Source organism: Rissa tridactyla, chromosome 7 (assembly GCF_028500815.1).
Source record: "Rissa tridactyla isolate bRisTri1 chromosome 7, bRisTri1.patW.cur.20221130, whole genome shotgun sequence".
NCBI lineage: Eukaryota > Metazoa > Chordata > Aves > Charadriiformes > Laridae > Rissa > Rissa tridactyla.
This window is the reverse complement of record NC_071472.1, coordinates 26,984,519-27,053,050: the sequence shown is the minus strand read 5'-3', so window position 1 is coordinate 27,053,050 and position 68,532 is coordinate 26,984,519. Positions and strand designations below refer to the sequence as shown.

General features: G+C 51.1%; 6 protein-coding genes across 8 annotated transcripts; all 6 read right to left on the bottom strand.

Moving 5' to 3' along the window:
• Positions 1-7,569: 7,569 nt before the first annotated feature.
• On the bottom strand, positions 7,570-8,400 carry LOC128912378 (homeobox protein Hox-D1-like). The gene is made up of 2 exons (XM_054208152.1): positions 8,243-8,400; positions 7,570-7,864 (listed from the first exon to the last, which is right to left on the bottom strand). Exons 1-2 carry the CDS (start codon positions 8,398-8,400, stop codon positions 7,570-7,572), a joined length of 453 nt encoding a protein of 150 aa, XP_054064127.1.
• A 6,190-nt stretch (positions 8,401-14,590) lies between these two features.
• Positions 14,591-47,209, bottom strand: HOXD3 (homeobox D3). The gene is given in 5 exon segments (XM_054209805.1): positions 14,591-18,054; positions 18,571-18,799; positions 18,801-19,117; positions 22,667-22,741; positions 46,686-47,209. Coding segments are annotated over 3 exon segments (1,251 nt in total). The 5' UTR covers positions 19,068-19,117; positions 22,667-22,741; positions 46,686-47,209; the 3' UTR covers positions 14,591-17,299.
• Positions 29,564-34,528, bottom strand: HOXD4 (homeobox D4). The gene is made up of 2 exons (XM_054209806.1): positions 33,932-34,528; positions 29,564-33,531 (listed from the first exon to the last, which is right to left on the bottom strand). The coding sequence occupies exons 1-2, from the start codon at positions 34,398-34,400 to the stop codon at positions 33,227-33,229; spliced, it is 774 nt and encodes a 257-aa protein (XP_054065781.1). The 5' UTR covers positions 34,401-34,528; the 3' UTR covers positions 29,564-33,226.
• A 3,190-nt stretch (positions 47,210-50,399) lies between the features above and the next one.
• Positions 50,400-52,862, bottom strand: HOXD8 (homeobox D8). 2 transcript variants are annotated; one of them, XM_054209000.1, is made up of 3 exons: positions 52,245-52,862; positions 51,818-51,965; positions 50,400-51,235 (listed from the first exon to the last, which is right to left on the bottom strand). In XM_054209000.1, the coding sequence occupies exons 1-3, from the start codon at positions 52,374-52,376 to the stop codon at positions 50,940-50,942; spliced, it is 576 nt and encodes a 191-aa protein (XP_054064975.1). In that variant the 5' UTR covers positions 52,377-52,862; the 3' UTR covers positions 50,400-50,939. The 2 variants fall into 2 exon arrangements, with proteins under 2 accessions (XP_054064975.1, XP_054064974.1); XM_054208999.1 differs by having other exon boundaries at positions 51,818-52,862.
• Positions 52,863-56,710: 3,848 nt separating this feature from the next.
• Positions 56,711-59,169, bottom strand: HOXD9 (homeobox D9). Of its 2 annotated transcripts, XM_054209053.1 has the most exons (3): positions 58,304-59,169; positions 57,635-57,894; positions 56,711-57,072 (listed from the first exon to the last, which is right to left on the bottom strand). In XM_054209053.1, exons 1-2 carry the CDS (start codon positions 58,959-58,961, stop codon positions 57,653-57,655), a joined length of 900 nt encoding a protein of 299 aa, XP_054065028.1. In that variant the 5' UTR covers positions 58,962-59,169; the 3' UTR covers positions 56,711-57,072; positions 57,635-57,652. The 2 variants fall into 2 exon arrangements, with proteins under 2 accessions (XP_054065028.1, XP_054065027.1); XM_054209052.1 differs by having other exon boundaries at positions 56,711-57,894.
• A 3,504-nt stretch (positions 59,170-62,673) lies between these two features.
• Positions 62,674-65,427, bottom strand: HOXD10 (homeobox D10). The gene is made up of 2 exons (XM_054209203.1): positions 64,686-65,427; positions 62,674-63,250 (listed from the first exon to the last, which is right to left on the bottom strand). The coding sequence occupies exons 1-2, from the start codon at positions 65,425-65,427 to the stop codon at positions 62,973-62,975; spliced, it is 1,020 nt and encodes a 339-aa protein (XP_054065178.1). The 3' UTR covers positions 62,674-62,972.
• Positions 65,428-68,532: the final 3,105 nt, after the last annotated feature.

The window sequence follows — 68,532 nt, the reverse complement described above, 5'->3', positions numbered from 1 at the left end:
ATACTGACTTTGATTTTACAGCTAAATGCTGCAGAGCTGAATGACATTTTATAAACTTTTTTGCCTCCAGATGGGAAACCTTTTTTAAAAAGCTTACATGGAAGTGACTTTTTATTTTCTGAATTATTTCCCCCACATGTCTCATGAATAAGAAGCTTTTATCTAGTTTTTTTTTGTCAACACTTCCAGTTTAAACATGTAGCCTGACCATACAGGAGTGCCCTGCTATATTTTTAAGGGAGGATGGGTATTGATTCACTATATATGACATAGTAGAAACTTCAGAAGTTGAATCTACTCCATCTAAAATCATTGTCTTGTTCCATAAAAGGAAGAAGAAAAGCTTTGCCGTATCTTCATTACAGCTGTAGAAGTTCATACTTGACATAGTTTCTCCCCAGGGTACAACTGTGGTAAGTAAAAAAAATTATGCTGACTGAAATAACTTGAATGTATATAGATTAAAAACACATGGTCTTTTTAGTAGTGGGTATGAGTTGGTGAGGCTGGGTACCTCCTGAGATTTGTGAGGAGAGGTGGCAGATCCGATTGATCCTTTTTCTGGCACCAGTAGAAGGATGTGAGAACAGCACCAGGTGTCTCCTTTGGTCTTTTCTGAGACCAAGCAGCCAGAAATAAAAAGTAGTGCAGCAATTTCAGAACATTTTGCAAAGAATATGCGCTTTGAAGCTTTTTGAACACTGGGACATGGGAAAGGAATCCCCGATTGAGAAACATTTCAGGCCACATGAGCCAGATTCAGTTTCCACGAGTGCGCAGAGAGGCTAGCTGAATCCCAGCCCAGTCCAGCTAGCAGCCATGTGTAAGCGTGACATCCCCAATCCATTACTACCTCCTCTCAATTCCCTGAAGGCTGGCAAAAGTTACAAGAGTAATGTTGTTAGAATCTGAAGCCTTCTCAGTCAGATGTTCAGAATTAAACGTGTTTAGTAAAATGAGTGCCTGGGCTTGCCAATATATCTCAGCTCTGGGACAGAAGATTTACAGATGAATCAGATGGCCGAGTGAGCCTGAACTATCAGCACAGTTGAACGCAGACAGAACCAATGCAAAACCAGCCCCAAGACTGACAAACCCAGCAAATGTGAGCGATTTGTGGCACTGTTTGTATGTCGTGCGGCCACCAGTGAGGCTCAGGCTAGCCTGCAGCTGATGAAGGCTCTAGGAAACAAATTGCAGGCTGGCAGTGACCGCAGATCTGCGCATCCCTGTCTGAATGTGACCGCTGCCGACAACATCCAGATATGCCATCACCTTTTTTATTAAATACAATTGATTTTAAATTTAGGAAAAAATCTTCAGAAGAACAGGCCAGAGCCATGCTCTTCCAGTTCTTGAAAGCACGTCTGTCTGCCTCTGGGGGGGTGAGCTCTGTTGCAGGACTTAGATCACTGGTGACAGACACAACAGCATCATAGATGACACTGACAACATGCAGACAGGATGTAATGCCTTTTTTTTTTTTTTCCTTTTTCTTTCACATTTATTATCAGCCCCAGAATTGTGGTAGTTCTTTTGTCTGGTGGCTCTTGCTGTAACAATTCACACCTGTGAAGTCCCAAATCAGATTACCAAATCTATTTGATTTGGTACTACATTTGAAAAGCAACCAGAAACACCAGGTGGTCCATTTCTTGAGTGAGACGTGACATTAAGAGTGTTCAACTGTCCTGTCCCATTTTTTTAACTGTCTGCCTGGTCACATTAAAATGAGTGTCACAGTGCTGGCTACAATTACAAAATTTTACAAATCTTTTACAAATCTGTTATAAGACATCACCCTGTTGTGTGCAGTGTTTTGGGGTCTAGTCTCTCCAGCATGAAAAAACGTGTTTGATAAACCATTGGTGTCGCGTACCTGCCACACTTACTCAGATGAATTTCTAAAGGGAAAGATAGATGTTTTTTTATGGATAGGCTTTTAACACTGTTTGATAATTATCATTAGATTTGATACACTCAGATGTTGAAGAAAATATCACTCTACGTAAATGGTATAATTTATAAATCCATAAATGTGTGGGGTTTAAAAATAATTATTCCAATATCTATGCTTAACATATGGATCTGATACTAGAGATTGCCAGGATTGGAAACCGTTCCCATTATCTGAACAGTAACTGGGCAAAATCTGATCTGAGTAGTCATGAAAAAATCTAGTGAGTTTTTTATCTATTTTCAAATACCACTCTAAACTTTATTGTGTTTAATCTAGCTCACTTGTTAAAGGAACATAAAAAGGGGCATTAGGAATGTAGATTTAGTGTAGCACAACCATTAAGATGAAGAGTAATGGCTGGAAAGCCCTAGCTCTCAGGTTCTTCAGCTATACGAATGTCACCAAAATCATATTACTGGCACGCGGGTGTTTTTCATAGACGGTACGGGCAGAAGGAATGGTTCCTTTTACCCAGCAGAAGCAGCTCTCCTGATCCACTGAATTCACACATGGGTGTAATTTTATGCCCACCCACAGCAGCACAGGTCGATGCATTGTAAAGGTCTCAGTTCCCCGTGTAAGGGCAGAAGCACCCAGGTTACGTACGTCCCCCATGCTCCAAGGGGCCAGACTGCTTGGGTTAGACCCTTGGTTAAACATTTTCATAAGCCACAATATTCCATCCTAGTGAAAAATGCCTCGGTTTCCAGAAAAAAACAAAAAAAAGAAAAAAAAGAAATTTATTGTGGTTTATTATTTATAACACTCTGCTTTCTGATGAAGTGTAGTAAAAAGATTGTTTTCCAGGTGGTGGGAAGTCTGATAGGCGGGTAGAGAAGGAACTGGCTGTATTTGTTTGTGTATTTGTTTGTTTACTAAAACTGCTGGTTTTCAATCTGCTAATCACCAGGGACTGTTGCCTCTTGAAGAAACAAAAACACAAGGAAAATAAAATTGTTTATGAAAAGCTCTTTTGTGGGCCAGTGGTCTACATTCTTTCAGTATAAAGGAAGCCTTGTCCTGCTTACAAATAGTTCCCAGGACTGTATCTCCATCTGAGATTTTAGCACGTTACGCAGGTACAAGTTTAAGTCAGGGAAGATTCACATGTTGCACAGCTGAGGGTTACTTTGTTCGCTTGGCTGGTGCTCAAGAACAGCAAATTGTTTCTGGATAAAACTAAAACACAATAAGACACTAGGTCTGGGAAGTATCTTTTCCTATATCTTACCCAGAATTATTTGGAGAGGATTTTAGACATATGGTTGGGCTGGGGGGTGAATAACAGAAATTTTTACGGTAGGGAGCAGAATGATTTGTCATTTGGTTCACCTTTCTTTCTTTCGAGAGGGTGCCTTTCCCTGGCTAAAGACTCCTCTAGTTCACTGACATTAGGAAAATTCATAAAAAATGATGGTTTAGATTGAGTGAGACACATATACATATGTAGCCAATAGAAAAGAATGCATTTCCCCTAAACTTCGGTCACCTCTTCATGATAAGCTGGTAACAACCATGTCTTATTTGGGGTTTCGCTCCATACCTCTTTCTCCTTGGTCATCAGGGATTTGCAAGTGTTCTCGGGATTTCCTTGGAATTTAGGCTAACAGAGCAGGGCAGGACAAATCATAAGTATGATTTATTAGCTGTTAGAAACAAGTGCTTGGAACTACAAGGAGGTCTTTCCATTTTGTAATTTTGCCGGCAAAGATTTTTTCTTAAAAGAAGTAATAGTCTGTTCTCCTCTACTAATAACCTGTACCGTTTTATGTGTAAGCCACTGTTCCAGGTTTTACCAATAAATAGAGGAAATGGCACACTTTTAAAAGGAGATTAAAATGTGGTGATTGGGTTGCGTATTTTTGTTTTCTGGCTTACTGCTGTGCTCTTTCATGCTCAAAATAAACCTGTATATGCAGCTCATACCGTAAACCAGAGTCGTCGGTTTGAACCCTCGGCAAAGCGTTCCCTGTGCTGTATTTGCAAGCAATAACATACTCCTTCAGTTCTGCATGGGAAGCCAGACAAGCCTGGGTTCTTGCCGAAGCTTGGTTTTCAAAGAGGTGTGATTTTCTGTTATCACTTAACCTATCCGAAGGATATGAAATCTCTACACTCACATATACTGCTTAGGAACAGTCATTTTACAACCCTTTTTTCTCCTTGGAAGCCTTCCAAATCAATATTTTTCTTCTGTTTCAGGCAAAATGGGAACGCATAAAAAAAAAATTATTTCGTTCATATCCCTTTGTAGCCCGTGGCCCTTTGAGCAATAGTCAGTCGGCAAAAATTAATATATGAGTGAAGTAGAATGGTCTTTCTGTGGTTTCTAATGCTGTTTGAGGGAAAATAAGGCCAGGAAATAGTATTTTCATAATTTGTGATAAATTATATGGTGGTCGGTATCTACTGAGGCAAGTCTGGAATATTTCATTCCCATTGCGGTGAGAACTGCAGCTTGTGCTCTTACCTCTATCTGCCCAACCTAAAACCTGTTTGCAAGCGCCAGGCATCAGATTGAACATGTGTGAGACACAACTCTTGGGATTAATGTTAAATGAGTGAATCTTAGACCTTATCTATCATTTATTTGTCTCATGTGTGCACACATGTATATCACAGGCATTTTTATTTAATTATTCAGGAATTGGCACGTGGCTTGCATTAGCTCCTTCCTCTGGGTATCCTGCTGACAGACCAGTGCGAAGGAGCAATATCTAATCCTCATCCAGCTGAAACTGTCTGCGAAGAAGAAACATCCTATTAAACTGGCCCTGTCATGTGAGCAAAAATTACACTCAATACTAAGCACCGGTTCTTAGAACAGAATATAGTTGTGTTCATACCAGCAAATTGATTCAGACTGCCATAAAAGAGTGTAAGGTTTCATCTTAATTTGCAAGTAAATCTCTATATACTCAGGCTGTGTCATTTTGATGGATACAGAACTGTGCACTGCTACAAGGCTGGCACAAGTATTTATTTATTCAGGAAAATATACGGCATGAAAACATTCATTATAAAAGACTTAGTGTGCTCTAATGGCCTGATCCAACACCACTGAAATCAATGAGAATCTTTCTTCCCATGTTGGTGGCGCAGGGGCATGCCAGTGGTGTGGAAAGTGTTCCTCTGGCCTGAAGTGCCTAGCACAAATGTCAAAACCATTAGGAAACAAAAAGGCTGACAAACCAGCAACCCCATAGACATGTGACAAATTTGGAGACAACTGAAAACACAGCTGTTTTCTAAAGTTCGCATGTGAACCATATGCTCTTAGAAAGATGGGTTATTCTGGCTACATGTCTATACTTATTTGTTGTTTAAAAAAACAAGGAGTACTAGCCAGAGACTTGGTAAAAATGTACCTTAAAAGCAACTGAAAAAGCCTGTTTAGTACTTGACTTTCCTTTAATATTCAGCTTGCAAAAAAAAAAAAATCATTTACTTGAATTTTCATGAATCTTACCATGAATTTTGCTTTATTCTTCTTTAAATAGCATCCTCTCAAAAACAGGTAGCAGAATTATTATTTCCTATTTTGTAATGAATGATCAGCCTGCTTGTTTGGTGTCATTACTTTAATAAGGAACTGCAAACCACGGATTTTGGCTGCAACTAGTTTCACACGAGTACTTCTGTCCTGAGAATTTTTCAGTGGTAACCCATAAAGTGAAGCAGGCAGGGGGGTGTGAACCGTAACACCCGATACAGAGCAAAAACGTCCCCGTGTGCATGCACAACCACCAGCCTCTGGCTTTATTGTACTTTCCAGGTACAGCCGGGGTATGATGCGTAACCAAACCCTTCTGTCTCGGGAGGTCCCCTCCCTCAGATGCTCACTGCAGGGGGACCTGTCTCCCTGCTGAGGAGGCCTCCTGCACCCGCTCAGATGTGGGTCTGCTGCTGCAGCATCATCCCAACATGCCTGTCCGGCTTTTGGGACCATGCTGTTTCCCGGGGCTCCCACCAACCTCTGCTGAAGCTGCCATCGGTGGTGGCTTCCCAGTCCCTCGGCAGAAGAGACATCTTCAAAAGAAAGCCCGGTAAGCGGAGGGGCGCCTTGGGGAATGGAAGGTGGTACGGAGAATAAGTACGTCCTACATTGCAGACTTTCTGTCTTGAGACATTCATTTTCATCTCTCTGTGTTTCTTTTGCCCAGCAAGCATCCAAAAAGGACCAACAGCTTTTGGTGCCCGGGGCTGGCTTCCAGACGGTGACCAAATGCTTACTGCTCCCCTGAGATCCATCTCACCTGGTGCTGCAATTTGCTCTTCAACCCAAAGTCCAACACCCAGCAGAAATCCAGACCAATGAGGAAGTTGTCCAAAATCATTTTGTCCCACAAATAAATAAAGTCACTTTCCCATAAATCCAGATGTCGCTCCTCTCCACACTGCTGTTATGCTTTCCCAGTCACAGACAGGAAAAGAGTCTAAACTCGGGTCCTTTGTCCGCTTTGATACTGTTATTTTATCTCCAGGAAAGATGAAATCAAGAGAAGTGAGGATCACTGGTGAATTTTGCACTTGCATGGGGTAATCAGTCATTGTCACTCTTTTTGAACAAGTAGCCCCAGTAAAAGACCCAGGAATCCTCTTGGACTTTTGCTGGCAGAGGTCTGTGGTCAAACCCAAGCATCTTTCTGCACTTTAACAGCTCTTGAGGTTTTGCATGTGGTAAGATCTGTTGCAAACTGATTTAATGGGGTGTATTTCTTTAACCATAAGATACAATCAAGCCTGGATGACCCGAGAGTCTGACCCTAGATGCCGTAAGAGGCTATATAATGTCTTGTCTTTGCCCAAGCACATGCAAGAGATGCTAGAAGCCAGCCAGAGCAGCTGCTGGCCCGTGCTGGGCAGCCCAGAGCCTCTGCAAGGAAAATCCCAGCACCTCTGCAGTTTGAATGGGAAGAGGTGCTCCTCCTGAGACTTTATTTGTTTTAAAATCTTCTCTCACAGTTACTAAACAGATATTGGACTAAATCAGCCACATCAGGAAAAGGAATGGGAACAAATGAGGAAAAAATGCAAGCATAAATAGCCTTTTTTTTTTTTTGCAGCAATTTTGCGAAGGGAAGGGCAAAAGACAAGGGCACTTTTTTTCAAAAGGGGATCTTGGAATCATGCTGGCAGCGGTGACCATCCCTGCCCCTTTCCCGTGAGAGGAAGTTTTCCCTGCTCTGCCTTTTCGGGGTGTCTCCCCCTCTTCTGCATGAGCTCTGCCTGAGCTTGCGGATCTCTCTTTTTAAATGCAAAACGAAGAAGGGGTCGGGAGCTTGGCACCCACACGCACCAGCCCCGCGCATCCCGGGGAGCTGACGGAGCTGCTCTCTGCTCTCCCCGGGGGGAGCGGCAGTCCCCCGTTAGCTCGGGGCTGCGCCAGCCCGCTGACTCGGCCCGCCCCGAAACGGAGCAGCGCTTCGGGCTGGCACCTTTCCCTGAATCCTCACAAATAAATCTGTAAATAAGTTGCAATAGCAAAAACAGCGGGGCCGCATGTCCGCGGTCCCGAGCGAAAGGACACCTCGGGTGGCCCGCCGGCCGCAGCTTCCAGCCCGGCCCCGACGTCCCCGGCAGACCCCTCCGTGGGGGGCGGCGGGGCTTCACGGGGGGCCGCCCGGGGCACCCATGGGCGCGGCGGCGGGGGCGGCCAGCGCCTCCCGCTCCCGCTTCTTCTGCTTCATGCGGCGGTTCTGGAACCAGACCTTCACCTGGGCGTCGCGGAGGCGCAGCGAGCGGGCCACCTCCAGGCGGCGGGACCGCGACAGGTACCGGCTGAAGTGAAACTCCTTCTCCAGCTCCGTGAGCTGCCGGGTGCTGAAGCTGGTGCGTGCGGGGCAGGCGGGAGGTTCCCCCCCGCACGGCGCCGCGCCGCCTGCAACGCCGAAAAACACCGCGCTTCAGCGGGGAGAGGGGAAGGGAGCGGGGCGGGGGTGGGGGCAGGAGGGGGGGCAGAGAGGAGCCGGGATGGGAGCAGCCCCCGCCCGCGCCCCGCCGCCCCACTCACTTCTCCCGGGCGGGCTCCGCTTCGCTCGCATCCACTCGAAGGTGCGGGGGGCCGCCGCGGGGGCCGGGGAGCCGGGGGCGGCCCCGGGACAGGGCGAGAGGCGCCGGAACCCCCCGCTGCCCGCGCCGGGGCAGGGGCAGGGGGGACCGGGCTCCGGCGGCGGCGGGCGGCTGCTCCCGGGGAAGATGGACGTGGCGAAGCCCGGCGGCCCGGCTCCGCGGGTCGGCCGGTAGCCGGGGCCCGGCGCTGCCGGGGGTGCGGCCGCGTACCCCGCCGCCCCCGCGCAGGCAGGCAGCGGGGGGGCCGCGGCGCTGGACGCGATGCCCAGAGCCAAGAAGGCGCCGTCCCCACGCCGGGGGTAGGGGGTCTGCGGGGCCCCGCGGCACAGCCCGGGCGGGAAGGCGAGGGGAAAGTACCCCAGGTCCATGGCCCGCGGGGCAGCGCCGCTCCCCGCGCCCCGCCGGGGCAATAGTGCCCTAATATACGGCTGGGAGCGGGGCGGCACGTCCCGCCCCGCGGCCAATGGGAGCCCGGCGGGGGGAGCCCGCTCCGGGGGTCCCGGGAGCCGCCGGGTCCCCTGCCCACGCCCGGCTGCCCAGGGCCGGCGTGGGGCTGCGGGTGGGCAGCCTCCCCGAGCCCTGCCGGGACCCACCCCCCCGGGGACAGGGCCGCTCGCTCCGGGCTCGCCGGAGCCGCTTGCCGGGAGTTTGGAGGGTGGATGAGCCAGCGCTTTCCCGCTTCCCGAGCTCCCGTCTCTGGGCAGCTCTGCCCCCTCCCCTTGCCCCGCTGCCGGCCAGGCCCCCGGACGCTCCCACGGGAGCCCCCGCAGCCCGGGGGAGCAGCCGGGGGCGCGGCGGGCTGCGCAAGCACCCCCAGGCTGTCCGCACCCGGAGGGGGGGGTTGCTGCACCTCACAGCACTTAATGGTCTCGCTCCATCAGGTAAGTGCTCTGTAGCCTCTCAAAAGTGAATTCCCCGGCTCACCCCGTTAATGGGCTTTCATTTTTCCCTTGGCGATTCAGCATTGCTTTACTGAGCGCTTGCAGCTGGCAGAGAGCGCAGCGAGTTGCGCTGCCCAGCCAAACCCTACAGCTCTCTCTCTCTTGGTTTTCAACCCGCCGGAATGGCAGGCAACAGGAACAAGCGTGGAGGATGTGAAGCCCGGACTCCAAAAGTAATCACCTTTCCCTAAATGTCTCCAAGTGACGCTTGACCATCCAGTCAGAGCTACAGGTATGCTTGATATGAATAACGATGGATTTCATCCAACTTGTCAGCTGATAACTGTGTGTCAGTGCAGTTCAGAACAGCAAAAGGGTGCACTGGGCAGAGCATGCTTGGGCTTTGGTGACTTGGGACTGGACAGACAACACAAAGAAGGGCTACATCATGCTGCTACGAATTAGACATGTAACCTTCTAAGTCTTAGGAGGTGGATGTGGACTCAGCTGTGAAATGCAAGGATGGTACTTTATCAAAAAAATATTTTATTTCTAAATAAAAGCATAAAAAAGCCCTCATCCATCACTCATTGCCTTTCACTCAACAGCCCAAAGAGGTCTACAAGCTCTTGACCAAAGTGCCGCTCACTGTGGCCAGGAAGAGCCCACAAATTTTGCAAGGACCAGACATGGTGCAAACCACCCAAGGGCAACCAGGATCCCCAGAGAAGGAAAAAATCCACTGGCTCTTTTGTGGGTTTCAGAGTGCTGGGCTGGTGTCAGCGAAGGGACACTGTGGGGAGACACAATCAGAGCGTTTCACTGAGTCAGCCTCAACTCTTTCCCATGGAGACTTGTGCTGTGCAGCTCAGCCACAACTAACCCACAGTTACGCCCAGCTGATGGTTCAGAGAAGTCCTGGTTTTCTTTCCCGCAGAGGCCCTGAGAGGACACATCCCTGGGACAGGCAGGCACAAGCCCACAAGGACATGGGAGCTCTTCCCTGCATACGGGCTCTGACCAGCAACGTGGCCTTCTATCAGCCCCACTTTCTCCGCGGCTCATCCAGCCCTTCTGCTATTAAGCAGCTATTACAGAGCAAAAGCTGGCTGTACAGGTTACTGCTTTAATGTGCCTGGGACTCGGAGCCTACAGACGGAGCAGTCACTGTAAGCCCACAGAACTGAAGTTAGCTGTTTTCCAGACACAGATTTGTTCACTGTGTTTGTTCACAGGGCTGTGCTACCCTGCTGCACTAGTAATGGGGTATCACCTGCATTTCCATTGCCAGAGGATGCAGGTATAAATTAGAAGAACAGTTTAAACCAAATACACCTTGTCAGGAAACTTGCATTTTGAAGGAGAGGTTAAATTCTGGATGATACAAACTTGCTCAGCACACTCATGGCCATCAGAGCAGTTTGGAAAATGTCATCTTCTGACAAAACAGAAGCCTGGGAACACCAGGCTTTCTCTTTAGCAAAGAAAGGCTGTCCACGCAGGAAAGCATCTGTGCTCTTCAGTCTCCCCTGCTGTAAAAACTCCTGCCCGCAGCGAAGCAAACAGCACTGGCTCCAGAGGAGGGCGGCCACTTTACTTGAGTCTTCTGTTTGCAGAACGCAACTGGTTTAATTACACCTAAAGCTGTGTTTTAAACGCTGGAAGAGCTGTCCGTGTTCACACCAACATATGATCTTTCCATTCACTCAGCTGGATTCTGTTACCAAGTTTCTCATTCGTTATCTGTTTGTTTTTGCAGGACTGTTCAGGGATGAGGAAAGCAGAAATCAGTGGCTAAACACCAGCAAAGCCTCTCTTGTTGCTGCTCTGCCTTTTGAGGGGGGGATTAAATTTTCTATGCTCCTGAATTTCACAGTGTTCAGACTTAAACAGCTAAGTCCCAGTGATATGAAGTTGAGCGACTGCAGCTGTTTTTTTGCGAGAGGTCTGATGGGAAAGAGTCCCTGGAAGCCAAAAAAGGAATAGGAAAAGTGGGTTAAAAAGAAGAGGGAGGAACATGATGCTGTCAAAGACAATTTGAGAATGGCTGGGAGGTTTAGGGATGTCTCTGCAAGCAGTGCAGTGATGGCATGAGCCAGGGGAGCTGCTGGGGCAGAAACCTCTGTGAGAACAATGGACCAAGCCAACCCCTGTGCCACCACGCTTCTGGAAACATCTGGGCCACTGCACAAAGCCCAGAACAGACACTGTGAAATTAAGACATGATGTAGGAACAAACCCAGCCAAAAAGCCCTGAGCCCTGTTGGGTGCAGACACCAGTGGTGCCCTGGGGAGCCTGCTTGAGCAGCGCACGTGTTGAAGGCAGTGGCAGCCCTGAGCCACAGGGACTACTTTGAGGTTGGGGCACGTTGCCTTTCCTCTCTGGAGCAAGCCACCACCCTCTGTGCTTGTCACAATAACTAACGCACTGAAGATTCAACAGAGCCCCCACGAAAATGATGTGGAAGGTCTGGTCCAAGCATGACCTTGTCCTTGCTCCTCTGCTGCCACGACGCTGCTGGCTGGGGACAGCTGGTTCTCAGAGGTACGTGGGGATGTACGTCCACGGTGCGGAGACAGATGGGCTGTGAGTGGGCATCCCAAAGAGAAGTAAGCAATCACTGGGGTTTTAAGCAGTGGCCTTGTTAACACAGGCAAACTATCAAAAGCCCCTGGGAGGAAGGCTATTGGAGAAGAAGGAGGAGATGATCTGGGGCGTTTATTTTGTAAAGTACGAATAAAACCAGGGATGTACAGAGACCCCGGGGCAAAGAAGGGGAACCATCCTGCTGGTCTTAGGGAGCCAGACTCAGCTCCAGCACAAGCACAGCCCTTCCAGGCAGGAAGGGCACTTCGTGCTCTTCCTGAGGAAGGTGTGTTTCCCTCTGCCATCAATATTTCCCTGCCACAAGCTCCCCTTTCCTGGCTGACCCTGACCACCAGGCCTGGGAGAGGGACCTCTGCTCTCCTAGTACGTGGGATTAACTATGAAGATCCTCTGCATGAAGACAAAGAAGAGGAAACTCTCTCCCTCCTTCTGTAAGGATTCCCCAGAAGAGTGATTCCACGCTGGCCCCCGTGCCATGTAATGCTCTGTTTCCTGTCCCGTGGCTGTGAATTTGGTAGGAAGGAAAAATCACACAGAGGTATCAAGGTAAGCCATGCTGCTGTGTGCAAAACAGAGGTGTCAAAGGGTTTGCAGACAAGATTTCTGCCATGACTAGCCCTTCTTGCTCCCAAAGATCCTAAAAGGTGGCTCAGGTTCCTTGGAGGAAAGATGGACGCTACGCACCTCACTCAGCATGGGGTTGTCTACCCTCCCCCAAAACTTCTGCTGTTGCAAGAAAGACTGCACATCAGCAAATAAAGAAAAAATGAACCCAAGTGTTCAGACTATACATTCAGGAGTATTTTTACCCGAAAGACCTTGACCCTGCCTAGTACAGATCCCATGCTAATTTAGTTCAGCATTGTGCTTATGGTCGTTGCGGCTGAGCCTTTCTGGGGTTCATGTCAGAGTGGTTCAGGGACCTCTGGGACCCTGGGCTCTGAAGGTGGAGACAATGGAGGTAGAGACACCTTTGCTCCCAGTCAGCATCTGCAGACGCCTGGGGATGTGCAGGCACAAACACTTTACCGTGTCTCCTTTTGCGTCTCAGCTTTTGTGACTGAAGGGGCTTGGTCCTGTCCTGCTACGTTACTCTAGGGCACCGGGACTGGGCTCTGCCTCTGCTGGCTGGAGTTTCTGATCAAGTCCCAGCTGCTTCAGGCCTGGGCAGAAGTAGGAGGAACCGCTGTCGAGTGAAAAGTGCTCATCATGTGATTGATGACCTTTAATAGACCCAGCCCCCTCCCTCCCCTGCCAGCCCCACTCCCAGCGAGGACAACAGCATACCCATTGCTGCTGCTCATGTGGGAATGGAGAGCCGTTCACGGTTCAGGGATTAACCTGCTGGTCAGTCCCTGGAAAGTGGCTGCAGCCAACAGAGCTGTGGGCCAGCCCATCTCGCACCTTTTTAAAAGCAGAGGTAGACGGTTCATCAATACATATATAACATCACGTGGTGCCCAGCCAACCACCGCAGCCCTAATTGCCCCGGCAGCACCAGCCCCTTTGTGCTGCCTGTCTGGCTCCAGCTTTTGTTCCCAGGCAGGTCTGCGGCAGTGGTGCCAGACACCCGGGCCTCTCGGCCACACAGCGCACGGCGCCTTCGCCAGGCTGCCATTACGTGTGGCCGCTGGGCGCACACAGCAGGCTGGCACGTAGAAGGATGGCATCGTGACCTGGAGCTCCTTCCCTCCGTCCCCAGCCAACAGCTGTCAGTGAGGCACCCTCCCAGCAGCAGCCCAGCAGCCCCAGCCCCTTTACCCTCATTTTTTCCCTAGCGGAGTAGTCCCTTCTGTGCCTGGACCTCCCTGCAGGCTGTTTCCTAGGGCTTCCCATGGGGCTGGAGGGGTGCAGAGACCCCAGTGGTGGATCCTGCCTTCAGACTTCTTGCTGTGGAGCTCAAATGTCACAGCTGGTCCCTAAGAAAGTCAGGGGGCTTCTAGTTGGTGCTAGTGAGCTCCCTCTTTCTTAGCCAGCCTCCCCCCAGCCTGTCCTTGCCTCCTGGGTGTGCGGACAGCTGCCTCCTCTTCACCCGTGCCTGCAGCCCCAGGCAACCCAGGGGTGGTCCCATAGTGGCAGCCATGCAGGGTGCCCCAGGGGCCCTCCCCAGCCTGCTGAGGGACCAGGGCTGGGACCCTGCCGTGCTCTGCCCAGGGAGCACTTGCTAATGGAGTGGGAGGCATTTGGCTTTTTTTACCCAGCACCACAAAGTGGCACCCGCGAGACAGGGGCATCCTTGGGAGCCCCTGACTCTGCCTGCCCAGGTCCCCCCGCCGGGGTGCTGCTCACCAGGCCATAGACAGAGGGACATGGATGGGACCCCCCTCAAAAGAAACAGGGTCCAAAAGGGCAGCTCAGTCCTGTGCTGACTGCACAGAGATGACACAAAGCCTCTCCTCTTTGCAGCAGGGAAACTGCTGTGGCCCCATTAAATGGTGGGTTACTGTAAGGGCCAAATCAACAAGTGGAGACCCAAAACCCACTGATCCGAAGAGAAAAACCTGCACGGCCTTGCTGATGCTCGGTGCATCCCTGACGGCTCTCAAGCGGTGCTGTCGGCAGCTCCCCATCCCAAACGCTGCTGCAGCGCTGCCGGCATTTAGAGGCCCTGACTCAGTGACCCTGTTACGGGTCTGGAGCAGATGGAGGGAGCAGGGAAGGAGGGGAAGGGGTGCTATGTTCCTATTTGCAAAGAAAGGCAAAGCCAGGATCAGCCCCAGGCCTGGCTTTGGCTGACGAGTTGTGTTTTAAATGGGTGACCGGAGCTTAGCACATTAGAGGCTGTTGCAAAGGAGCTGAGTTCCTATTGAGTGTGAAAGGGGGTTGTTTATAATTTATGGGTTTTAAATGATGGGCCAAGAAAAAGTCTGGCTTGTGCCAAAGTGTCTCTCTCCTCTAGATTGCTGATGCTTGTACAAACATTGTAAAAATGCCAGCGATCTCGCTAAAGTAACATTACTTCTAATAATTAGGTTATCATCACGGGCTTCTATCGCGTTACAAACGAGACGCCGCTGCCAGAGTCACGGAGAAGAAACTGAATTTATTTACAAGAAGATTCCCCCTCACACATGCTCCTCCTCCTCCCCCACTGGAAACCAAGTCTGCAAACCCCATCTCTGCAATATGAAAATAATTCAGGACAGTGTGCCTCATAACAGCGTGTTTGTGGTCAGGGTTCCTCTGAAACTCCCTTCTTTCTCAGATCTGGGGAAGGGCTATCTATAAACGGCCTTTTCTTTCTTAACAGATTTAATGAAGGACTAATAGTGTAAGTCAGAGCAGACACTGTTTGAAGAACAGCCTACAGAGCATGAAGGTGGGAAACACTTGGGCAAAAGCACATCGGGTTACACCGAGGATGGCCCTGCAGAAATGGTGACGCCTTGCCGTGTTGCAGATGGGAGCGGGTGATGCAAAACACATTGTGTTTTCAAGAACACACAAAAAAACCTACATGGACAATTTCATCCGTGGGTACATTGATTACAGAAAGTTTTGGAGATACAAACATAGATAGATATATATTACTGGAATATTATAGAAGTATAATTCACGAGTGATGTTCAGCCTTATTTTTTTGCATTGTTTGTATGTTTTCTTTACTCCTGGATGGAGCTTCTAAGAAAAGATTTGCGTGAAAACTTCCGCAGAAAATTTTAAGGCTCAAATGGTTAAAATATGTCTCCGAACAAAGTAGTTTATTCTGTTCTGTTTGGTTTACAGATCTACAACACATATGTCCAAATTTGCTTGGGTAAAAGTGAAATTTAACAAAAGATACACTTCTCAACGTAGCACGACATTGTTAAAATTGCACAGAGGGCAAAATAAAACCCTAAGTAATATTTTGAATCGTTACTGTCCAGCCAAACACAAATACCAGAAGGCGAGGAAGAAAGCAGGGAGGGAAAAGAAAAGAACAAGAAAAGAAGGACAGAAAACTTGTCTGTGTTGACCAGAATTGGAGGAGTTAAAATATTTCTCACAATAGGAATGCCAGGTCCTGTCATTAGAGGATGGAGTAGGAGCTGCAGTGTTTGTCAAACTGGGAAGTGGCGCGTCAGACGGTTTGGTGGGGAATACAGAAGTTCGGATTAATCTTTAACTCGACACTTTTAGAAAGAGATAAGAATAGTCTTCTCGGAGCGACATGTACCGTCAGGAAGAGATTTTAATGACAACGTTTACAAAAGAAGGATCTCTGTAAATCCAGCGAGGGATTCAACACAGCCGTGTAACTAGAGAGAAGGAAACACGAGGAAACACGAGCATCGTTCCTTTTTTTCTTTTTTTTTTTCTTTTTTCTCTCCTTTATTTTTTTTTATTTTTTTTTTTAATTCTCCCCCGTGTTAGTTGTCCCGTTGGTGGCAGGGGGAGGCGGCGGTGCCCCCCCTCCGCCGCGGGCAGAGGGGACGGGCCCGCCCCGCCGGGTGCGGGGGGGAGCGCGGTGGCAGCGCCCGGCCGCTGCCCGCACCCCGCCTCCTCGGCGGCTCCCCTTCGGCTGTCTACATCTGATTGTCAATTTTCTTTCAAAGTTTATTTTTATGAAAAAACAAGAGGAAAAGCTCGGGCTTCCAAAGATGTCTAAAAAATTGATTTATGGTTAGTATAAAGACAACAGTATAAATAACAAAGGAGGCGGCAGCTGCTGCGCGGATTGCTATGGAGACCCTAATGAAATTAGCGCTATCAGAGGGTTTCTAATTTTTTTTGCGTTCTAAGCTTCTAATTTCTTTCCTATTTCAGATAGCCAGAATGTAACTTAAAAACAAAATTAAAAAAAAAAAACCATAAAAAAGAAAGAAAATAAAATAGCCCACCGAAATAATAATATGTGCGATAGATACCCAGTCAATAAATAAATGTTAACCTCACCGAGGTTTTTGTATGCAGGATTTGATCTGAAACAAGATGGCCAAGGGCCCCGCTTCGTAGGTCGCCTCCTCAAAGCGGCTGCGCTACCAACTCAAGGTGGCTTCACCCGGCCGAGCCAGCTGCCAGCCAAGCCACCGAGGCCAGCCGGTTAGAAATAAATACTTTTAAAATACTTTCGCTATTATTTTTTTTAAGTGTAACGGCTCTTTGTGTGATGCCACAGTTTGTTTTACTCTATTAATGACTTACGACTTGCTGTCTTAATTAATCCTTACATAAACTACAAACACCAGCCACTGTTACAACTGTTCAAGACTACTCTCTCAACTAGCTCAGACCGAATATACTAAATAGGTGAAATGTAAATCACCACGGACCTGAATCGCTCTCCCGAAGTATTGGTGAAGAAACTCTACAAATACCCACATAAATACATTAAGACGAGGATAAATAATCAGTGATACAAAAATGTCTCGCTTAAAATAATAAATACATATCGTTTAGTCCGATGCGATCCTTACGTTACGGAAGAATCCATAAATTAACTTCTCTGAAATAAGCTTACGCGCGGGCGAGTTCCCACCGCTCACGACTGGTCTAAAACACCTCAGCATGACGCGCTGCTAACGCTACGGCATCTCTAAGACTTACCTTCAAGTACATCATTACCAGCTTATCAGTCCCTCGGTTTGCAGTATATTGCACTGTCATGCTTAAAAACAGCTCTAAGAGAAAGGCTCCTGCTCACGGACCTACTCGGGGCTGCGGAAGAGAGAAGGGAGCTGCTAGGGGAGACACATCCACTAATACTGTTGGCACTCGAGAGCAAAGTCACACTGTCCCGTCAGAAAAGTGAGGTAATGGAGAGGGGAGCGGGCCCCGCCGGCCGCCGCCCCCCCGCTACAGATGCGTGAGCTTGGGGGCCTCCTGCATCCGTCCCTGAGAGGTGTGGTGGGAGGAGAGGTCCGTGTAGGTGGGGTGGGGGTCGCAAGGTCCGTGGTGGTGGCCGCCGGGGATCTGGGCGGCGCAGCTGTAGTCCACGCTGGCGGAGGAGGGGTGCTGCAGGTGCCCCAGGTTGAACATGGGGCCCGAGGCCGGCATGGAGTCCACGAAGTTGCCCCCCACGTAGACGGGGCTGCCCTGCAGGCTGGGGTTGGCGAAGCCGCCGCCGCCGCCGCTCTGCATGGGGTGGGGGTCGTACTCCGCGCCCGCGTAGCGCTTCTGCTGCGGCAGGCAGCTGCTCAGCGGCGCCGTGTAGGCGGCCAGCCCGTACATGCTCTGCTGGGACTTGGCGAAGGAGGTGGGCGAGGGCGCGTCGTAGCTGAGGCTGTTGACGCTGGGGAGCTGGCTGGAGTAGCCGACGTGGTTGGGGCCGCTCAGGGGGGGGCTGCGGTCCGGGGACTGTCCGACGGGGGAGTGCATGATGCCTTTGGCTTTCTGGTCCTTTTTGTACTTCATCCGGCGGTTCTGGAACCAGATCTTGATCTGCCGCTCGGTCAGGTTGAGCAGGTTGGCCATCTCCACCCGGCGCGGCCGGCACAGGTAGCGGTTGAAGTGGAACTCCTTCTCCAGCTCCACCAGCTGCGCGCTGGTGTAGGCTGTGCGCACCCGCTTGGAGGCCGGCCCGGGGGGGCTCTTGTCCTCGCAGCTCTCTCCTGCGGGGAAAAGGCACAAAGAGACGTTGGTCCCCCCCCCGAAAGCCCCCACAACCACCACCACCTCCCTGTCCGGGGTCCCTCGAAGCCCCGCCGCCCCCTCCCGCTCTGCCGGCGCCCGGAGAGGGGGCGCAGGGAGCCCGGGGGCGGCCTCCCACCCCTCCCCGCCCTGTATACACACACCCCCCCGCCCTGTATACACACACACCCCCGCAGCTGCCTCCCCCCGGGGGCGCCCAGCGGCTGCCCGTCCAGGCGCTGCCGGGACCCGTCGGGGCCGCGCCTGCCGCCGCTGGGCTGGCAGGGGGAGCGGGGTGGGAGCCCCCCGCCTGCCCCACCTGCAGAGCCCGGTAGGGCTGGGACCCCCAAGCCGGGAATGGGGGCGGTGGTAGAAGGAGGAGAAGAGGACAAGGCGCAGGGCCGGGGGGCTCAGCCCGAAGGGTTCATCCCGAGGGGCTCAGCCCGGCTCCCCGGGCGGGCAATAGGCCGGGGCGGGTGGGGGGCATGTCGGGCTACCTGAGGGGGCGCAGGTGCTTTTCTGCTTGGAGTTCTGCCGGGACTCCTTCATCCAGGGGAATATCTGCTTGCTGAGGGTGGCGGTGGCCGAGCCCGAGGAGTTGGGGCCCCCCTTGGCTTTTTTCGGAGGGGGTGCGCTCGGAGGGGGGTTGGGCGGGGAGGAGGGCGGCAGAGCCGGGGGCTGCTGCTCGCCGATGCCCGGAGGCTGGCTGCCCCCGGGGCCCCCCCCCGGCCGTCCGCATGCAGCTGCCGCTCAGCTCGCTGCCCTTGTGGGCCGGGGCACGGCCGGGCGCCGAGCCCTGGACGGAGCAGGCGGAGCCGGGGTACTCGCCGTCCAGGCCGGCCTGGCCGTAGGGCTGGTGGGCCGCGCCGTAGGGGTAGGCGTCGGCCTTGCTGTAGGTGTAGCCCCCGAAGAGCCCCGCGTTGTCGTAGTAGGCGGCTTTCTGCATCCTCCGCTCTGCGATCGCCGAGGCCCGCGGCCCCCGCTCAAATAACATTGACCGCCGCCCCGCGCCTCACGTCGTCGGCCCGGGCCACTCGCAGCCACCTGGGGAGGGGGACAGCGGGGACACAAAAGAGACCTTCAGTGTGGGGGGCACCGGCCGGGAGCCCGTCACGCCCTGTACCCCAGCACCCCCCGCCTCGGCTGGGGGAGTGGGCCCGAGGGCAGCAGGGAAGGAGCGGGGACACCAGGAGACACCAGGGAAGGACCAGGAGACATCAAGGAAGAAGCAGGGGAGACCAGATTAGGAGCGGGGGATATCAAGGAAGGAACAGGGGACACCAGAGAAAGACCAAGGGACACCGGAGAAGGAGCAGGGGATATCAAGGAAAGAGCAGGAGACACCGGAGAAGGATCAGAAAGCATCAAGGAAAGAGCAAGGGGACACCAGAGAAGGACCAGAGTCGCTAGGGAGGGAGCAAGGGACACTAGAGAAGGAGCAGGATCACCGGGCAGGGGTCAGGTCAAACCCGGGAAGGACCAGGGCACACCAGGGAGAGAGCAGGGCACGCTAGGGAAGGACTAGAGGACAGCAGGGAAGGAGCGATGGTGCTGGGGGAACGGGGACACATTGGCAGGACTTCCTAGAGGCCACTTTCTTGGGGCATTTGGGGGAATGTTTTCTTGCTTTTGTACTGACCGTTCCCGCAGGGGTTTCTCTGGGCGGGGGCTCTCAGTGAGCGCGGCGAGGCCGCGCTGGGTGATGTCCCCAGGGACCCACCGGCCCGCTTCGGCCGAGACCCCCCCACACCCCCCCCCCGCGCCCCCTCTCCCGCCCGGCCGCCACGCGTGCGCAGGGCCGCGCAGGGCTGACATGATGGATGGAGCCCGGGCTGCGGCCGGGCAGGGGCAGAAAAATCCCGTCCCCTTTGTAAACCCGGCCTCCTTCTTCCCCCGGATTCCTCCGGAGTTAAAGTATAACCGGCGCCATTCACTCCCTTCACTTTGCACTATAAAGGAAGTCGCAGGTCAGCTCCCCTATTTTAATTCGGTGATGAATTAAATTCCCTCGTCCAACGTTTCTCATCCCTTTTATTTGTCCCCAGTAGGAAGAACCTGAGGCACTGGAGATAATTTTTAGGGGTTTCTATTTTTTTTTTTTGCAGCCTGCAAACTTACGGCGCTCCCCTCCCGCCCCCGAGATCAGGCTGCTCTGACCGAAAACGCGCGGACAGCCCGGAGTCCCCTCAGGGCAGACGTTTTGGGGCAGGGTGCTGTTACCTTTCCCCTGGCCGCACCCGAAATTTCTCTGCGCTTGTTGCAAGATAGAAACTTGTCTGCAATTTTGTTGCGGCTTTTTAATATTCCCTGCTCTTATTTTTCTTGCCGGAGAGGGGTTTTCTCCGACATTTTTAGGAATTTTGTAAATTAGCACATACTTCACCTGGCAATATAGGCCTGAAACTCAACGTATCTTAAGAGTTCAATGTATTTCTGCAGGGTTTAAGCCTATTAACATACCAGAGAAGAGTAGCTAGAAATGTTTTAACACTGTCCGATAATTATCATTTTCCAAACTATACTTAAGAAATACTAACAAGGTACGGCTCTTTCTCCTCTAGCAATTGGTACCGCCAAGTACCGCTGATACGTTCTCTAAAATTCACCGGGAAACACGTCTGTATAACTCAGAATAATCTCAGCGACCTGCGATCCGCGGCCGCTCTCGACGATTTATCCCCTGCCACAAAACGCCGGGGTCCTTTTCTTCCCTGAACAAAAGCTTGGGATGATCTACGAAGCTGATGGAAATGGGAAAAGAGCTATTTTCCTCTCCTGGCAAATTTGAGTATAAAATGTCTATGGAAATGGACGGTGGCGATTCAGATGAGTTTTAATGCGCTGTGATAATCTTGAGGAGTCTTTGAAGTATTTTTTTGTGCAAAATAACTCTCGTTTTCCACTTCTGTCATCTACATTTTCGGGAGTGGTCTGGACTGAGGACTTTTGTTAGCACAACACTGCCTTAAGCGTAGGTTTTTATGTGCCTTGTAAAATATAGTTCCCAAAAGAATACGCAGAATCTTAAGAAAGAATATTGCTGTTAAGCTGTTAAAAGCCTTATTTCTTTTCTGAAATACCAACTGCTTGTGAACTCTGCTTGAACCTAAAAAGGAGGCTATGGGCCATAAATCACATGGACAATGCTCAACTGTTTGGTGGCTCATCTTTAGATCTTAAAAAGAGAGAGAGGGAGAGAAAGAGGGAGAGAGACCTTTCCAGGTTTTGATTTTCCACGAGTGCAGGGCCCGGGGTGATGTTTTTATAGGGTAACACCAAAGCAGGGGCTCAACACTTGGTGGTTTGGCCAGAAAGAGCCTCCAGGAAAAAAAGAAAAAAAAAAAAAAAGGAAAAAAAAAAGTGACATCCAAATGGTGAGGCCGAGCCGTGGGAGGTGGGTTCGGAGGCACCGAGGGTAGGAAACCGCAAAGTATCCATGTCTGCGTTTCAGATTTCCCTTCCTCCTCTCCAGAAAGGTTAACCTCATCTGAACTGCTAGGCGTTGCACACGATAATGGGGGTCTTTGTCCCGCCACGGGTTCACAGCGCTTTTGGAGGTTACCGACCCTCTCGGGGCTTTGTCTGGGGGAGCAGCCGGCAGCCCACGCACCCACCCGCCCCACGCGTGTGCGCGGAGCGCGGCCAGCCCACGCCGACACCGGCCCGGCGCTGCCAGCCGCTTCCCTCCCAACACTTCCATATTAAGCAATGCTCTACTAAAACTTCCACTACACTTAATTCTGCCTAGGATCAATATCTAATATGATACCGAATAAATAAGAGGCGGTGAGAGCGGCCGGCGGAGCGGTTATTAAAGCAGCCGGAGCTCTCAGGGTGCATATCAATGCACCTGTCATTGCGGTTTGTAACAAAATTTATGACTGCTAGCGCCGTGGCAGTAAACGCTCCGGCCAGGAATGAAAAGGAAAACACTTCCCAAGCCCCGGCACTTTCAGAAGTGCAAAGCAGCCGGCGCGTAGGAGGGAGCCCGGCAAAAGAATCCCCCGCTCGGCACGTTTCCCGGCGGCCGGCCCGGGGCAGCCCCGTATATAAGGAAAGCACCGGAGCCGCCACTGGACCCGGTGGCCGCGCCGGGCGACGGGCAGCCTCTGCCCCGGGCGGGCCGTCGGGCACCTACTGCCTGGGGCTACGCCTGAGCCGGGGGACGCGGGGGTGGGGGGTGTCTTGCCTTCGTGGGGGCTGAGAGCACCAGGGATCACGGAGGAGCGGCGGGGGAAGGGGGGCTGGCTGCAGCACTGAGCGGTGGCTACCGTGGGGCCTCTTATACCAGCCCCCCCTCTGGGGAGCCACCCGTTCCCCCGGCTGAGTCCAGGGGCTTGGCTGCTCCCCATCTGGTCTGGGCTCCCTCTGGCCACGGGCCGCTCTCGGAGGGGCTTTCTGCGGACTGCTACCGATTTGGCGCGGAGGGCAGCGGCAGGCCCCGGGTGTCCGCGGCGGCGGGGGTCCCCGTGCCCGCCGAGCAGCGCTCCCCACTCCGTGGGGCCGGGCTGTGCTCCCTGCGAATGGGTCTGTCGCGCTGGGGGAAGCGAGAGACGGATGGAAAAGGAAATTTAGAGAACTCACCACACTTACGTTTTTTCTTGATTTTTGACTTTAACTGTGTGGGTAGGATCTTCAGGTTCCTTTGGATAATCCGTGGGCACGGACCTGCAACAGAAGTGAGAACCCTCAGCGGAAACTGCTTTGTTTTGGACTTTCTTCCTTAGGACTTCGTTAATAAATGCACCTCTCGTCCGCAGCCCCTCACCGTGTCTCTCCGTCCGCGTCAGATCTTTTACCAGACAAAGGGCAGATGCTTCTCTTCATTTATTAATAGCGCTTTGAGAGAGGCGGGGAGCAAAGAAACGAGCAAAATACCGCGGCTGCGGGCAGGACCCGAGCAGGGCGGCCTGCGGCAGCCGCTCCGCCAGGCCCCGAGCATCGGCCGCGGAGCCGCCCCTGCCTCCTCGGGCCGCCCGGGCCGAGGCGCGGAGAGGCAGCGCACGGAGGGACGGGAGCGGCATCGCCGGGGAGCTGCCGTCACCCCCGTCGGTGACAGCCACCGCACCCGCGGTGCGCTCCGCGGGAATGGAGCTAGCGCGGGTCTCTCTCCTTTCCTCCCACCAGCCCCCGGGTAAGACAGAGAGAAAGATAAGCGAAGAAACCCCAGCGCTGAAAATAACGCCGCAAATATTTGCGGCTCCAAATGAGCATTTTGCATTTGCTGTGTAACATGTCGACTCAGGACTTTAAGAATTTAAGAGAGCCAGAAAATCCCCCACAAAGAAGCCCAGGTCATTATAAAGACGATATCTAGCCACCATAAGCCTTTGAAATGACCTTTGGCTCGTATAGCAATAACTCACCACTTAATGAACAACCAACGGAAGCGCCTCCAATAGCTCACAACACAACAGACCTTACAACTTTCCACCAAGTCTTCTCTCTCCCTACCCGAACCCAGTAGGATGCAACATTCCCCCTCCAAATCACCTTAATTTATGCTGGCAAACTGGAGTTAGGGAAGTGGAGCTTCATGATTACACATGATGCTCACTCAGGTTCTTGGCCCGGGCCTGTCCCGGTAACGTCTTATATAATATATTCACGTGGGCGTACGTCAACTTTAAGTGCTTTATTTTTTTTAAAGAGGGTTCATTAGAAATAGCACTTTAGAGGGTGTGTGAAGGCAGCGTAAGTTGCGTTGCACCTTAGCCCCTGAGCGGAGAGATCATAATAGTGCAAACCGAGTCATTGTTAGGCGCTGTTGATTAACACGGTAAGTTTTCATTTTGTGCCTAATTAATTATCGACTTCTCGTCCCTTTCCGAAGAGGCTCCTCAGCCTCACACGCGGTAGCCTTTTTGCTCCAGACATGCTTTGCTTGGTGAGAGCTTGGCCAAATACCGACATTTCCACGGCCACAGGAATAGCCCCCAAAGTTTGTTCTGCCGAGAGGGGAGTCCGGGCACGCCGGGGTTGCGCCCTGCTCCCAGCACTGCTCCTACACAGCCGACCTCGGAGAAGAAGTTGCCAGAGCTAAAACCCAGGGAAATCTTTAGAATTATTCAGGTGTGGGCCCAATATAGGTATTATTGAAATTTTAGGTGAAGTTATAAGTGAGTGCTTCCATCGAGCCAAATGAAATGCTGCTTGCAGTAATTGGATTCAGCTGACTAACTTGGCAGGCCAGCAGCTTGGAGGCATACAGCTAAGAAAAATGTTCACTGCCTTTAACTTCTGATCGAGCAGAGCAACACGCAACAGAAAAGGGGTAAAAAAGAAAAAAAAAAAAGAAAAGAAAAGAAAAAAATCCACATAACAAAAAACCACCCCGCTTTCTCGCCTTCCCCTCGCCTCCCTGTCCCGCGGGACACCTCGGCCCCCGCGGAGGACTCGCCCGGGTGACTCGGGGCGGGCAGGGTCCGGTCCTGCTCGCCAGCACAAAGCCGGGCTCTACGCGGGGACTCTAATAAACATAACCGAGAGTTCCCCCGGGCTCCAGGCAGGCCACAAGACAGCGTGAAGAGGCGCTCCTGGGAGAGCCGGGCTGGTTGCAACAGCCCAAGAGGGAGCTGAGCTGCAAATGTACGCGGGGAGGCTGTGTGGCCGCTTCCAGCCCCCCCAGTCCGCCCAGAGAGGCACCGGTGTCCCCCCCCAGGCACCTTCCCACCGCCTTATTGATCAAACCTCACAAATGCAGGGCAAGAAACTTCTCGGTTAGATAAATATCACGCCGTGCTTCAAACAGCGTGTGTAACTCGAAGGCACGAGCATACCGGTAATATCAACACTAAAACAACTGGGGGAGGAAAACAACAGCCACTGAGGAACACGAATGCACGGCGAGGGGAAAAAGGTACGGGTAGGCACTTGGCAGGAATATTTAAGAGACCCTATGTAGGGGCTACATTACCGATGAGCCTTTTTTAAATCGCCCTTTACAAATCAACACGGCTACCCCCTGCCCCGCTATCCACGGCAACGCATTAACGTGATGCTCAATCTTACTTTGGCAATGGGGAGCATCTAGCAAAGTTGTCTCTCCCTCGTTTCTTGACTTCTTTGTAATTCCCTTCCTGAAACCACCGAAAATTGGGGATAGGATAGGGATAAACGTCTTCCCCTTTGGGATGGAGTCCACTTTTTTTTTATTTAAAGAGCATAATAAAAAGAAGATGCAGCTTAAAACGTCCAAGGAGGTGGAGACCAATCCATGCATTTCCAGCCGTTATGGGCAGAGATTGCAAACAAATTCCAGACAGTCTCTGAGTAAAGGCGATAATGCAGCCCCTGTGGTTAAAGGTCCCATTTTGTCATGCAGTTGCTTACCTGTGTATCAATTTATCATAAACCTGGGCTCCTCACTTTTCAGGATCTGCGCTTGCAGTTCTTAGAACATATCCTTCACCCTTTGTCTGCAGACAATACTCTCCTAAACCTGATCTTGCGGTTTTACAGATATTTCCACACACCAGAATTCCCGATAGAACGAAAAGAGGCTCAGGCTCAACTACCAATAAAAGAGAGCGAGTGGAAATCGGAATTTGTTGGGCTTTAAAAAAAAAAAAAAAAAAAAAAACCAACACACAACCCTTTAGCCATCAGCCTCCAGGAACCAAAGGCAGCAATTGGCCGGCTCGTGGCTTGTTTTGGTTTTAAATCGTGCGGCCATTGATGAATTTGGGGGGCGAGCAGGAGAAACCCCTTTATAATCAGAAATATAGGCACTGCCTTAAAATACAGGCATATTCGCCCACGTGACCGCGGGAGCAGCTCGCCGGGGCCGGGGCTGCCGCGCTCCCCGCGCCCCCGCGCAGCGGGGCTGCCGCGCCGGGCCCCGCGCACCCCTCCGCGCTCCGCGCACCGACCCGCGCCGCCGACACCGCACTCCTCCCGCAGAGTTCCGCGCCGCTCCGCACTGCTCCGCGGAGGCCGGCGGCGGCGGCGGCGGCCGCACTTACGCGCCCCGCGGGGCCGGCGGAGCCGGGGAAAAGGTGAATTCCGCGGGATGATCCCAGGGCGCAGAAACTCCCGACGGAGAAAGAGGAGGTATTTGGGACCGGCTGCAGCTGAGAGTCTGCGCCGGGGGCAGCTCCGCAGCAGCGCTGCTCTGGCGGAAAGGCGCTGGAGCTCACTGACTGGCGAGCGCGAATTTTTGCTTTCTCCTCCGTGCCGGGAAGATGCGGGGCAGCGGGGACTACCCCTGTCTGGAGGCTAAAGAAGCGTTTGGGGGGGGGGGGGGGGGAAGAAACAACAAAAAACAAAAACCCAAACCTCATGACATTTGTGCGTGTGTGTGTCTGCCCTGAGCCTGCCTCGCTTCTCCGTGTGTGTGAAGAGACATAGAGCAAACCCGATGTATATCCGTCATGTGTGCCCACAAAGCTTCCCAACAATTCCAGTTCGGCAGGAAAAAAAAATTTATATTAGCTCCTCTGTTTGATTTTTTCTAACATATCTGTAGCTATAAATACACCACACCTAATCTAACATCTGCTATGATTTCATTACCATCCAAAGCATGGGGATGTGACAGTAACGTATTACCTTACAATACTAACCGTAAGTGCATTGTAACATTTATCTAAATTACATTGCTTTTCCTGACTTTGCAAACCAGTTATAAAAAGATTGGAGTCCAGTGATGGAAACATGAGTTCAATGTAAATTATTGTGTACGGCTTCGGATTTATAATCCTATATTTCTTCCAAATGATGCACTTAAATCTCGCCTCAAGTAAGAGGTAATGGTTCTTTATATCCTTTTCCGTCAGCCATATATTTCGACGTCTGGGTAGTTTTGCAGAGCCCCCCGCGCTCGCGTGTCTGTGTGTACATACAGCAACCCCTACACGCACAGCGTGTTCTGCATACTTGTGTACATACACACAAAGCCGAACATAATTTTGGCCGCTGTTTAGACATTTTGGATGACGGAGAGGTCTTTCGCTTCCTACACAAAAGTGCGAGGGAGAAGTTGGGCACCGGTCGAGCAAAGAGCACGAAGAGGATTCAGAAGAAAATGCCTTTTTGGAGAACAGTTTGGAACCCCCCGGAAAAGAAAGCCCCACAGCCCTCGGGTGTCTTTAGGGCTTAAAAAAAGAAAAAAAAAAAAAAAGCGAAATTTAATATGAAAATGGAAGACGGCTGAAAGAAAAGAGCACCTTCGCCACCGTCACCAGAATTAAGACATCGTAAAGGGAACTGAAAAAAGTATTAAGGAAATGTTAATCCTTTGGCTGGTGGGACTCCAGCTTTGCGTGAATTTGTCTCCAGTAAAGGATCTAAGACTTCTTCAATCGAAGCATATGTTCATAGAGCAATAAAACAGAAAGATTTACAGTCTCCGCCCGCCCCCCAGCAGCCTCGCACCCTTTCAGGAATTACTTATGATGATTTATAACAACAACTCCGGCAATTGTCAAACTGATAAAATAGCCCGGGCTATATGCGGGAATAAACGCTCTTATGAAAGGGCTGCGATTTATGTTCGGGTCCATTTTACTGCGTGTCTTGGTGGAGTTTGGTTTCTTTCCCGGACCAACGGGGTAATATAAAACTTCATTGATAAAAACGTAGGAGTTCTCGTGAAGTAGCAAATCTGTTCCTTAGTCACTACCAAAGCACATAAACATTTGTCATCTTTGAATAATTGAATTAATGTGTTATTGTTTGAATGTATAATTCATAACATAGGAAACTTTGTCTCTGTCCTGCCACCGAAACGGAAGTAATAAAAAGCTACAATCTAGGGTTTTTTAGAAATTACTCCAGCAAGGGATAATAAAGAATATCCTGTTTGCAGAAAGTATTTCCAGCTGACTCTGGGATTTCACAGCGAAATCTCAGCCTCCTTGTCCACATTCTACGGAGTTTCTAGAGAGTGGTTTTGTATAAAAACACAAATCCCATTTCCCCCTTAGTCCGGGCTATTGATCGGGGGCTTGAAAGGCGATGATGCCCCGATGCTTCGGTGCGGCTGGATGTGCCCGAGCTCCTCGGCTGCCGGGCGGGGAGGAAGGGCGGGTGGGCGGCCGGGGCAGGGCGGGAGCGGGCAGCGGGGCCGGGATCGGGCGGCCTTTGTGCGGGCGGCGGAGAGGAGGGGGGGGAAGGCTCTGGCTCCGGCCCCGCTGACAAGAGGAGCGGCGAAATTTACGACCCGGCTTGCAAAGGAGCTGAGGGCCTTTCCCAGCCGATGGGACCGGGCAGCGGCTGCCCTGACAGCCGCATTGTTCCTTCCGCGCCGCTCCGCGCCTCCCCGCGCAGGCGGCCGCCGCCAGCGGTCAGCCTGACCTCCTCCGCGGGGTTCCGCGGGGCTGCGCGGCGCTCCGCGCTCGCCCTCTTCCCCCCGCTCCCTGGGAAGCAAAGGTCACCGCTTGCGCCCGGTCCGGCTCCCGGCCGCTGCCGAGCTGGAAATCAGGAAGCAGCGTGCCCTATTTGTCAAGCGTTTGACAGCTGAGTTCATTAAGGCTTAAATAAGAAGGAATAAAAGTAAAAAATGTTTACGTACCGGGCGTCTCTTTTTCGGCAGCTACCAAAGAGCTAGGTGTGCAGAGAGAGGGACTGCACCCTTTGTATATTATATTCTTGGGATCTCTTCAGTTTTCAAGTCTGATAGAGTCCTTTGCTTGGCAGATTAATGACGACTCCGTGTTTCTTAAGGGACGTGCTGAATTAATTATTTCGCAAATCACGTGATCAGGACTTGTAGAAATCTATTCTTATCATCTTCCTTGCACTTTGAAATTCTGCCTGTTATGACTGTTCCTAGCAAGATTATTTTGGTCTCTAGGCTTGGGGAGGTGGGGGGAGGGAGGGGAAAAAAAAAAAAAAGGAAAAAGAATCAGGGGAAAGGGCTAACAAACATGGCCGTTGGAAGCGGTGTAGCTCTGCACCGAGAGGTCCCTATTTACTGTACTGTACAGTGAGTGGGGTTTGCTATTGACTCTGCCTTTCCTCTTCATTCTTACCTTAACGACTAGTGGTGATATAATATACAGAACTGTATTGATGTATCGGGGGTAACAGGAGGAGCCATTAAGCAGCAGAGAGAGAAAGTATAATCACAAAATGCGCCTCGATATTTAAACTTAGCGAGCGTGTGCAGAGAAACGCACCCGCAGCCTCCCCTCCGCGCTCTCCAGGCAGTGGGGGCACATCCCTTATTCTGCGCCCCACGCTCCTTCCCCGGCCTGAGCAAGAGACTCTTCTATTTGGACTCGTGCCTTGACCACGCTCCAGGAGAGGACAAGCCCTCAGTGACAAATACTTATGACAAAAATAGTGCCATCGACTTCTCCTGGCCAGAGGTATGTGTTATTGTCTGAGGTGCTTACGCAGGGGAGGGAAGAAAAAAAAAAAAAAAAAAAAAAAAGATGTTTAAGATGTTTGCCTTAGGTGCACGGGAAAGTTTAAACTCTACAAGTTTGCGTTTTCTTGTGATCTTTCGTTTGTATCGGCTGAAAAAAGTGAAGCTTGCACCTCAGAGAAAGCTACTCAATGCATTTCAGTTTCAAATTTCCGTTTCTTTTTCAAATTGGTTTCTTCCAGGACTCACCTAAAAGGCACACATCTGTGTGGGGATCGAGGTGACTTCAGGTGTGGCTCCTTGCCTGCTACCACACACGCATAAATCCGGGAGTCATTCTAGGAGGGCTTGTTAAATGCAAAGCAGTAGCAAATGGATGACAGGCACTTTTAACTGCAGCCTAAATGTAAATATAGACTCCAGCTTGGCCTAGAGTCACACCATTATGGCTGGGGCAATCAGCAAACCTGTTCAAAGGGACATTTGGAAGGATGCTATGCAGAGTCACTCATCTTTTAACACTGATGATGGGAGGGACCAGCATTTTCACAGAAGAGAGACCCACCTTGTAAGGACTGTTTGTTCAAGGTACAAACCAGAATCTATTTCTCTACACTTTTTATTATTTCAAATGTATATGGAGGGCTTACATCAAAACTACAGGCGACAATTAGTATAAATAACGCTTTAATCAATGGCAGCAAAACATAGGTAAAGTCTATAAAAAGCATCACACTTTAACAGAGATGAGAGTATTGCTGGACAATGCGACCATTTAACAAAGGCTCTAATGCACAACGTTTCACCCATGATAAACAAAAATAACCATCTCCCCTTCCTACACAAAATAACTCTGGATGAGGGTTAAAACCCAATAAAAATAAACCCCAGGTTTGTTTTCCACGGGAGATAATGACCAGTGGGTCCTTCTGGTGGTTACTATAGACATTCCTGACCCTTCAGAGCATTGGCAGCTGGAAACTATCTCTTTTTGGTACTTTATGCCTCCAGTTCATGTATTCTCCGAGTTTACAGCGCAATTACAACTATGTAAACTTACAGTGCCCCAGCCTCGCTCAAAGGGGACTTGCGAACAGGGTTGTAAGAGCTGTGCCTGCTGAACCCAACACTCGTCCTGGAGATATTAACATTTCAAAAGACAATGAGACAAATTCTGCTCGCAGCTACGTCCCTGTTTGACTTCAGTGGGCGGGGGAAGGAAATCTGGGAGCAGAATTTGGCCCTTTAACTTCGGGAGCCATCTCTGTCGATAAGAAGCACAAAGCAAGGATGTGCTTATCCAAGGCCATTATTTTCCAGCACTGTACCACAGATGCCAAAGTTGGTAGCTCTCTGTCGAATAACACGTTTGTCCTGCTCGCAGCCAACTTATCACAGACTTCAAGTTAAACAGCGGGGGTCCGGGAGGGGGAATTTCATGAAGAGCAGCCAGAGTGGGTTTTCTTTTTTTCTTTCCTTTTCTTTTTCTTTTTTTTTTTTTTTTTTTTTCTTTCCACAGATTCGTATGAAGAGCAAAGGGAGGGCTTTGGACAACTCTGGAGACGAAAGGCTGCTACCGCAGGAACGGGGTGTAACAAAACTTGAAAACTTGTTTCAGGAATTCCCTCCTCAAGCGCTGCTGCTAGCTGCTCTCCATGCCAGAGAAAGGGAAGGGTAGTTTGGGTCCAAAAGGTTAAGGGTTTAGAGGTCACTCTTCCCGGCTGAAATACAACTAATCGAATAGAAAATTTGTCCTCTGGGTGAACCTGTTCCTGCAATTTAGCCGAACTTCAGTAAAATACCTTTTCAGCTTCTCAACGTGAAGGCGTCAGAAAAAAGACGTCTTTACTATGTATGAACTCGGTGCTTTTTGTCATAGAAACAATGATGCGAATAATGCGGGAATATCCATCTTTAATATCACGACGTGGAGATATTCAAGTATTGCCATGTGCAAGTCTGAGAACTGGGCTAACCCTAAGGAAGAACAAAGAGTTTTCTCCAGGCTCTAAAACAAAAGGCCAAGTCTTACAAGACACTTCGCGGACTTCTAGGGATGAGAAAAGGGCAGAAATTAACCGCTGGCCACAGTTAATGCTGCCGAATACACTCCTGTTGAAAAGCTCGCCTTTTATTTTCGAATTCATTCAAGCCCATTTTGGCCAGTATTTTCCCGAGCGAGCCCAGAAAGCAGTGACTCCTCGGTGGGAAGCACCCAGCCTGGAGATGGGCACGTTAACTCACTCCCTACTCTTTCCACCTCCCTCCAGCGTTTGCTCTGGGTTTCCTTCTTTGCCCCCTTTTCTCTTTAATAAAAGGATCACCTCGTTACAATTTCGATGATGTGGTCCCTCTCCCAGGCTGCCCTGAGGGTACAGGAGATAAGGGTTGAGCTTTCAAATCGCCCGAGCGGAGGTGTAAGTGGTTGAGGGAGCTGGTTTGGCTGGGTTTGTTAGTCACAACGCACTAAAACTTTGGCACGAAGCAGCCAGGGACAAATCCGTGGGTATTAGACCAGCTCTGCTCCCATCCGAGCCTTTCCCCTTTCCTTGAAAGCAACTTGCTGAGATTTCCAACCATTGCAGTCATGTGTCGTGGTTTGCTTAAAAACAGTCACTTTCTTCCAAAAAAAAAAACCAAAACAAACCCAAAACAAAAAACACTCAACAAACCAAAATAACCCGAAACAAAACAAAGCAGCGACACACATAGCCTGCCTCTCTCTTGGGCAGAAAGGAAATTTAAAATCTGATAGAAAGAATGCATTCAGCTTTGAATGGCCCAGGTTATATGAGAAATATCAGAAATCGCACTAAATTTTCACTCTGGGGTTTCCTTTTTAGCTTTTTTGTTGTGGGAGTTGGGGGTTCTGTGGTCTTTTTTTCTCTTTTTCTTTTTTTTTTTGTTTTTAATTTTTAAATGAGGTATCGATGGTTTAAAGTACAGCGGTGAGCAGAGCAGACTTTGGAAACAGATTTCAAGCCTGTTAGCCCTGGATGGCACACGGTAAGGAGCAGGGACGCTTTCCCTATTCACAAAGAAGGAAATTCAAAAAAAGGGACAAGAAAGTTGTGTACGTTCAAGACAAGTAAACATTATACATGTGTTTATGAGACTGGGAAGGAGAAATACTGTATTTCAGCTCCCTTTCCCCGTTTTTGGTTTGACTATTTTTCTTTTTATCTCCACTCTTCTATGTAACAAATAAATAAATACGCTAACACTATCGGTACATAAAATAACCCGTTTTCACTTAATTCCTATGCACATCTTCTGAGACGTTATGGAAATGAGCAAGTATTTTCATTACACCAAGAAAGGTAAAGCAGCACAAAAAGTTCACAATTACTAGCCTTTATGTTCAAATAAAAGACTATACTATAAATTTCCTGTCCTCAACTTGTCCAAACGCATCCTCCCGAAATTGCATGGGATAAAAAGACAATTAAAAGTAAAAATCCCAGAATAAAGCATCAAACCTTCACTTTCGAATTCCACACTGAAACACAGGACAGTTTCATTTTCAATGATTTATTACTTTTTATGGACAGAAGGTCTCGTTTAATATTTTCCCAATTCCCACTGCCTGCATGATGTTTCTTTTTTTTTTTCTCTCCCCCCCCCCTCTTTTTTTTCCCTTTTTTTTTTTAGGTTGTGCTAGCAGAGGCAAATAAAATAAAGTCCAAAGTAGCGTCATTTTGTCTCCTTTGTACAACAGTACCTTAAAGAAAGATGACAATTTCTCGAGTCCTTAGCTGCTACATGCAGGTTCTGCTTGGGCAGTGTCAGTTATGTACAGTACTGGTCAGAAGCGAAGGATGAAATGGAAAATTTCACCTCTTCTACAAAGTTGTCAAGTCAGTCTGATGGTCCTTGGAACCAGTCTGTAAATGGGGGTTTGAACCAGAGGAAGAAGACCTGCCCTTCGTGTTGGGCAGTTTGTGATCTTTTTTCCACTTCATTCTTCTGTTCTGAAACCAGATCTTGATCTGGCGCTCAGAGAGACACAAAGTGTGGGCTATCTCGATACGGCGGCGCCTGGTCAGGTACCTGTTAAAATGAAATTCTTTTTCCAGTTCTAGGACTTGCTGTCTGGTGTAAGCTGTGCGGGAGCGTTTAGGTTCCCCTCCGTTGTAATTGGGATTCACTGGGAAAAAAATACGGAGAACTTTACAAAGCTAATCTTGACTTGCCGGTTCGACTTTACAAAAGAAAACCTTACGAGCTGCGAGCATGTGGCCGGGCTGGATTCGTCCCAGTTGCTTACAATGGACGGGCTGCTCTCCCCCTCATTTAAGGCAGGCACCACAGGCAGCTTAGGTAGGCTGGGAGCCTCTAGCAGGCTCCCAAAATGGAGTTTTCTCCTGCACGGCAAAGCCCCGCATGGCCAACGGCCTATTTCCTCAGCAATAAAAATTTATGACGAGTGTAATTGGCTACCTCGGCTTAAAAAAGCTCGTCCCCGAGTCTGACGGGGACTCGAGCGAGCCTCGCTGAGGACGATCGGGAGCGGGGTAAGAAGAGCAAAGTAAGAAGAGGATCCTTACCCGAGTTAACATGGACTTTCTTCATCCAGGGATAAACTACTGCTGGCTGCTTAACTGCTGACCCGTTTGGGGGTTTGAGGGCCGGCTGCTGGCTGCAGGCTCGCGAGTTGGACATTGGAGGCGGTGGACAATGCTCTGCTTGGCCGGGGAAGTGGCTCGCCGGGCCGGATTGCTCCTGTCCGTGACCCCGCGGCTGCACGGCAGAGCCTTGGGCATTGCTACAGCTAAAGGGCTGCTCGCTGTAGTTTGACCGTGGGTAGAGTCCCTGGTGCTGGAAATCAGAGCCCTGCGAGGCACTGTAGTACTCGGCCCCCTGCTCGCCTAGGTAGCTATTCTGCAAATATTCCTCGCAAGGAGGAAATTTGGGATCCACATACTTAGAGTTCACCATATACGAACTCATGGCCATTAATTTCTGAAGGTAGAAAATACTAATTTTTCTCGTGTTGTCTTTTTTTCCCCCTGCCATAGAGCCCTCCTACTTGCTGTCAACTGAATAAAGTTAGGCGGGCATGTGACCGGCCCGGCCAATGGGGAGGCGGGAGCCGATCACCGGATTTCTCCGCAGCTCAGCATTTCCACCAATTTCACTCAATAATATCCCTGTAACCGACTGACCCCCCCCCTCCCCCCCTCCGGCGGGTCGCACACCCCCAAATCAGGTACCGGAGGTGTAGGGGTACTCCTGGGGCGGCGCCCCCACCCCACCCCCCCGGTACGCAGGTAGGGCCAGCCTTTTGTCTGAGCTGGCTTCCCTCAGCCCCCGGTGGCTGATGCCCCGCCGCCTGGTTTGCCAGCCACCACCGCCACCGGGTTCGTTACCTCGCTTTAAATAAAAAATATCGAAAGAAACACACGGAGCGAGGAGCCGAAGTGGGATTAAAAGGGAGGAAACTGATAAGGAGGCGAGGAAAAGAAAAGCCATCAAAGAAGAGGGTAATATGATGTACAATAGCTCTGTCCTGTCTTTGTCTCGCAGAGGTCATCCAAAAGTTACCAGAATTTAGTTCTGCTGAATAAAATTAGGCAATCAGTAACTTCTCATTCACTTTGCGAGCCTCAATATATATGCGGGCATACGTATGCGCGCACAGACGCAACCGCACACGTATATGTGTAAATCTATACGCGTATGTATGTAAAATCACACAGATGGCAAGAAACCGTTCACTTTTAACCACTAAAGTTCAATCAATTGAACTGGAGACGGCATTTAATTAGGCTAAAAATATCACGGGTTTAATGAGATAAATTCGGTCTTCATTCATCAGTATCATTCCTGGAGCACAAGTAAATACGTTCCAGTGAGGCGAATGCTGCTTTTGCTGCTGTCGTAAATATTTTGATGCGATCTGGACCCTTGACAGGAAAATTTTGCTAACGGCTGGCATATCTAGCTAATTTATGAGTATCTTTTAAAAGATTCATTCACTGATTGGTAGATAATTTATTTTGTTTTCCTGAAAATTTGTAACTTCTGGTGAGATTAACTGTTTAAATTCACCGTCTGTCAGTGAGAGTTACGACTGAACGACAACTGAAATTTTAAGAGACGTCCTAAAACCTGGCAAATAGGAGCGAGGCAGCAAAACTTTTATATTTTCTGAGTGTTCAGCACGCACATGCCTTTTGATTCCTCCAGTATTTAAACTTCTAACCATTTGCAGAAAGGTGAAGTTTTTGCATCGACCATATATTCCCCTAGAATCGAATCTGTGACTATATGAATATCACACAAATTCGGTTCTACAGGGTATATATAGACAACGTAATAACATTCTGTTTTCATCTACAATATAGCAGGTCTTTGCAATTCTCTTAGTCTTTACTGTCTTCTGAGGAATGCAAACTATTCTGCTGGGACTCAGTTCTGAAATACGGATTTGCAGGAAGGTGCGATTTCAGAAAAGATTCACGCTTGTTATTATTGCTACAATCGATCTATACGACTCTCCACCAATTTATAGCGACGAATTTCGCCTACCAAATTCTCAGAAAGACCTGCTGCTCACTTTAAATTCTCTGCCGTTTACGTCCTCGCTACGGAAAAACGGACGTTACCGGTCAAATTGCGCTATTTAGAATAATAGTAGCTAAAATCATTTAGAAAAGAGTCTTTATCTATTTAGGCTAACATGAATCAGAAGAGATTTTTTTTCCCCTAATTAGAAACACACACACCCCCAAATGAAAGAGAATTAAAAAATAAAAATAATTTAAAAAATCGAAACAGAAGTAAAACAGCCGAAAACAGAAACAGCGATTTCTGGGGGAAAAAAAAAAAAAAAAAAAAAAAAAGAGGAGGTTAAAGGCTGGAGTTAGTTGCTCTCGGGAAGCAGAGAGTTTCCAAATTTACCTTCATCCCATTATGCTGGTCTAGCTATTATCCCTGCGAGCTGCCTGTGAGCCGCAGCCTCGCACCCTCCCAGGTTCTCCCCGCCGTAGCGTTTATGGTGAAGGGCAGGGCGAGAGGTCAGCCGAAATCATTTACAAACATATCACAAAGTTTCATTATTTTTACTTTGTCGACAGCAGCACACAGGAGTACAAAAGTTCATGAATTGTGTCTGACCCAGCTCCTCACTGCTGTCCTGCGGTCAACCTCTTCTCCTTCCACTATTTAAAACAGGCACCATAAGGACAAATAATGGTGCGGGTGTGATACATCCAACCACTGCGGAGGGCAGATTTGGGGGTGTTGCGTTTATCCGAGCGATGTGTACCGGTTTGTTTGCCTGCCTCCAACTCCCAGCTGCCTGAGCTGGGGGATGCTATTTTTAAACATCTGCTTTCTTACCGCTGCGGCGGTGTCTTCTTTACAGCAAGTGCAGCTCGAAACGACTTTGTGTCCCTAATCTCTTCTCCCCCCCACCCCTTTCGTATTATTTAAATCTCTACCCAACTATTTTAAGCGGCTCGCCCCGCTTTCTCCTCCTTTCTCCGAGGGGAGGGGGGATACCTCCCCCCCGGGGGGGTTATTAGCCACCCGGATGAACTGGCAGGGGGACACTCCCCGCCCCCCCCTCCCCCCCAAAAAAAGCGAGCTCGCCTTTGGGGCAGCCCCCGAGAGGGGACAAGCCCGCCGAGGGCTGCCCGGGAAGAAGCGATGGGGCTGGGGAAGCAGCAGCTCCCCGCTCTGCTTAATACTACACATTTTCATATTTGTTAGACGCTGTGACCTGCGTTTCACCTTATTGCACGACTTGCTCAGACAGGTCAAAGCCAAAGAGTTATTGATGAACAAAAGCGTTATATATTCACCTCCTGTTCAACTGCCCATACAAAATGCTTTTGATCTATCAGGCTTTTTGTGTTCTGGTTCATAATCAGTATGCTAAATGTACGTTGGCAGAAAACAAGTAATCCATACATTTAGGGCCGGCCCTGTAATAAAATGCCAAGGGCATCTACATAGCGCAGGGCTGAGCTACGGGGGGAGGAAAGTTACCTATGGAACACAATTAAAACTGCAACGCTGGAGGCTATCCTTTATTTCGTATTTAAAGGGCTCGAAAACCAATATCGCAACGTAAGGCAAAAAAAAAAAGGAAAAAAAAAAAGAGAAGGAGAAGCCTGGCACAAGCAGTGAAAGAGATTATTTATCAGCAAGCAGGAAACAGGGAGAAACGCAAACAAACACAGCTCCGCTCCTCTACACGCTCCCGCTCGGAGCGGGGCTGGCAGAAGCAGGGGGGGCAACGTGTACCTAATGGACCTCCAAATACCGCGGGCTTCCTTGTCCTCTTTGAGAGGCAAGTCGCTCTCAGTCTGAAACACCGGGACTAATGCATTTAGCTCCTTACTGCAGCCAGAAAAGTCCAACAGCATTTCCTGCTACACACTCCTCTGATGCCCTCCCCTCGTCCCCCCCCAGCGCAGCTCATGCGGGACCATGAAAGCCCCCTCCAGTAAAAGGTTGCCCTCCAAAGCTCAGTCACCCATTCCCCTCCGTGCCTTCACAGCATTTTAAATCCACGTTTGAATGTCCCTTGCCCGGAGAGACCTAGTACCGGAGGATCGGAGCCACCGCCCCGCAACGACCCGGCTGCAGCGTGGGCTGGCCCGGGCTGGGCTGGGCTGACAGCCCCAGTGGCCACCGTCTCTCTCGCCCTTTCACCAGGCTGTGCCCAAGGAGGTTAGCGTTAGACAGCAGGCACAGCTCGGCTGGGCATCCCGTCTTGGAGAAAAGAGGGGGAGTAGCCAAGGTCCGCGATCTGCACGGGGAGGCGCTGTACAGGTCCCGCCGAGGTAAAATGGAAACGCTGCTAATTGCTTCAGAGGTGCTCAGGAGCAGGAGGACACCTGTACAGCCCGATAATAAACCCTCGGGAGGCTGCATCTCTACTTTTAATCCTAGCCAGGATTACGACATGGTACCACAAACCGACTCCACAAGAGCCTTCACATGCTGACATAGCCCTTTTTTTCCTTTTTTTTTTTTTTTCCGTACCAATATCCAGCAGGGATACACCAGTTTTAATTCTTCCAGTCTGAAGAGAAGAAACAGGATTTTCAAACAAAGCAGACTCTACAAGAAATAAGAGGTTACTTACCGTGGATGTCCTTCCATGCTGCCGAACCTGTTGCAACAAAAACGTTTGTTACTGTTGTATTCCACATACGGGTGATATTTCTGGAGAACAGTTACAGACCACATTTGATAGATGAAGGCAGAGAGGAGCTGGTGGTAAATCCTGCGAGCAGCGGAGTGGTGGGGTGGAAGCCCCTTCCGAGTGAGGACCACGTTGCATTCAGGCAGTTTTTTTATGAACACATGCTTTCCCTGTGCCTGGGGTGTGATCTTTCACTTTTAATATTCATAGTCTAGATTTTATACCAGCTAATTTCTAAAGGGACGAAAAGTCAGACCTCCCTCTTTCACTGAAGGAAAAAAAGAATAACAAAGGCCTTTTTTTGGGGGGGGGGGGGGTTGTTTTGTGGCAATCCAGTCACTTGCAAATGAAATATTGAGATCACCTTTGCTAAACCATCACCCATAAAATGTCACTATATGCCATGCAGCATCGTATCCATGCTTAGCACAAAAAGAACTACAAATTTTTAAGGATAAATCTCGGATTACTCTAGGATAGGTCGCCTTTAAGATCACCTAATTAACCAAACAGTAACCACGAGACATGCGTCTTTGTTTGCATTATAGAAGGACGGATTTGACTTGAACTTTCCTTCAAATCTTTTAATAAATACATTCAAAGATCACATTAAGGAAAACAAAAACACACGCTCAGTCTACTGCTCCTGAAAGCCATCGTCTATTTTAGAGTAAAATACTAATATAGGGGGTTTATTTTCTGTGAGCGATTTTTCACCCCTTCTATTGCCTTCCTAGGATACCTTAGCGAGTTATTGTATTACATACAGAGCAATTGCCTCGGTATCAATAGTTCACCAGACAGAGCTTCCCAAGACTATTTTTGTTAAAAAATATATTTTTTTAGTTCTGCCCGCTCTTGATAGCATTCAGAGCTTGCGAGGACAGTGGAATAATATCAGCATTTCGTCACTAAACATTCCCTTACCGTCCCTTTCCTTTTATTTTTAATAATAATAACAATAATAATAAATAATAATAATAAAGGTTAGCTTCGAATAAGATGTCCCATTAAATTCAGAAATCTCAGACGGGGAGCATCCCGCTCATCCCGGCGCTGCCCTGGCCACCACCTGAGCTCTACCTGTCCATTTTCCCCCAGCAAAGCTGTTCCGCGCTGCCGGGGGCAGCAGCGTTGGTGCCCCCACTCCCACGGGGGCAGTTTCCCGGGGCACAAAGAGAGCCCGAGCGCGGCGGTGGCAGCGGGGATGGGGGATGGCTGGTGGCGGACTTACTGCGCTCTCCCCCCCCGGCCGGGGGGACCCGGGAGCAGAGGTGCCTGCACGGCCGCATTCCCGCAGACGGTTCCCTGCTAACACTTTCCCGATTACTGCTTCCAGGAACGAAAGCATCTGCACTTGTATGCTCTTAAACTAATTTATGGTGGGAATTATATTTTGGCTTGTCAACTCTCAAGCCATAAAACAAAGTTTATTGGAATCACGTGCTTCTAAATAGCCACTCAGGACCTATCTCTGCGGAACCATAAATAACCTTCAGCTTTAAACTTTTATTCGCTAAATAAAGGTTCGCTGAATCTGTCCTGTAAAACGGGACTGGGTCGGAATAGCGGGGATGGGCGGAAGGTCAGCTCCGCGGCGTTACGCCGGCCTTTTTGAGGAGCGTGCGGTAGGAAAAGCTGCTGAGAGGGGAGTTAGAGCTCCCAACTTGCTCTCGAGAAGGGACCCGGGTGCATTTTGCCGTGGGTACCCGTTCAAACCTTCCTGTGCCTCTCTTAGGGTACAGGGAAGCCCATCGTCGGGAAAAAAAACCCCAGAGATACTGCGGGGAAAGTGGGGGGTCCCTCTCTCCTTTCCCGGGATGTTTATGGCATTTTAGTCAGGCGCCCCTGGAAAATGGTTTTGACTCGTTCGTCTCCTGAGCTATTGCTCGGGCGAGCTGTGCCAGAGGCTGCGGGCTCGCCGGGCACCTGACAGACCTTTGCAGGCGACCAAACTGCTGGAAATAGCAAGGGCAGCGGGCTTTGGGAAGGGAGAAAGTGTGAAGCCTGCCACAATGAGATCTTTGAGGACTGGAAGTTTAAGGAGGGTTATAAAACAATAAAACGGCCCTGGTGTGAAGGGAGCGGGGTGTGAGTTAGCAAATGAGAATTTCAAGGAGCCCGAGCACAGGAAGTCAAATGTCCCTGGCAGTCACACAGCATAAAGGAACCCGGGCATCAGCTCCCAATCTATCATGGCTAAAATGAGCAAGTTGGAGCGGCCAGCAGCTCCTGGTGCCTCCAAAGGAGGGGCTTGTCCCTTCCCCAGCGGGCGGGGAGCCGCGGCCGCCCCGTCGGGGACCAGTGGCGGACAGACGCGACTGGCCGCTCCCCTGGTCCGCGGGTGCGGATGCACCTCCGCCCAGGGGCTCAGCTCTGAAAAACGAGCCAGCTTCAGCTCCTTGATGGGCGGTGGCACCAAATGTCATCAATTGGGTGGTGCCCGTCTAACGCCAGAATTAGGTCCCTCCTGGTCTGCTCTTATTTGATCTAACACGACAGTTAGGTCCCTCCTGGTCTGCTCGCTCTTGGCCATTTCCTACCGAATCTGGCTATAAAAGTTTGAAGCTGACTAGAAGGGGCAGCTTTTCTCTCGCCGTACTCTTTAGGCAGCTCAAATCACAGCTGATCAATTAAGTTTTCTCCAGAGAGCAGGAGGCGTCGTGATAACCTTTCCTGCTCCTACTTCCCAAAGCAGGGTTATTTTGCACTCCGCTGTTGTCCTTGCTCTGTGTCAATGCTTTGATCATACGACATAATTTTCGTGCTTTATTAATGGCCTAAGCTGGGGAAAGGCTCTTTCTCCCTGTAGCCTCACTTGCCCAGGACAGCTGGCAGGGGCAGCACCTAAGGTGACATTTCAGCAACTTTATCGGGCGGCCGATGAAAACCTGGGGGATACGGCCAGGCGCCCCCCGGCAGAGGGGTGGGCTGCCCTGCGTGGGGCTGACCCGTGGGTTGCTTTCAGGTGGGGCACGGCCCCTGCTCCCAGCCCCGGGCAGGCAGGGGAAAGAGCTTCACGGGGTTGTACGCCACGCTCTGCTCAGGCACCCGGGCCTGGGCACGGCAGCCGCTGGACGAGGCTCCGCCGCAGCCTTCGGAGCCCCCCTAAACCCCCCGTCCTCGCTGTCCTCCGGGGAAATGGCTTCAAGCTGCAAGAAGCCAGGGTGCTAGTCCCCTGGGAAGGCGGGCAAAGAGGCTACGTATCGGGAAGTGAGGGGAAGGGTGCAATGGGGAAATCAAAAAAAATGTGAGGAAAACAGGCTGGGACGACAGGAACCGCGTTGTGGAGTCCAATGCATTTGCCCCGTGCCTGGCAGCGGGTGCTGGGCACGGCGGAGATCCGGTCCCGGGCAGAGGGGGCCACACATGGGCTTCAGCCCCTGTGCCGGTGGCGGGGGGCGTCACGTCCCTCCCCGCGTGTCTGCCATCGCTTCGGCTCCCTCGGCCCACCTCGTGGGCAGGAGAAGCCCACGTTTTGGAGGAGACAGGGCACTGTCCCGTGGGTGCAGGAGGAGAGGAGCCGCGGCGAGGCTGGCGGCGTGGCAGCACGGCGGGCGACGGAAGCATCAGCCCCTGGCAACCGGGACGGGCATGTGCTTCGGGAAAACGTGTCGGGGAGGCTGGGGCTGGGAAAGGTGAGGCTGCGGGACAGCGAGGAGTTGATGGGTGAGATACAGCTCCCTGTGATCTAGGGGCAAGATGAATCTTTCTGCAACCGAGTAATTCTAGCCCTCAGATTTTGAAAAGGGAATTAGGAGGATTTTCACATTTCCTATTCTAAAATGCAGATGGGAAAGTTGACTTTGAAGATCTGGCCAGTTCATTCTCTAGGCTTTTATGCGAGTTCTCACATTCGTGGCTGACGATCTGGAGACGGATAAGATGTGGAATGAAGTAACCCAGTAACAATTGTTTTCCCTCTGGTAATTGTTGCGATAAAAGTCTTGGGGAAATTGAATCGCATGTGTAAGCCACCATCGCTCTACATGCTACTTGACAGACATGACGACCAGCATCCTACCCCGAGGACCACACCGCCAGAAAATGACAGGCTCCATCTCTGACTTTGAAGACCTACTGAGCGCCTTGATAGCGTCCAATGCATTAGCCCTCTCTCCTTTTATCCTAACCCCGACCTTTCTGCAGTCACCTCGCCGCCCATGCCCTCCCCGAGCAGGATGTGGGCATGCAAAGGCCCCTGCCCGCAGCACCCCGCGCCCGCGGGCAGATCCGGCGGCAGCAGAGCCCCGGAGCGGGCAGGGCGGCGGCGAGACGCGCCCCGACATCAAACGGGGGCAGCGGCGGCGGCACCCCGGGTCCGCGGGGGAAGAGGGCGAGGAGCACGGGGCAGGGAGGGGAGGCCGGGGGCCGTGGGAGCGTCTAGCTGGGGCAGGCACGGCCCGGGGGGGCGCCCTGGGGCCACCAGGGTCATGTCCGGGCACGGCTGGGGAAGATGAAGCCTGGAGGCAACAGGTGAGGCGGAGGCAGGGAAATGTGCCGGGCCCCGGCTAGCAGGGGGCAAGGGAGGGATGTGCGGGGGGGGGCGGGGGCTCTGCCCGGGGGAAGGGAGCCGACGAGGAGGAGGGTGCGGGTCGCCACGGTGCTCTGGCACCCACATCAAAGGGGCAGAGAAGGAAGCGGTGGCTGCCCGACATCAAAGGGTGGGCCGGTGACCGGGAGGGCAGCGGAGCACCCGAGGTGAGCCCCGCCGGCACCGTGGGGAAGTCAGGGAGTGGGAAGGTAGTGGGACAACTAGGGCCCAGCTGGGAAAGGCCCCGGGGACGCCGGAGAAGGGTGGCGGAACCCCACCCGTGGCCCCCGCCCGCCGGTGGGCCTCTCCCGTGGGCAGGCGGGAGTCCTGGGCCCGGGGTGAGCGGCGGGGGGCGGCGGGACCCTCGCCCAGTCTGGGAGAGCGGCCAGGCTTGTCCTACAGCGCCTTCTCCTGGAAGAGGCCGTGGAGACAAAATGGCTGGTGGAGGTGGCCAGGGCCTGCCGCGCCCCCGGTGGCCGCTCCGCTCCTCTCCGCGCCCCAGCCCGGCCGCCCTGAGGGCGGGAGCCGCGGGCAGGTGACCCCGGCCAGGGCCGTCGGGGCGGGCGCCCACCCGCGGGCAGCGGCGGCGGGGCCGGGCGGGCGGCTGGGTTCCCCACCACCACCCCCGCACCCTCGTGGGGTCTAGCTCGGGTCGCCCCCCGCGTGGGGCGCTGCGTGGGCGATGCGGGCTGCCTCCCCCCGCTCCTCGCCGCCCCCCTCCCCCGCGGGTGATGGGAGGCGAGTGCTGGGTTTGGGCAGAGCCTGCTGCCGCTGAATGCACTTTTATTGCCTCTTGTCTCTGGCAGAGTCCCTTCCTCCGCGCCCCGCCCGGCCCCCGCGACCTGCTGCAATGTTTATGGTGCCTCATCTTTTCCTTTCGCTTCCTGTTTTTTCCTCTCCCGCTCCAGCAGCATTGAGTGCCGCACTGCAGTAGAGCCGTAAATACCTTTAACAGCTGCCTGCCAACCGAGGGGTGAAATACTGTCTTTGTTCGGATTTTTTTCTGCCCCCAGCGCTCATAAAACACCCCGTGAGAATTATATTTGCTTGGGGAAAGAGAAACATTATTGGGAAATAAACGAATCGGCGGGATTTGCTGTTCTTAAGAGCGCAAAACCAACGTGCATTTCTTTGCTCAGTCTCATCGGGTTTCCCGGGTCCGCAGTTCGCATCGCCTCCCCTCCTCGCACCAAAGCCCTGCCAGACTTGGGGAGCAGAGGCTGCAATTCTCCTCCAGGCAACTTGCAGCAGCTACTCGGTAGCCCAACCTGACTTCCCAAATGGCAGCCGGCGCCAGAGGTACCTGGGCACTGCCAGGGTGTGCAGGCTGCCATTTCCTGCTGGTTATTTTGTGGTGTTGTTCTTTTGCTGCCTGTGCGTCAGTAAAGTGTGGGCTAGGGATCGTCTGTTTCCTTTCAACAACAACAAAAAAATGAGATGAGTCATAAATTCTGTCGAACACGTCAGGAAAACGAAGCAGGTGTGAGAAATGTGAATGTGAATTCTGTATTCCAAAAATTAAAGCACACCAACACATCTACACTCATACAGGCGTCCATGTTATATAGGTGTATAAATATATATAAAAATACAGTCCTCATGTGCCACATATATACACGCATATACATACAGAGTTTGTTATGAATACTCGCAAACACATAGGTATATTTAAGAGCATACACATACTTATGTGTGCTTCAATGTTAATGAAAGAAATTAAAGAAATGGAAAAAAAAAAACAACAAACAAAACCAAAAAACACCGAAGACCAAAACAAGAAAAAGAGAAAAAACAAGGAAGGAAGCCGTTTAGGAAGGAGAAAAAGCCAAACTCCTTTATAAACCAGCAGGATCATAAATGCATATGTGTATCCGCATGTGTCAGCATATGGACCCGCAGACACACACATGCACATTAGAATTCGTTAGAACATCCTGCTTTTGTTTTCTTCTTTTCCCCCAGGCTACGAATAATTTCAAAACAGCTCAAGGACGAGATTTTTCGAAGTTTTTGGGGAGATTTACAGCCAAGCAGCTATAATTACTGTCTCACCTAGGAGGGATTCTGAGAGTGAAACCTAACGCAATACATACTTTCCAAGTTACTCTTGAAGACTGTTGCTATGTTGAAAACGATTCCTCCCAAATAATCCCCAGTTCCTTCAGGGCGGTCGGCTGTGCAAAGAGCCAAAGCATGAGGGAAAGCATCGCTGACTGTAGCGGGACTCGGGCTTAGCAGGCTGCGGAGCTGCTCGGGGATGGATTAAAGCAGAATTTATTCTGCGGGTTCAAAATATGTACCTGGGGCACGTCCCACACCTTTCCACCCTCGCTGGGTATCCTTTAATCAGGCATTTTGCTTTACCGTTAAATTAGTGGCTGCCTTTGAGGTAAAGGGCGATTCGGTAAATTCCTGCAGTGCAATGGCACGGTGCATTTCCATCACTGACCAACGATGTAAACACTAAATACCAGGCAGCGGCTTTTCTACTGCCCATTGATATTTTGAAAATGAAGAGGAGATGTGTAAAATATATGCACGTTCAAAATAATGCACTTCAAAAGAATATAAGTTCTACAGAGAGAAGCAGGGGTGTAGATACATATATACACGTATATAGGTAATGGACTATGGATATATACACATATGTAGGTAGCGCAGATAAAGTTTTCGTGACTCTTCTATCTCCTCTACATATTTCAAAATAAACCTGGGAGTTTGCTCGTGGTTTGGTGCGTTTTTTCTTTTTTTTTTTTCCCCAGAACTCGTCCCCGATTTAGCCCCCCGTGATTTCCACGTGGGTAAGCACCCGTGCTGCAGGGGTGCGCTCCCGGCCGCGGCTCGGCGCAGCCCGCTCCTGCTCTGCCCGACGAGGAGGAGCCCGGGGCTCCGAGCTCGGCCCGTCTGCCTCCCGCCGAGTCGATGGGAGCCGCAGTCCCGGCTCCCGCACGGTACCGCGGGGGAAGGACGTGCTTAAACCGCCCCGGCGGGGCGGGCGGGGGCTCCCGGAGCTGGCCCCGGGCACGGCCCCCGGCCCGACCGGCTCAGCGGGGCCGCCCCGCGCCCTCCGCCCCCGCGGGAGCGCTGACCCCCATTCTCCTGCGAAAACACCTGTTAAGCTTTAAAGTTACGCGACCGCCCTTCCGCCACGGGGGAAACAAGCCACAGCCTCACCACACCGCGCTTCAGACTTGGCAGGGGGGAAAGCACCCCTCAAAAAAAGGCCTTTTACTGGAAGAAAACCCGCTGCCTACGCGCACTGCTCCCCAGCCTTCCGCCCCTCGGCGCGGAGGGTCGCGGATCGCCGCGCGACGGCGGCCCGCAGCGCCTTTTCCGCTCCAGACCGCGCAACAGCCTCACGCACCCCGCTGCACGCCCACAACTGTTATTAATAACATCGATAATTACAATAGCATTAACAGCAACAGTAATAGCAGCAGCAATAATAATAATAATAATAGCAATAGTAATATCAAGAATAAGGGGCTGCGAGGGACAGGTGACCAAGCGGGGCGGGAGGAGAGGGGAGCCGGCGCCGTGCCGCGGTGCTGGACGGTGCGCGGGCGCGGAGAACCGGCGGCCAGCCCGAGGGGAGCCGAGTGCTTACCGGTTCGCGGCACTGCCCGCCTGCGGAGGAGCCCGGGAGGGTCGCTGTAATCCATTTTGCGCCCGCGTAGCAATCCTTGTGCCGGAGGAGATAGCGGCCGCGGGGGCAACAAGCGGCGGAAGAGGAGCGGGGGGCTGGAGGCGGCGGGCGCAGGGCTCCGCGCATCCCCCCGCGGGCGCGGGAGAGGAGGTGGTGCGGGGCCGAGGAAATGTCAGCGCGGCGGCGGCGGGACCGGCCGCGGGGTTTCGGGGAGCGGGACACAAACATGAGGGCGACTGCCATACACCTCAGCCTAGACAAAGGTTAGGAAAAGAGGGGCTGAGGCTCTCTGAAGGCAGAATGCAGGGGGAAATTCGCCAGGGAAATCAGGAAAAGGCCATGAAAGCGCTCGCTGCCTGCACATGACCAGCCGCAGCCAATGACGAGCCCAAATAGGTCATAAAAAGGTCTATTACCAAGTTGTAAATTTTCTTCAAACAAAAAGGAATTTACTGCAATTCCTTGCGGATTTTGCACATACTGCTTCCCAGCGCCATGTTTCTTTTCGCCTGCGCGTTGCGTTTTTACTGAGGACTCGGTCCCGCCTGCCCGCGGCCTGCGCCCCCCGGGCGCAGTGGCGGGGCCCCGCGGGCGCGGCCGGGGCGCGGGAGATCCGAGCGGAGAGCGGGGCGAGACCCCGCGCAGCGGCCGCGGGGCCGCACAAAGAGGCGAAGACACCGCGCTTTCCCGGTGGGACTGTGTCTTGCCCCAACGAAAGGGGGCTTTACCCTCATCCCCCCCCACCCCCGCTCCGCCGGGCCCCAAAAGAAACCGCATTTCCTTTAGCGCCCACTACTGAAGCCGAAGCCGTCGCGGAACTAAAAATAGTCCCAACGGCTTCCCCACCCCAAGCGTGCGGTTCCCACAGGTTGCGGCGGGCGCTGTCATCGCGCCCAGGCTGCCCGCAGCCTCCCCGGGAGGGGCTGCCTCCGCCCCCACTAAAACCTTCCCGGGGGGCGTTCGGACCGGGGGCACCAAGAGGGAAAATCCGATTCTTAGAAAGCACTCGAAAAGGCTAAAAGCGGCCCCGTGTCCACAGGGAATGCTCAGCTCGGAAACGGTTTATTGTGGGTGTTTCTTGCTCAGTTTTTGTTTCAGGGAATAGCCAGAGCCCTCCACCAGTGACTCCCTTGTTGATTGTACCTGCCTCGAAAATAGAGCTAACAAAAAAAAGCTAACCTAAAGGCGTAGAGTCTTTTTTAACCCGCTGTTTCAGGCAGTTGCACCCCCGTGTATTTAACACGCGTGCAACGTGTCCCTTGGCCGAGGCACCAGCACCTTCCGCGGTGGTTCCGCAGCGCCCACGGCCGCGCAGAGCTGCTCGACGTGGGAACGGAGAGATTCCGCGGAAACCAAAGGCGCGGTACATCCGCACTGCAGTCGTCGCAAGCGGCCTGTCGCCGCCGCGGCAGCCGCCACCCGCGCAGCTCTGGCTTTTCTCTGCCAAAATACCGCTGCTTGCTCCGGGGATCGATGGCTCCGGTTTTACCGGGGGTTTGCTGACCGCCTGGGCCAATTTCTGTCTCGCTTTTCTTTTTCTTAGCAAGTCTCCAAGTACAAACCAGGGAGAGATACAGCTGCCAGGCTACGGGAGGGAGTGGGGGTGGAAATACATTAACAACTACAGGGGTATTTTTTTTTCTTATTTTTCTTAAGAAATGAGACCGGGACGATCCCAGTTACCACTAGGCCTTCGCAAATGACGTGTGCACAAGGAAGTTAGTTTTCGCCTGCGTGGCTGCATTCCCAGTCGGCCCAGGGAGCGCGACGCTAACGGAAACTTCGTCAGGAATATTTTAATTTTATTCTCTTTGTCTGGAAATTAAAAACAACTACGGCAGCAGCTCTTCCCCGGACAATTATTAGCCTAGGAAGTGCTCCGCTCGGATGCGAAGGTCTCCGTTATGCGTTCCCCCCCCCGCAGGCACTCCGGATTTGCAGCGGGCGGCACCAGCGCGGTTTCCCCGCGGCAGGGCCCGTCGGGGCCGCCCTGCCCCCAGCCTCGGCCGCAAGCCCAACAGGGGAAAGAAGCTCATTCCCTGCCCGGAGACCCAATGCCGATGCCATTGGCAGCGGGGATTATTTTGAAAAGCGAGGGGGTTTTTTTATGCGTCAAACGACTTGGGTTTCCTTAACCGCGCCGCCATCAGCCTCACATCCTTCCTGGACACTGGGGGTACGGTGTATTTATGCAAATCCATGCAGCAAAATGTTTACTTCACTGCTTTGCTGCAGTTTCCCCGAGTTTACAACCTTTAACCAATTACGCGATTAAAATAAACCGAGAACAATAGCTCCGCTTGCTTGTGCCTCCCTCTAGAGCTGGCGCTTTGCAGGAGTGGAAGCGTGCCTGGCTCGGAGGGGGGAAGAGAAAGGGAAACGAAATGAACCAAACCCCCCGTGCAAATCCCAACCCCGGGGAACGACGGTTCCCTCCGTGCCGTGCCGGGTCCGTTCCCGGGAGTGGGTAGGTGGGAACGGTGGGTTCCGGCGCCCGACACCTCCCCAGGCCCCTGGATGTGAGTTTCCGAGGGGGGCCCCCGCTCGGCCTCTGCTCCTTTCGGGAGCACGCTCGTTTCTGAGGCAGATAATATAAATTTGTCGTGTTTGTCGCAGCGGCTGGCGCGGTTCCCTTCGCGGAACCGTCACTCACGGGGGCGTGAGGCGGTGGGGAAAAAAATGACGCAGAAACCTCAGTAGGGATTTATACCTCATACCTCAGCCCTCTCTGCCTGCTGTTCCTAAAAAGGACTGCTCTCGGCCGTCCTCTCAGATACCGCGGTCTGCGGGACCCCGCCGCGGAGCGGGAGAATGGGGAGGGAGGGGAGAGGGGGAGATAAATTAAACCGTTTTACTGATGAGAGCGGACTTCTCTTCCCGCGGCGGCGGGGAACTGTGCGGCAGGCTCTGCCCTCGCCGGCTGCGACCTCCGCTGGGAAACGCACCCAAACCGTGCGATAAATTTGGGGGGGGAAGCCCTATTTTTTCCTTTTACGCGTCTTCTGGGACGACAGACCATTACAGCTCCCGAGAAAGCCCCATCCAAGGGCACAAAAGCTTTGCATTTCTCTCCTCGTCCGCCATCCGCGGGGAGGCTAGGCCCGGTTTGGCCGCGGCTTGCATGGCGGGGCTAGAAGCCCCGCACCGGTCGGGAGTAGCCCTCGGGGCTGGCGGGGATCCGGCGTGCGCCCCGGTCCTGTCTCCCCCCAGCCGGGCTGGCAGCGGACGGCGCCGCCGGTAAAGAGTCGTGTTTGCCGGCAGAGGCCCCCTCTGCCCCGCCGCCCCGCAGCCCCGGGGAGGCAGAGGAGAAGGCGAAGGCAGGGCCCAGACGCACACGTCGAGGGGGATCCGAGGGCTCGGCCGCGGCGTAGGCTCAGCCCGCAAGTGGGGCCACCGGCCCCGCTGCTTCCACCCCGGCCCCGCAGATCCCGTGGCCGGCGGCCTCCGAAATGTCGGTGGCGGTGGCAAGATGTGCAGGCGGCAGGGAGCGAAAATCAGGGTTTGTATCCAATCTGCCATTCCCAGGCTCCACAGAAACTCCCAGCATGGGAGGAAGGACGGGGGAAAGGCGCAGGAGGGAGTTAGTCCAGACGCGGAGAGGCTCTGAAGGTGGTTGGGAGGAGTTGGGTTACAAAAAGGATATCAGGAAGCCGATACATTTTTATATTTGAATAAATTTGGTTTATTTTAATCAAATATCAATAGCAGAAGGTTAAATATATTTCTAAGGTCTTTTCTTCAAATTTATTAGATTTATTTAATTTACTCAACATAAGATTAGAACAAGAATTAAAATAGTACAAGTGCACTTGTCTTGATTAATAAAGCGTTGTTAAATGTCTTGCTTATTGGTATTTGTTATTAGGAAGTTTATGTCGTTTCCCGCAATCACCATCTTTTAAGATTGCAAAAAAATATATATTTTTATATATATATATCATTAGAAATGTATTGCTACAAACTCTGTATCAAATTTCCAAAAGAAGTAGATGTACTGTTAAATCTAGAGATTGTTCCGGATACAGTTAAAAAACAAAACAAAACAAAACAAAACCACAAACAACTGAAGCACCCGAAGCAAAGAAATGTCAAGCGGAGGGACACGGGGTCACTTGTCTCACGACAGGACCACGTACAGGGGGAGACGGGCCGAGATGTCGGGCTACGGCGCTGGTTATTTTTGATAGCCTTTCTCAAAGGCTTTTAGGGCAAAATTTAATTCGTCTGGCCTTCATCTCTGTCTTCTTCCAGATCATGTGCTTCCTTTTTGGCCTCCCCTTCCTTTCCCTCCTGTCTGGAAGCGGGGAATTTGTCCTTGTTGTTCTCTTTTTTCCATTTCATCCTCCTGTTCTGAAACCAGATCTTTACCTGCCTCTCGGTGAGTCCTAGTGCGTGGGACACCTCGATCCTCCTCTTCCTGGTCAGATAGGGGTTAAAGAGGAACTCCTTTTCCAGCTCTAGAGTCTGGAATCGACTGTATGTTTGTCTTCCTCTCCTCCTACCCGGCGCTGCTGTTTAAAACAAAAACACAGGGTTTTGGAGGTTGGTGTGGCCGTTCAAAACAAGGCGCAAGGCAGGGAGCGAGGGCTCGGGTCCCTCTGGAAATCCCTCGGGGGAAGCCCCACAGAAACGCAGGGGGAGAAAGCAGAGGCCACGGAGGAGCCTAGAGCTTTATACACACGAGTGCGGGAAACATAGCGACAGCAGATGCACGAAGATGCAGACGCTCTCCCCCTGGACCGAGTTTACGGGGTCACTTTATTATCTGGCAACCGGCACCCCCCGACCCCTGCACCCTTCCCCTTCAGGCAGCGGCGGCGGGAGCCGGGCGAGCGTGTCAAGCTGCGCCTCTGTGTCCGAGAGGCGACTTTAAGACTTGGGGTGGCAGTCGCCTTCTGCAGAGGTTTCTGTTTGCTTACTGTATCGCTTTATTATCGCAAGCCACCGCGGCGATAGGAATCGCGGGGAGAGAGGCAAGGGAGAGCGGTAGGCAGAGGCAGGGAGCGAGAAGCAGAGAGAAAGAAGCGGGAGGAGGAAAAGAAAAGTTTCGAACTCAGACGTGAGATGGAAGCAAATTTTTGACTGCGTCCAACCTTGTGGTCTCATCCAGGGAAACATTTGAGCAGGAGACGAGCTCTGATTTAAGTGGTCTGGTTCCTCGCCAATATTAGCACTGGACGATTTACAGTCAGGATATTGTACCAGCTCGGCCTCTTGCTGTGTCGTAAAAATCTGCTGTCTCTGTAAGTTATCGTATCCGTAAAATTTAGCGGGCTCCCCGTGACAGGTAACCCCGCTGCAGGGGGCAGGAGGCGGAGGCGCGGCGGGGGGAGGCGGAGGCGGCTGGTAGGCGGCCGTGGGGCTCCCCCCGGCCGGCTGGTAAAAGTCCGGGGCCGCTCCGCCGCCGCCCCCCGCCCCGCCGGGCGCGGGGTGCGGGAAGCCGGCGGCGGCCGCGCCGTTCCCGTAGAGCAGGGCAGCGGCGGCGGCGGCGGCGGCGGCGGCGGCGTGGCGGCCGCTCACCTCTGGCGCGAAGTGACAGTCGTAGTAGGGGGGATTGATGGGCTCCCCCGCCGCCGCCGCCGCCGCCGCTGCGGCCGCCGCCGCCGCCGCCTTGTACTTGGAGTACAGCGGGTTGACAAAGTAGGAGCTCATCGGGGAGGGGGCAGCGGCGGGCGGGGGCGCGGGCGCGGGCACGGGGGGCTGCTCCCGCCGCCGCCGCCGCCGCCGCCGGTGCCTCTACGCCGCGCTCATGCCGCCGCCGCCGCTCGACCGTGCGCTCCCCGCTCCTGCTCTCCGTGTATGTGGTGACCAGGACTGGAATATAATCGCTCCCAAAATGACCTGCCTCACTGCTTTTACTATTTCCTATTAGGCACACAGCAGCCCGCGCACGCACACGCACACGCACACACACACACACACATGCTCATGAGCTCAGGGGGGACTTTTGGCTTCAGTTTACATGTGCCGCTCCTAAGGCAAGAAAAAAACCCGGCCCAGCCCTGCCCGGTTCCACCCCAGCCGCGGCGGCCCCGCTCCCCCCGCCGGTGCGCTCTCGCCAGGAGTCGCCGCAACCCCCGCCGCGCAGGGGCGAGGCGGCCGCGCAGATCCCGCGCGATAACCGCGGGCGCGCTGCCCGGGGCGAGGCCGACCGGGCCCGCCCAGGCTGCGCTGCCTGGGCTCGGCTAAGCACCGTACCGCGGCCTGCACCGCCGGCCGGGAAGGGCAGGGACCCGGCCGAGGGAGCCGATGCCCGGCGGAGGCAGCTGGGGGTGTCGGCGAGGGCAGCTGGGGGGGGTCCGAAGGGCGGCAGCGTGCAGCGGCCGGGCCCCGATGCCGGCGGGCCCTGCGGGTCATTTCCTTGCAGGCGAGCAGAGCGCTGGGAAATGAGATGCACATTTACCCTTGATGCACGCATGGCTGAGGCTCCAGGTTAATTGATACTTAATGGAAATCATGCCTATGAATATACTTTCCATCATTTCACCCTTGGTGGACGTCATTACCCAGGCAGAGAGAGGGAGGGGAAAAAAAAAAAAAAAAAAGAAAGAAAAATGTGTGGGTGAGCGGTTAGCACCGCTCGGGGACGCGGTCCGAAATAAGCGAGCCCTGTTCTCCGGGAGGAAGGAAGGAAGGCGCTGCCCGGCAGGCTCGGCGCTGCCCCGGCTCCTCGGGCCGGCCGCCCCCGCGGGGGGAGCGCGGCCCGGCCGCCTGCCCTCTCCCCGGGCTCCCAGAAGCGCCGTCTCCAGTCCTCTCTTCCCCGCTTCTTCCTGCAGTGGGAACAAGCTTTTCGGACAGACACCCCCCAGGAGCTCGAGTCCGCCCTATTTTGAAGACAGACGAAAAATGTAGGTGAAATATAATACTGGCCCCGCCAGAGCCACGTGTGACCGTCTGGTGTGAATTGACAAAAAATATTTGTGGTTACATAAAAGGCATCGCAAGCTCCTTCCCCATCACACCCCGCTCCCCCCACCACCATCCCCACCTCCGTGCCAATTAATTCGCTTTGCCTAGGTGACCAGCCCGGCTGCCCCGCAAATGAGCGCCCGGATGGGCCCTGGGGCCCGCAGCGACACCCCCGCCTGGGCAGGGTCCCCGCGGGCCGCGGGCACAACATTTTGGGAAGCCAGCGGAGGCTCAGGGACCCTCGTGTATCCCGGGGACAGGCTGGGGGGAAAGGAGGCGGGGGAGGGGAGGGGTGAAATTTTGGGTGCTACAAGAATAGGCAGTAGCAAAAGCTCATCGGAAGGGAGTAGGGACAAGGCAAGAGGCCAGGCCGGGCAGGGCGGGAGCGGCGGCAGAGAAACCCCTGCGGAGGGGCGCGGAGGGGTGCAGACGGGCAGGCCCGCCCTCCCGCCCCTCGGCGTTCTCATCCCGCCGGTGCCACCAGCGAAACCCCGGTGTGCGTGTGTGTGTGTGTGTGTCCCGGCGGGGGGGTGAGGCGCGGAGAGCGGGGCGCGGGGCGCGGAGCGGTGCGCGGGGCGCGGCGGCGGCGCTCGGGTGGAGCGCGGGCGCCCTCTGGCGGCGCGCGGCGGCGGCGGCAGGCAGCGCCCCCCGCCCGGCGCTGCCCGCGCTGCCGCCGCTCCCCCGGCCCCGGTGCCGGGAGCACGAAAGGCCCCGTCAGGCCCCGGTGCCACCGCGGGACACTCTGCGCTCCTCAGCCATGAGCCGCTTTTCCTTTGATTTCTGGGGTTTTTTTGGGTTCCATTTCTTCCTCTCTCTTTCTTTTCTTTCTTTCTTTCTTTCTTTCTTTCTTTCTTTCTTTCTTTCTTTCTTTCTTTCTTTCCTTCTTTCTTTCTTTCTTTCCTTCTTTCTTTCTTTCCTTCTTTCTTTCCTTCTTTCTTTCCTTCTTTCCTTCTTTCCTTCTTTTCTTTTTCTTTCTTTCTTTCCTTCTTTCTTTCTTTCCTTCTTTCTTTCTTTTCTTTCTTTCTTTCTTTCTTTCTTTCTTTCTTTCTTTCTTTCTTTCTTTCTTTCTTTCTTTCTTTCTTTCTTTCTTTCTTTCTTTCTTTCTTTCTTTCTTTCTTTCTTTCTTTCTTTCTTTCTTTTTTGCCGGTCGGAGTTTACAGAGCCATTTTCTTCGCACATTTCCGTGACCCTCTTTTTTCTTTTTTTTTTTTTTGTTTTGTTGCTTTTTTTTTCCCCAGCGCTATAATTAACTACATACAAAGAATGCGCCTCGTTTACACATGGCAGCCAGGAAAGACGCCTGAGCTTTGAAGACCGCTGCTATCGCGTTTTCGATCATGTTTCCCCCACATATTACACCGCGAATTCTCCATGTGTGGTAGTTTCGGAGTTAATACGGGGGTTTTTGTCTCGAACATGTTATTTTGTTTGCCCGTGCGTTTATGTATTTATGGATTGATTTATGGAAACGAAAGTAAAGATGAATCTTTGTTCGCCCCCCCTTCATCCCACATGCCTGTGAATTATTCGGTGTAATGCGTGTGCGTGTGCACGCGACTGTGCATATGTACCAACATGGATTAACACAACCAACGGATAGGAATTAAATTATTGTTCGGTTTGACACTAAAAATAATTTCCACGGAAGAGCAGCGTTTCGTCTTTCAAGACGTTTGGTTTTCCTTCTGCCATTTTGAAATAAACGCACATAGTATTAGAAATAGGTAAACAAAGAGGAAAAAAAAAATAATAAAAAAAAAGAAAACATATAAGGTAAAACCTGTCAATCTGCCTGAAATAAAATACTGAAAAGAGATGGTGGTGGGCTTGGTGACAATTTCTTACCAGAGCCTCTACTGGAATCAACATAATAGTGTTGCGTGGCAAGAATCCTGTTTACGTGTTGTTAGTTATAGATTACCCTCCCGTCATGGTTATTTTCGAAAATATGAAGAATAACACCGTAGGATTCGTCGCAGTAGAATATCCAATAAAATACATTTCAACATATCAGTGGACTTTGTAAAATCCCTCAGTTTCCTGACCTTCGGGTCCTTTTTGAGTCTGTTGCCTTGGCCCAACGCTGACATATTGAAATTTATAGTCCAAGATTTTAAGACCTAGTTTGTCTGCATTTTTTTGCTTTTTCTCCCCCCTCTAACAAACACAAACATCAAAATAAGGTGGTTTCAAAGAAAAGCGCCATAGCATATCGTAAACTCATTAGGTCCAGACGTCTAGCCATCTCAATGGTTTTATTATACCACGGTTCTTCCTGTTTTAAAAGAATTATAGGTATCTTCTCGACAATGGATGGGAAGCAATGCAACACCTTTTCCTGGCACTGCATGCTTTTGCCCTTTTTTTTCTTTTTTTTCTTTTTCTTTTTTTTTTTTTTTTTTTTGTACAGAGGTAAAAAAACATAAAACACCAGGTCTCTCAGCTCTCCCCTTAATCTTGAATTAACCGAACTGCTCGTAAATATTTACGGGTCCTTCATTTTAATGGTTGCTCTTTAAACAAAGCATTTTTTACAATGAACTTCATCTCAATTATCTTGATAAAGTCATGTGTGTTTATAAATGCAGAAGGCATGAGGCGCGTTACTAAATGAGCTCTCGCCAACAAAGCTGAGCGTTTGGAAGCAGCCGTGTGTCCCCCCCCAACACCCCCCCCTCCCCCCAGACCTTCCCAACCTTCAGATTAAAGAGCGCAGAGGTTAGAAACGGGGAGGGGATAAAAATTAAAAAAGAAAGGTTTTGAGCGAATTTGCATGATTTTTCTTCACGGGCCCGGGAGGACGGGTGCGGAAATATTTCCTAAATTATCCCAAGAGATGGCTGGTGTTTCAAAGACCGCTCGCACCGCCGGCAGAGCGGAGCGGTGCGGCAGTAGCGCGCACCTACGCGGCGCGGCCGAGGCCGGGCTCTCCGCCACTGACCTCCAAGAGCAAATAGCCTTTAGGCGAAGGAGGCGGGGGAGGAAAGGGCTTTTCCTCCGGCCTTTGTGGCTGCCAGAGGTGCTGCTGCCCCGGCAGCGCGGCCGGGCTCTCCCGCGGCCCCGGCCCGGCGGCGCTGGGCCGTCGGCGGGATGCGCGAAGGCTGCGCGGGGGCTGCGCGGTGGGGTCGGCGGGCGCGGAGGGAATCGCGAGGGGTGCACAGATTTCTCTTCTCACCGCAGGGCTGTCGTTCGGTCACGGCAGACTTTATTGTGTAATAACTGACAACAATTACAACAGGTCCGTAGTTCGAGACACGGGGTGGTTAATTAATACAACAGTCACCGGGGGCAGGGACGCCAGCTAGCCGAGGGACCGGGAGACGTTAGGCCTATTGCGAACGGCTTCAAGGATGAGACAACCTCCTAAAAGTGCACTAAGAGGGGGGGAATAGCTCGTGGCCTCGCGGTGGCATCTATTGCGAAGGAGCGAAATTCAGACCTAGAAAGCAGAGGTTTTGGGTAAGGTTTCCTCTTGGTTAATCGTGGACAACTCAGCACCCCCATTGATTTAAGCGGCTGTAATTTAATATATATTTTATTATCGTAATTATAATTAATTTCCTTACCTTTATTTTGGCAAAGTAACTATCTAGACTACATCACTTTTAAGAAACATGTCAAACATTTAACATCAGATAGAGTTCCCAAAGCTAACGTGCACTCACAATATCATCAACCAAACGGTCTGGGAAGGGCGGGGGGGGAATGAAGCGACTCTGCAAAACACGTTGGCGAGCAAGACAAAATTTCCCAAAATACCTGACATAGACCACGTTTCACTTCTATCTAAAAAAAAAAAAAAAGGGGGACCTGATTGATTTAAAGTTCCCGGGGTGGGGGGGCACGGGAAGAGGAGGAGAAACGTATGGGGGGCTGAGAGGGCAGGGGAAGAATAAAACCAAACAAAACAAAAAAAAAAGGCAAAAGCCAACAACCAAAAACCCAAACCCAAAACAAACACCAAAAGCCCCAAACTCAAAACTAAAATAATATTCCCTAACTGCGTTTCTACCCCAGCGTTAGTCTCCTTTATTGCCTTTCTCCTTGTTCATCTTTTTCATTTTCATTCTTCTGTTCTGAAACCAGATTTTGACCTGTCTCTCTGTGAGATTTAAAATCCTAGCTACTTCGTAACGGCGGTCTCGGGTGAGGTACATGTTAAAGAGAAATTCCTTTTCCAGTTCCAGAGTTTGATACTTTGTGTAGGGACAACGCTTTTTCCTCGTTGAACGAGCGTGGATCCAGTTTGCTGCAGGGTTATCTGGAAGAAGGGAGGTATATAGGGAACGGGGCGGGGGGGGAAGAGAAAGGTCGTTAAATTAATTTAACGAAGGATGGACTGTTTTCACAACTTTGGAGGAATTATCATAAAAGCCTTAATGCCCCAGTCTGTTTACTGTACAAATGATGTCTTGATGGTAGGTGGTTATGTGGAGTCTTTTATGGGTGCTTGTTGCTGCTTGCGCTGGGGTAGGCGTCTAGACGTTTTTATAGGTTAGTAAAACTATCAGTTTTGCACATTCGAGCCTTACAGGTTTCAGCAATAAATCAAAGGGGCAATTTCTTTCTTTCTTTCTTTCTTTCTCTCCCTCTCTCTCTCTCTCTGCCCCTCTCTCTGCCTCTCTCCCTCTCTCTCTCCCCCCCTTTTTTTTTTTTTTTTTTTTACTTACTTGGGTCAAGTTGCTGCTGTTTCTCCTCCTTCAGATCGCTGCTCGGGCTGGGGTTGTGGCTGCAGGCGGCGGGGTCCTTGGAGCTGCCGGCAGCCGCCTTCTCCCGGGGCTCCTGGAGGAAGGAGCTGCACGTGTACTCGGGCACACCGATCCCCTGGGACTCCCGGGACGAGGAGCACTCAGTCCTTTTGGAGGAGGAGGAGGAGGAGGAGGAAGACGAGGAGGCGGCTGCTCCCGTCTCCGGCTTTATCCCGTAGTGGCGCCCGTTGGAGGAGCCGGAGCTGGACGCGGAGCCGCCGCTGCCGCCGCCGCCGCCGCCGCTGCCGCCGCCGCCCGGGAAGCCCGGGAAGGGCTCAATCCAGGAGCGCACGTAGCGGCCGGCGTCGGCTGCCCCTAAGTGGGGCTGGTGCATGTAGGGGTGGTAGATCCCGGTCATTGCCGCAGACGGCTGAGGGTGAACCGTGGACCAGGAGGTGGAGAACACGGTGGATTTTGGTGCAAAGCTACAGGAGGAAAAATCTGAACTCTCTGCAACACCTGATGGCCTGGAGGTCGCACTGTGACCTCCCTGGACGAATCTACTCCCGTAAACTTCTTCGCTTTCATGGCCTATGAGAGAATCGACATAATAGTTACTTATGGTGCCACTAGACGACATTTTAGGCTCCCCTCTTAGTCATATAAAAGGTTACACTGTTAACTGTATATGATACCCTCCCGGAGAACAATCGTAGTATTTTGCAGACTGCAACCCTCAACCATTGGTTGCGGAGCCCACGTGATCATATTTACCAATACTGCGAGTAAATCAATCCGCTAAACTGGGGCTGCTGTGATTAAAAAAAAAATCATCATCAACAACGGCCCCGCACAGCGCGCCGCGCCGGGGCCGCCCGCCCTGCCCGCCCTGCCTGCCCCCTTGCCCGCTTGCCCGCCCGCCCGCCCGCCCTGCCCTGCCTGCCCGGCTTGCCCGCCTGCCCGCCCTGCTTCCCCGCCTGCCCAGCCCGCCTTCGCTGCCCCTCTGCCTGCCCTGCCTGCTTGCCCGCCCGCCCGCCTGCCCTGCCTGCCCTGCCTGCCCTGCCTGGCCGGGGCGCGGCGGGCGTGGCCGCGCTGGCAGCCCACGGCCGCGGCGGGCGCGGACTATTTCTTCACCTCCTCTTGAGTGATTTCTGCCATTCATTTCTTAATCAATGAGAGGCAGGGTGTTTAAATAAATCCAACAGCCTTGGCTTGCTAATCACACTCCAAGCTGCTGAGGAAACCCGCTGGGAAAGGGGGATTCTTGCCTGTAAAAACAAACCATCGCAAGCTGGGACTGTAACGACTTCTCATAAAACAGGAAAATGTTACAGTAAAAGCACATTGCGGTACTTCCATATTTCAGAGCATGTGCGGGTATTATTATCCGCTCCCCCCACCCCCCTCCCCGGACTGAAAGTTTCCATGGAAAGGATACACTTTTTAAAAGAGATGCCCATTGTGTTGTTTTAAAACAGGTGGAAGACCTCTGTAATGATTTTATGCCTTTCAATAAAAATTTTATGAGGTGTATTTGATTATAGATTAATGTGTCCCTAATAAAATGGACGGATGGAAACAGCAAAGCCTGTGTCTCCGAGCACAACTGACGTGTGGCTGAACACATGCTCCTGTATCTGCCAAACTTTGGGGCTACACAGCTCCAAAACAGCCCCCCTTAGGGGTGCCCGGCGCGGCCCGGGAGGGGACGCGGGCAAGCGCTGCCCGGAGGAGGCCGCCCGGCCCCGCAGGCAGGCGGGCGAGCAGGCAGGCATGCAGGCAAGCTGCCGCTGCCCCGCGCTCGCCGGCAAAGCTGCCTCCTCCGCCTCTAGTTCAGGGGGAGCCGGGCCGGGCCGCGCTGGCCACGTTCAATGCCTACGTGAGATTTTTTTTTTTTTTTTTTTTTTTTTTTGCCCCGCTTTGCTTTCTCTTCCTTCCCTTCCCTCCTCTCCCTTTCCTCCCCAGCCCGGTTGTCCTTCCCCGAGCGAAACGGTGCCCGGTTAGAATTGAAATCTCGGTTACCCATGGTCTTCTGCCCACGCCGGCTCTCCCGGGCGAGGGACGGTGGCTGTGCCGGGATCTGGAGGAGACGCAGAGGGTTAGTGCAGAGCCCCAGCACGGCCCGCCGAGGGCACAAACAACAGCGCTGAGAAAACACTTCCTACTCGCGGCCCGGTGTGAGGAAGGGACTGAAATTCCTGTTTATTTAATGATTTATTACTCTCTTAGGTTGTTTTCTTCCTTTTTTCTTCTCTCTCTTTTTTTTCTCTCTTTTTTTTCTTTTTCCTTTTTTTTAAGCTTTTTTTTTTTGACATCTCACTTCAGCATTTTCCTTTGCGTTTTCGTATTTCTCTCATATTTTTTTTTTTCTCTAGAAGCTGGGTTTGTGGTATGGCGAAGGATTGCCCCTCGCTTCACACAGATATAAATTGATAAAGCAGGCAGATTAGAGTGAGCCTCCTTTTTTATATACGTTAAACACTTGGTATGGAGCCAGCTAATTACTTTCCACTGCTGAAACTTCTTTGGTGATGTAGCGACTGTCTTTAGAAGGAAAAGAAAAGACGTTTCAAATGTATGCAATATTTAAGGGGGGGGGGGGGTTGAGCACTGTTTCGTTGTTTGTTTTCGAAACGAGAGCAAGCACAAAACACCTACGTACTTGCGGCTCCCGCAGCTTCAAAATGGTGATGCTTTGGTTTGAGGAAAATATATCTTTGCCCTACGAGTAAACGTGCACATGAGAAACTATTAGCTTAAATTAAACACCAGCGACAAGAGAGCAAAACGCAACGCCACCAGCTGCAAAATGAGCAGTATCAGTGCCACCAAATCAGACAACATTGGCACTATCTTGCGTTTAATTTCTTGATTTAGAAACTGCTTAGGGGAGGAATGGGCGTCGATTGCGAGCAAGCTGGCTTCCCAGCGCCAACGGTAGCCACGCTGTTTTTCCAGTACTGTTTGAAGGTGAAAGTATGCCCAAGTATTTGCACTTCAATTTGGAGTCATGTTCATTTGCAAGCCATTTGCAGTTCTGCTTAGTATTTCTGCTCACACAGGCACTCACCCGCTCTCTCTCACCCACACGCCCTTCCTCAGCTTCCAGCGCAGAGCCCTGCTAATAACATTTTCCAGCTATGTACAGAAAGGGTTAAGAGTCGTGAACTTCATTCTCTGAATGTGTGCTACTAAAATGGAATTGCGGGAAATAAAACGATCTCTGAGCGAACAGAAACGGTGCAGGGTGACAAAAGTAGGTCTGAAGAGGCTGGTGTACTTTTGTAAGCACGCTTGGGAGTGTTTCTGCTCAAAAAAAGCCAACCCTGCCAGATGTTTGAGGGAATATTTTCCCATCCACCATCTTCTGAAAGCTCTTGAGCTGACCAAGAACCAAAGTCCTTAACATTTACTTATACCCAGCTTTGCATTTGGTATGATGGTTTTTTAAAGCGAGTAAAGACACGAAATCAAAGCCTACACATTGTAGGCACGCAGAGAGACTGATATTTTTTAAATCAACATACGAACGTCAAATAAAATGACACACATATTGCTGACAGCTTGTAGTAGAAAGATTTTTTATCACTTACCATTTATGAGTTGATTGGATGAGGATGTCCAGTTTAGGTCATAAGATTTTACTACGTTTTTCTTTCTGTTTTTTTTTTTTTCCTTTCTCTCTGTCTTTTTTTTTTTTTTTTGCATTCAGTTTTTCAGACTGCGAACATCACACAACATTTTGTCAATTAATCATTTGTTTACAGGCACAATTATAAATGAATTAAGTTTACATCATTTCCCGCACCAGTCTCCACCCCACCCCTAAAAAAAAGAGGAAGGGGAAGGAAAAAAAAAAAAGAAAAGGGGGAAAAGAAAGAAAGAAAACAAGGCAGGCACACACAAAGACCAGAAAATGGCAAAGAAGGTACATCAGTCCAAAGAGCTGCTGATAGAGAAAGTTCAGGAGACCAACCTGCATCCATACTTTAAACATTTGTAGAAAACCAAAGGAACCGCAGTAGTTTACAGAGTTTATTGCATTATACATGCGAACAGAACATGCACAAGAAGGACATATTGCTGCTGAACGACTACTATTCCACATATGCACCACAAGGAAATGTCTACAATGGAGAAGAAGGAAATATTCCATTTTACGAAGGACAATCTCTAAGTTCATTTGCGAGGATAGTTACATTATAATGTGCTTCTCTTTCCCCCCGCCCCCGAAGTTTTCCCCCCTTCTTTTTCTTAAAGTATTGAATGTACTCAAAACGTTATGGCCCGTGTAACAGCCCCACATAAATACCATTTTGTTAGTAAAAACATGAAAAAGTCACATTGCTTGGATGTTCGACAGTTCCAATAAGTTAAGACCAAATGATAATATTCAATAATAGTTACCCTGCATTACGATGAGAACAAAAATAAATTACACGTGCTAGGTTTTATATATACTCATCATAGTAATACATATTCACTTGCAGCGCTAAAAGAAGGACGAAGAGTCACATTCTATCAGAAAAACAAAACAAAACAAAACAAAACAAAACTGGAAAATGCCGGGTTTTGCCAGAGTCTCTCCTGCCTTTAGCAAGTGGCGGTGCTGTGCCCATTCCTCACTGGTGCCCCCCCCCGGGGTTAGGGTTTAAGAGAAGGTCAGATTAGCGGTCAGTTCCCGGATTCGGTTCTCCCTGCTCATCTTCTTGAGCTTCATTCTGCGGTTTTGAAACCAAATCTTGACCTGCCTGTCAGTGAGGTTTACGCTCTTACTGATCTCTAGACGGCGCTCTCGAGTGAGATACATATTGAATAAGAACTCTTTCTCTAATTCCAGTGTTTGGTGTTTAGTATAAGGACACCTCTTCTTTCTGCCACTCTTTGCAGTTAGCCAATTGCTTGTTGGAGTATCAGACTTGATTTCCTCTATCAAAATCAAAGAAGAAGAAGAAGAAAAAAAAAATCAAAAATACCTCAGGCTGTTAGAGTGTACCCTTGGCCATGACCCCTCCTCTGAGTGTCTGGCAGATATGGTGGATGTGGGCATTAAAACACAGCTGGGGCGAGGTGTGGGCACAGAGAGGGGACCTTCTGCCAGGCTGGGGTCGCCCGTCCCCGCCACACGGCACCCTGCCTTGCGGCTGCCCCGCTCGCCTGCCCCGGCCAGAAATGGGCTTGCAAGTTTTCAGCTGGCGTTTAGCTTTTCAACAATATTTAACCTGCCATCAGCCCCATGGCCACTTTTTAACGGGTCTAGCCTCGCCATGGCCGTCTCGGGCTCCCACGACACTTGCTACGAAAATATCCCAATTACAAAATACCCTCGCACGGTATTTTGAAGCAGCATCCCCCCAGCCATCAGCTGAATTACACAAGCACACCTAGGAGCAGACATAGACGTTTTTCCAGCCAAAAAGATATACAAGAAATTAACACCCTCTGCCTCGATTTTTTTTTTCTTTTTTTTTTTCAATTTTCCTTTTAGATTTCCCCCCCACGCCACCAGAAAGAAATCTGCCCCACATCAACCTAGACCTGGGCTGTTAAATATAATTCAGATAAAGAGAATCTCCATGCACACGTAGGGTAAAAAAATCGACCTAGAGGTTGCAAAGTACATTTTGATAGGAGAAAATTTCCCGTTTTGGGATTCTTCGACACACGTCGTTTGAAAGGAAGGCTTTAGTGCACTTTTAAAAGGAAAATAAAACCAGATTACCGCCACCTTTAGCTTTCAAACGCATTTCAAAATACTGTTGCACTTTTGGAGACCAACCCAAGGTTATCTAAAGCACCACATTGAAATATTCCACCTTTGGACCAGGCAGACAGCGGGCTGCTGCTTTCATTGTGCATTTGTTTCCAACTTTACCCAGACTGGTAGCACCTATTCCTCACCTATTTTAATAGGATCGTAATTAACTTTAAATGCAATCAAACCGCAGTAAGGCTCAGTGAAAAAAAAAAAATAATAATAGCAATAATTAAAAAAAATGATCAGCGAAATATTACAAGAGAAAAGTTGAGCTGGTCGTATTTTACAACCTCCAGACCTGCTTTTTTAGAGATATGGGTCTGCTTTTGGCTGCTGCAGCGCATTAAGGAGCACACGGCTATATTCCCCGCATCAGAGAGGCGGTCTGCATGCACGGGAGAGGCAGATCTCTACAGAAAATCTTTGGACCCTTTTGTGTAGCATTGTTTTGCCTGCCAAAATCTTCAGAGACACAGCACCTGCAGCCCGATACTCCTTAGCATTAAATGTGGTGGCTGTGATGCTCGTTAGTATATTCGAGCGTGCTTTATGGTGCTGGCGTGTTGGAGTTACACCACGGCACGGCTTAAACTCGGTAATACAGACCTTTACTCTCCTTCTCCTGGACTTCTGGGCTGGACACGGAGCCTTCGGGCAGGCAGCTCCGCTCGTCTTGCAACGTGGACTTGGGCTCGGGACTTTCCACTTGAGAGACTTTAGCGGTGCTGTCTTGGTTGTTCGGGTTTTCATTCATTTTCTTTTCCAGCTGAAGTTGAGCAGATATCTGCGGTTTGGAGCTGCCGCGAGGGTTTAACTGTAACATTACAGTTGAACTCGTTTCAGGGCTATTATTGTACTCTTGGGTTTTCCCAGTGGCGTAGGTCTGGCTCAGTCTAAAATATCCTGGGACGGGAACCTCGGGGTTCTCAATGGGGCATGATTCAGACACCAGCCTCTGGTAGGAAGGGACGTCTGCAGAAATGAGTTTGGATCTCTTATCGGAATACATGCAGCAATTGCTTTCTTCTTTAATATTTGTAGTGAAGGAACAAGTGGGGACCTGCTGTGTAACAGGTTGCTCTATTCGACAAGATCTGTTCGGGTCTGTCCAAGTGTCTACTTGAGGTATATAAGGATGTACATTCATACCCATATTTTGGTGATTAACTTCTCTTTTAGCCAGAGACGGAAGGAGTCCACAGGTTTGCATCCCATACGTCCCAATGTCTGTGCTAGGTGGCATATACATGCTGGCGCTGTTGGAGTAGAAACTGTCACTCCTGCACGCACTGATGAGAGAATCTACTAAAAAAGTATTAGCGGCAGGAGAGCTGTTGGGAAAGGACATTTTGGGGCGGAATTTGAGGAAGAGAGATTGTGTCCTTTGTAGGCTGACATCTCTAGGAAAACATTCCCGTGTAATTGCGGATGCCTCCGCGCGACCACATGACAGCCGGGCCAATGGCAGGGCCCGCCGCCCCGCGCCCCGCCGCCCCGCCGCTGACGCGCCCCGCCGCGCCGCCCCGCCGCGCCCCGCCGCGGTCAACAGCGCCCCCTAGGCCGCCGCCGCGGCACCGCACCGCCCCGCCGCGCCCGCGCTGCGGCAGCCCCCCCCCCCTCCCGGACCCCTCCGTCCCCAGCCTTCCCACCACCCCCCCCGCCTTCACCCCTCCGCGGGCGCGGAACCTACCCCAACCCACCCCCCCCATCGGAAAAACCGCGCCTGCCCGCCATGGCTGCGCTACTGCCCCCCCCGCGCTTCTGACAAGTGCGGGGACAAAAGGTTGCGGGATTTATTAAGGCATATTAAGGAGAATCAGGGGCGATCAATAAAAGCCTCATCTACATTCTTGGGCTACTTGGTAATTTTCTTGCTTCTGAAGCTTTTTCGAGAGTTATACCCTCTGTTGCCGCGCACGGGAAGATATTTTATTAACAAATCAATCGAGACTTTGTAAAGGATAAGATTAATAGTTAAGATTTAGCATAATGGCGTTCGCGTTATGAATTATTGAAAATTATACTATTGATTTTTTCCCTCGCTGCTAACCGAGAAGGTCAATTTTTGTTTTAACACAAATCGTCAAATATTAAAAGCTAGACTTTTGTCATAACTCGAGTTTTATAGGGAGGCTACATTCCTAAAATTATTTTACAATGCTCTCTCCCGACCGCCTGGGAAAAAAAAAAAAAAAAAGTGGGGGTTTCACTTGCCCTGGAAACTGAAAGCATCATAAAGATAATTTCTTCTTCTGTAATATTGCTCATTAAAAACATACAGAAACTCGTATCCTCGCTGCAACTCTTCGAGCAACTTTTTCTTTCCTTTTTTTTTTTTAAGATGAAGAAGAAAGATAAGTGCATCTGTATCATATATATATGTATGTATTAAAAAGAAAAATACCGAAGGCAACAGTAACTGTCTACATGGCAAATCCAATTTTTCCGTCCCAACATTTTAAATGTGTTTTACTGTTCCTCCCCCCCATTTTGTACATATTTACACCCGAAGCTATTACATTTTAAGTAGTGATGGTACAAACTGTTTATTAGTCCTTTCCTTTTCTTTCTTTTCTTTCCTTTCCTTTTCTTCCTTTTCTTTCTTACTTTTTCTTTTCTTTCTTTTTATCTTTTTTTTTTTTTTTTAGAGTGTTCTCAGATATTTCTTATCTGGGACGCATGCTGTCAAGGACTCTCATCCAGACAAAGTGAACTTGTTGATAATTTTTGTTTCGGATTCATCCGCCTGTTTATTTTGGGCCTTTCTACCATCATAACACCCTCTCGGATTCCCGGGAGCAGGCAGCACGTGAAAGGATTTTAAAAAATTTAAATGCGTCTTTCGCACAGCTGAAAACATGCGTTTTCCACCGGCGTGGATTTGAATTTTCCCCCGTTTCCTGGCATTTGGATGTTTTGCACTTTACCGCACACTTTACACTGCTGGAAACAATAACCCTATTTAAAATTTCGCTGTGGCAATGAGACAGACCTTTTAAAACCTTATCGCAGCTGTTCAAATACAACATCATTGTCAGGTTAAGAGCCGGTCTCTTTTACAGCCGCAGCCTCCAGCTTCTGGGTTGCCGGAGAGTTTAAATACTACCTTAGTAATATTCGCTCGCTTTCGAGATCTTTTCGCAGCATCCCCCTGCGCCTGGCGCGGCCCCCCCGCCTTGCCCTCCCCGGGCACGCTCCGCCGCCACCGGGGGCTGAGCAGAGGACCGGGCTTTTGGGCGAGATGGCTATTTAAGATCATGATCAGAGCCATTGCTAAGATTTGCCTGCGCCGGGAGAGAGAGAGAGAGGGAGAAGCTGCGGCGGAGCCCACGACGCTCCCTCCGAGCCCGGCGTTTCCCCCCCTTGGCTTTCTAGCAATTTCCTCTTCTTCAACAACAGCCCGGACAACCCACAGAGTTTAAAGAAACAAAATACTATTTTCCTTGACGCAGTTTAAGGCTCGACTGTTAAATCTAATCAGGAATTTTATGCCCATCAAATGGCTCTTTCATAATCTTTATTTACACTTTAAGAAAAGGGTGTCCCAGAAATATCCCGTCTGAAGTATCAGCCCAGAGGTTTGCAGCGGGTTTCGCCCAACAGTAAAGTTAAAACAATAAGCAAATGCTGAGCCGCTTTCCACGCCAGCCTCGCTGGTGCTAGGGAAGCTCACTCCCTGGCTCCTGATTAGACATGAGGGCTCTTTGATTTTTTTAATTGAAAATATGAATTTCTTGCATGTCACTACACGGAAACTCAGATGATGGCTGTTAGGATAATGATTTAAATATCGTATTCAGCACTGGCAAACAGCTCCGTAAGACCCTTCGCTCACGATAAATCATGAGGGTTTTTAAAAACGGGCAGCAATTTTTTATTGAAAATGAACAGTAGGAAAGTTTAAGTTTGATGTAAATAGAAGTTGAATAAACATGCGAGAGCCACTGGGGAACTGGGGACTTAGGCTCTGGGCATTTAATGTCACTCTTGTTTTAAATCATATTAAAATGGAATCAAGTAATTAACATTAATAAATAAATCAATATTGTGCAATAAATGAGATATACAATCTACATTAATATAAAGGTTTTGCTCTCAGAGCCCCATATTTTTCCGAACAAGGGAGGGAAAAAAAAAAGAAAACCTCAACCAATGGGTCCATGCAGATGTAAATTACTGTTTGTAATAAAGCATAGGTGGACATTACAGTTTTCTCCTCTAGCAAATGTCAGGGCTAAAAACTTGAGGTTACCAGACGTGGCAGCCGGGCTTAATTTTCACTGCCTTATCTTCCTAAACCTTATTACTGGTAATATGATTTTTTTTTTTTTGTCTCGGCTGTGCTGAGGATTCTCATAGTCGCAATTTGCTGTGTTTGTGTCTCGTTATGGGAGGGGGATGGGAGAGAGGTACGAAAGAGGCTAGATATTTTGCAGATGCCTTCAGTAACAAA

Excerpts from the sequence above, each read along its gene's own strand:
- LOC128912378 (XM_054208152.1), bottom strand. The coding sequence starts at position 8,400 with ATGGACCTGGGGTACTTTCCCCTCGCCTTCCCGCCCGGGCTGTGCCGC. Across the intron at positions 7,865-8,242 it reads GCCTGCGCGGGGGCGGCGGG|CGCGGTGTTTTTCGGCGTTG; the intron begins GTACGCGGCCGC and ends TCCCCGCTGAAG.
- HOXD10 (XM_054209203.1), bottom strand. The coding sequence starts at position 65,427 with ATGTCCTTTCCCAACAGCTCTCCTGCCGCTAATACTTTTTTAGTAGAT. Across the intron at positions 63,251-64,685 it reads CCAGGAGAAGGAGAGTAAAG|AGGAAATCAAGTCTGATACT; the intron begins GTCTGTATTACC and ends TGATTTTGATAG.
- HOXD8 (XM_054208999.1), bottom strand. The coding sequence starts at position 52,376 with ATGAGCTCCTACTTTGTCAACCCGCTGTACTCCAAGTACAAGGCGGCG. Across the intron at positions 51,236-51,817 it reads TCCCTGGATGAGACCACAAG|CAGCGCCGGGTAGGAGGAGA; the intron begins GTTGGACGCAGT and ends TGTTTTAAACAG.
- HOXD4 (XM_054209806.1), bottom strand. The coding sequence starts at position 34,400 with ATGGCAGGGGGAAAAAAAGACAACACGAGAAAAATTAGTATTTTCTAC. Across the intron at positions 33,532-33,931 it reads GAAAGTCCATGTTAACTCGG|TGAATCCCAATTACAACGGA; the intron begins GTAAGGATCCTC and ends TTTTTTTCCCAG.
- HOXD9 (XM_054209052.1), bottom strand. The coding sequence starts at position 58,961 with ATGTCGTCTAGTGGCACCATAAGTAACTATTATGTCGATTCTCTCATA. Across the intron at positions 57,895-58,303 it reads ACAGCAGCAACTTGACCCAA|ATAACCCTGCAGCAAACTGG; the intron begins GTAAGTAAAAAA and ends CCCTTCTTCCAG.